We start from the raw sequence: 72,089 nt of genomic DNA, 5'->3' as shown, positions 1-72,089 counted from the left end.
CACCTTTTTCGTCCTCGTAAACAGGCAGATTTCTATTTTCTCTGGGTCTCTAAGACCCTTTCGGAAAAACTATATAGTTGATTCGGATCACCCTAATACCCAATGAAACGTGCCCTTGCAGCGTGCTCTGCAATTCATCTGCAATTCGTGCAATTCATCTTCCTGTTCCCTATCATATGGTTTATCCAGCCTCCTAGGACCCGGTCCACCCGATGTTGGTCTAAGGGTTCGATCACATGTCGTCTAATTAAGTTTAAGTTTCGACACGGGTTTTTGTGAGAAACTTTTTCATCTTGGCAGCTTCAAGCTATCTACAAGTTCGGAGAAAGTTTCCAGGAGTCAAGTTATATCCGATCTATTAGTTTTATTGTTTTCCTTTATCCATGTATAATATGCATCCCAATAAACTTCTACTTTTTTACGGCGTGCTCTGTTGTAAAGTCTGCTGACGTCTTTCCCAATGTTAAGAGTCTGCCCGGTCATCCAGGGTTTTTATACCCTCCACCATAGGATGGGGGTATACTAATTTCGTCATTCTGTTTGTAACGCCTCAAATATGCACCTGAGACCCCATAAAGTATATATAGCCATGTCCGTCCGTCTGTCTGTCGAAAGCACGCTAACTTTCGAAGGAGTAAAGCTAGCCGCTTGAACTTTTCCACAAATACTTCTTGTTAGTGTAGGTCGGTTGGGATTATAAACGGGTCAAATCGGTCCATGTTTTGATATAGCTGCCATATAAACCGATCTTGGGTCTTGACTTCTTGAGCCTCTAGGGGGCGCAATTCTCGTCCGATTTGGCTGAAATTTTGTGCGCGGCGTTGAGTCTTGACTAAATGAAATTAAAATTTGCATGTAGTGTTTTGGTATTACTTCCAATAACTGTGTTATGTATGATTCAAATCGGTTCATAAACTGGTATAGCTGTCATATAAACTGATCTTAAATGTTGCCAGCATTAGGAGGGGAAAACCACCGCTGAAAATTTTTCTCATGGTCTCGCCAGGATTTTAACCCAGGCGTTCAGCGTCATAGGCGGACATGGAAAGTACAAGGTAAAGTACCTCACAAATGTTGCGAGAATTAGGAGCGAAAAACCACAGCTGAAAATTTTTTCTGATGGTCCCGCCGGGATAACCTCTGCGCTACGGTAGCCTCCAAAAGTTGAGATATTGAGCTTAAATTTGGCACAGATACGTCTTTTTGATGCACGCTGGTTAAATTCTTGAACGCGCCAAATTGGTCCATATTTGGATATAGCTGCTATATAGACCGATCTGCCGATAAAGGGTCTAATGTCCATTAATGCCTTATTTTTTATCCGATTTCGCTGAAATTTGAAACAGTGCGCAGTTTAAGGCTTTCCAACATCTGATTCATATATGGTACAGATCGGACTATATTTAAATATAGCTGTCATATATACCGATCTCCCGATAAAGTCGAATGTCCATAAATGCTTCATTTTTACCCGATTTAGCTGAAATTTGAAAGAGTGGTTAGTTTAAAACTTTCCGAAAAATGACAAAAATATGGTTCAGATATTTGGATATAGCTGTCATATATGCCGATCTGCCGATAAGGTTATGAAGCCCAAAAAAATTTATTTATTACCCGATTTCACTAGAATTTGAAACAGTGGGCTATTTTAAACCTTCCGACATCTAAGCCAAATATGGTTCAGATCGGACTATATTTAAATATAGCTGCCATATAGACCGATCTCCCGATTATGGGTTTGAAGCCCATAAAAGCTGAATTTTTTAGCCGATTTCGCTAAAATTTGAAACGGTGAGTCGTTTTAGGCCTCCCAACATTCGAAGTAGACCGATCTCCAGATAAAGGGTCTAAAGCCCATAAAAGCTTTATTATACCCACCACCGAAAAATCATTCCATTTGCAACACATCGAAATATCCATTTCCGACCCTATTAAGTATATATATTCTTGATCAGCGTAAAAATATAAGACGATCTAGACATGTCCGTCCGTCTGACCGCCTGTCCTTCTGTCTGTTGAAACCACGCTACAGTCTTTAAAAATAGATTAAGATAGATAGAATTTTGCACAGGCTATTTTTTGTCCATAAGCAGGTAAAGTTCGAAGATGGGCTATATCGGACTATATCGTGATATGGCCCACTTATAGACCGATCGACCGATTTAGGGTCTTAGGTCCATATATCGTGATATGGCCCACTTATAGACCGATCGACCGATTTAGGGTCTTAGGTCCATAAAAGCCACATTTATTATCCGATTTGACTGAAATTCAGGACAGTCAGTTGTGTTAGGCCCTCCGACATCTTTCTGCAATTTGGCCCTAATTGGATCAGATTTGGATATAGCTGCCATATAGACCGATCTCTCGGTTTTAGGTCTTGGGGTCATAAAGGGCGCATTTACTTCCCGATTTTGCTGAAATTTGGGATAGCGAGTTGTGCTAGGCCTTTCAACGTCCTTCTTCAGAATTTTGCACAGGCTATTTTTTTGTCCATAAGCAGGTAAAGTTCGAAGATGGGCTATATCGGACTATATCGTGATATGGCCCACTTATAGACCGATCGACCGATTTAGGGTCTTAGGTCCATAAAAGCCACATTTATTATCCGATTTGACTGAAATTCAGGACAGTCAGTTGTGTTAGGCCCTCCGACATCTTTCTGCAATTTGGCCCTAATTGGATCAGATTTGGATATAGCTGCCATATAGACCGATCTCTCGGTTTTTGGTCTTGGGGTCATAAAGGGCGCATTTACTTCTCGATTTTGCTGAAATTTGGGATAGCGAGTTGTGCTAGGCCTTTCAACGTTCTCTTCAATTTGGGCCCTTCAACGTCCTTCTTCAAGATCGGTGCAGGTTTGGATATAGCTGCCATATAGACTGATCTCTCGCTTTAAGGTTTTGGTCCCATAAATGGCGCATTTATTTTTCGATTTGTTACGCCCTTTGACATCCTTCGTCAATTTGGCCTAGATCGGTCCAGATTTGCATATAGCTGCCATATAGACCGATCGCTCGGTTTTAGGTTTTGGGTCCATAAAAGGCGCATTTTTTGTCCGATTTCACTGAAATTTGTCACAGTGACTTATATATTAGGCTTTTCGATATCATCATCATCGTATATGGTTCAGATCGATTTATTTTTGATACAGCTACTAAAAAGACCAATATTTTTTTTATACACAATTGAACAATGACTTGTACTTATTAGAATGTGGTCCAAATCGAAATATGTTTTGATAAGACTACTATGGGACATAAGATATGCAATTTTCACCGGATTTTGATGAAAGGTGGTTTACATATGTACCCGAGGTGGTGGGTATCCAAAGATTGGCAAGGCCGAACTTAACGCCTTTTTACTTGTTTTCCTGGATCCGTGTATAATGCGCATCCCAATAAACTTCTAGTTTTTTAGGGCGTGCTCTGTTGTAAAGTCTGCGGACGTATATCTCAATGTTGCAAGCCTTCCCGGTCGTCCTAATTTTCCTTCTCCAAGAGGACAACTTTATTCGAAAGACCACACAATTGCTGTCGTAATCCTGTTTACACTGTCGTCAGTGTCTTCCCGGCTTGACAAGTCTTCTTTTAATTAGACTTTCGAATTTTGTACTCCGTATTTTGTTAATAGGATTATTAACAAAGGTAGCGGTGTTACCAGTATTATTAACACCAATGCTTGGCCCCACTTATAAATGTCAGTACTACCCCACGAAATGTGGTGACAGTTCGTATCGAACCTTATAAGTACCTCATTTCCGGTTTGTTTTGCCTTTCTGCACCTCCGACGTGGTCGTAGCCTTTATAACGCCTTGAACTCCTTCCGAATAGTTTTCTTTTTAAATAATCCAAGAAGTAAACAAAAATCATGTAGCTCTCATTTCAAGCTTGACAAATATACCAGTATGAACTTGTTAACACTTCGTGTCAGCTACCGTGTATTTATATTTATGGAAAATACTTCAATGATTGTTCAAAAGTTCAAAAATTTAATAAGATGTCCTGTGTTGGATATTTTTTACTATTTTTTCTTTACTTATTTGTCTGCGTGTCTGATTTATAGCAAATGCCTTTAGTAAACATCAAACATCTTGAATTCAATATAAACCTTACAAATAGTGGGCCATTAAATTTGTCTTGACTACATTTGGAAGCTTTACTTTCAGGTACATCTGCTTTCATGCCACCGAACACTAAGTGGGTGTTGTTGCGTAGCATGTCTGTTTTCTAACACAATTCTAATGCTTTTGTGGCGTAGGTATAAAAGCAAGGATGCTTCAGAAGATTTTTCATGGTGGCCTACAAAACCAAGGCAGATCAAAAGCAGCACAAAACAAAGGCAAAACAAGTTAAGGTTAGAAAGTCATTTCGCCTACACAACAATAACAAACATCAGCAATAACACCTGAACTAATGCCATCTTAACAAACACCAGTCACCGCCATCACTGCCACAAGCATTTTTGAACTACTTCTTCTTAGAATTCAGGTATTCATAGTCGTTTTACAGTTTGATGGCTTTCCAACGCCGAAGGTAGTAATAAGGCAAGCAAGCATACACACAGGGTTGCAGACAATGTTGAGCTTCTTGGCATTTTTGATTTATTATTTCAACAAATACCATGAAAAATGGATGGTGTTCGGTGAGAAAGTGAAAAGGTGGAAAGGTGAAGCTGCTGCTTCCACTACCACTGCCACTAACAATTGTCTGCTCTTCTTCCTTCATCAGTCATCATTATTGTATTGTTCCTCAACAAAAACAGAACATCTCAAAACATTTTCCAAACGATTTGATGATGAACCTTCCAGTTTGAAGCTGGCGAAATAATCCTCCCAAGCGCTATCCTTCATTTCGGATTCGTTTGTGCTAGACTGAATACAATTACAAAAATTGTTTTTTTTTTTTTTTGCTCAGTAAATAAAAGACCCTGAGTTCTTACCATTTAATGGGATGGGAAGATAGGCTCGAACCACATACAGTAGACAGATAATGATAATTAATGTAGTTTTTAAAGCCTAAAGATAAATTCCACGAATTGTGATTATTCCAATGAGGCAACCATTCGAAAAGCAAATTTAGAGCCTAATTAAAATTTGTGCATTTAAATGGAGAACTTGAATAATTTTAAAATAACAGCTAAAATGGAAATAATTTGCACCATAATAAATAAAAGTGAGGGAATGAAAACAAATCAAACAACAGTTTCAAAAATCTAACAAGTAACGAAATTTAACAGTAGGTTCGGCCGGGCCGAATTTAGGATACCCAGCACCTCGGATATATATATTAACCAAATGTCGTCATAATATGGTGAATAAGTAAAAAGACTTTTAGTTCGGGGGCAGAACTTTGGATACCCTCCACCTCGGGTATATACGTAAATCACCTTTCAACAAAATTCGGTGAAAGTTGCATTAAAATAACTCACTGTTCCAAATTTGGGCGAAATCGGACAATGAATTCGCCTTTTATAGGTCCAAAACCTTAAATCGAGAGATCGGTCTATATGGCAGCTATATCCAAATTTGGACCGATCTAGACCAAATTGAAGAAGGATGTCTAAGGTCTTAACACAACTCACTGTCCCAAATTTCTGCAACATCGGACAATAATGCGCCTTTTATGGGCCCAAAACCTTAAATCGAGAGACCGGACTGTATGGCAGCTATATCCAAATCTAAAACGATATGCGCCAAATTGAAGAAGAATGTGGAAGGGTTTAAGACAACTCACTTTCCCAAATATATTATCCGATTTTGCTGAAATTTGGAATAGTAAGTTGTTTTAGTCTCTTCGACATCCTTCTGCAATATGGACCTGATGGGATCATATTTGGATATAGCTGCCATATAGACCGATCCCCCGATTTATGGTCTAAGCCCCATAAAAGCCACATTTATTATCCAATTTTGCTGAAATTTGGAACAATAAGTTGTCTTAGACCCTTCGACATTTTTCTGCAATTTGGACCTGATCAGACCAGATTTGGATATAGCTGCCATAAAGGCCGATCCATCGATTTAAGGTTTTAGGCCCATAAATGGCGCATTTATTGTCCGATGTCGCTGAAATTTTGGACAGTGAGTAAGGTTGAGCCCCTTGACTTACTCCTGCAATATTGCACAGATCGGTCCAGATTTGGATATAGATGCCATATAGACCGATCTCTCGGTTTTAGGTTTTGGGGCCATAGAAAGGCGCATTTATTGTCCGGTATCGCTGAAATTTGAGACAGTGAGTTATGTTGGGCCATTTGACATCCTTCGTTAATTTGACTCAGATCGGTCTAGATTTGGATTTAGCTGCCACATAGACCGATACTCCGATTTATGGTCTAAGTCCCATAAAAGCCACATTTATTATCCAATTTTGCTGAAATTTGGAACAATAAGTTGTCTTAGACATCTTTCTGCAATTTGGGCCTGATCAAATCAGATTTGGATATAGCTGCCATATAGAGCAATCCTTCGATTTAAGGTTTTGGGCCTGTAAAAGGAGCATTTATTTCCGATGTCGCCAAAATTTAGAACACTGAGCTAAGTGTTCAATATTACACAGATCGGTTCAGATTTAGGTATAGCGGCCCTATAGACCGAAGTCTCGGTTTTAGGTTTTGGGGCCATAAAAGTGGGATTTATTTTCCGATTTTGCCGAAATTTGGGATAGTGAGTTGTGTAAGGCTCTTTGACGTCCTTTTTTAATTTGGCCCAGATCGGTCCAGATTTGAATATAGCTGCCATATAGAAAGATATCTCGATTTATAGTCTTGGATCCATAAAAGGCGCATTTATAATCCTATTTATCTGAAATTTGACACAGTGTTTTATGTTAGGGTTTTTGTCATCCGTGTCGTATATGGTTCAGATCGGTTTATTATTAGATATAGCTTTTAAAAAGACCAATATTTTTTTATACACAATTGAACAATGTCTTGTACTTATTAGTATTTGGTCCAAATCGGAACATATTTCGATATAACTGCTATAGTACATGAATTTGGACCGGATTTTGATGAAAGGTGGTTTACATATATACCCGAGGTGGTTAGTATCCAAAGGTCGGGCAGGCCGAACTTAACGACTTTTTACTTGTTTTTTTTTTTTTTGACCCAGTCAGAGCAATATTCAAGGCAAAAGGTGGTCACTTCGAGCAAAAGTGAATGGATTTTTAAATTTAGATAGCTTCCACACATTTTTATTATCATCATTATCACTTGAATCAAACAAAATTGATTCTCATTAGAAACTATAGTCATTTCAATTGTTAAAACTTTGTGTCAGCTACCCTATATTTACCAAAAATGCTGAATGCATTTTGCACCATTTTTTCAAACAACCAAAAATTCTTTCCATTGCCTTCTGTCAATAATAAATCTCGTTAGGAAAACAAAAACACCTCCCTTTCTTGTTAAAACTTCTATTTCGTAATATAATCCGCTTTAAATGCCACAATCCATTGAGCTCAGCTGACCAGTAATAAAATGTCAACCAAAAACAAAAAATAAAAAAACGTTGACATTTGCGTGCAAATGCCCACCTTTCGACACAGACCACTAAAGAGAAAATGCGATTATGAAAACTGTAAACCTCTAAAAACCGCAAAATTATTTCATAAATACAGAGTGATGGACTTGCACTTGTCACATTGAAGGTCAACAACATTTAATGGAGCACATTTAAAGCCTCCCAAACACATGAATTATCGGTAAAGCATGATGACAAGGCTCTCAGCGCAAGCTGCTTATATAGAATTGAATAAATTAAAAAGGAAATTTATGCGGTTTTCAAGGAAAACAATGCGGTTTTCAAGCGAATGCCTTATAAGGCGAAAATTTGGCTTAAAAAACCAGTAATGCTGGAAAGGTGAACTTCATTAATATGCAAGGCCTGGCAAAACCATTTGGAAAAAGTTTCAAGTTGTGATGTCCGCTCACGTTGTCGCATAATTAATATGATTAATTGAATATTAATCATACGCCCAATTGGCTGCTACTTAACTTGAGTGGCAAGTTGCCTACGCCAACACTTATAGCTTAATCAAATACCTGAAGTTTGTGGTTAAAGCATCGTCTTAATCTCTTGTTAAAGACAAATGTTGACAAACTTTCTCACGATCTTGTTATCCTTTGTCCAAATAAATATCTTGTAAGTTATAGCCATTGTCCTTCGGGGAAACTTCGAAAAATTGTTGACCCCCCTTGGCCATAACAGATTCCGGTGGCAATTTGGCAATTTAACACCCTTTGCAAACATAACACAAATGCCACTACAATGTAGTTATGAGTTGTACACCTTTTCGATAAAACTTCCGCTCAAGGAATTAAAACAAATAACCCTAACCCCCACCCACCCCCCAAAAGCACAAAAGAACAAAACAAATCAAACAAAACTGTAGTGAATTCAATGTGCGAATGGAAGCTCAAGTTTATAGAACAAATAAGAATCAAACAGAAAGTTGACATTACCTGTCAGATGTCCTTCCTGTCTCCTTTTGTGGTCGCCTTAACAACAGCAAACAGAAGCCAACTACCGACTGTAACTGAAAACCCTCGAAAACAAAAAATAGGAAGGCAAACAAAAACAAAGAATTTCAACTAAATGTGAAGTGCTGAAGTTTTGTTTGTAAACGGATATCCTACAGCTACCGAAGTGACACTGGGATTTCGATTGTACCATAACGGCTAAGGTTGCCAAGACAACCGCAATGATTATATGCGAGTGTATGTATATGTGGTATGCTATTGTATGTAACCCGCTATTTTCCCTACTTCCACCAAGTCACAAAATTTTTCCTTTCATTTGTTTTTTTGGTTTAATTTTTCGACATACAACACCGAAAGAAAGGATTAAATCTGATAGAAAATATAATTGGAAAAGATGATTAGTTATCCAGAGCTAAAGACAAGAAAGGACTAGAAGAAAATGTGTAAAAACCAAATAAAAACGTGCTAAGTTCGGCCGAGCCGAATCTTTGAAACCCACCAGCATGGACTCAGCGTGAAATTTACACAAAATAAAAGTAGTTGAATGTCAAAATTTTACTCTACATTCCTAATTTCTGCCATACCAGGCAAAAATAAAAGCTTCTAGGAACCGAACAAGAATAATCGAGAGATCGGTTTATATGAGAGCTATATGAGGTTAACGACCGATTTTAACCGTTTTTGGCAAAGTTGTTGGAAGTCGTAACAGAACACCATATGCCAAATTTTTGCCAAATCCGACAAAAATTACGGACTGCAAAGGGTTAAGATGTCAAATCGGGAGATAGGGTTATATGGAAGACTAGCTGGATAGGGCCCGCTCCGCAGCGCCTTCTTTAACTATCTAATATCTTTTTAGGGTGGGGACACTTCGCTCTGAATGTGTATATCGAATTCGTGCTATTGTAGCATATGTCCACCTATGACGCTGAACGCCTGCGTTCGAATCCTAGCGAGAACTTCAGAAAAATTCTCCCCAAAGAGGTTTCGCACAGCGGCACGCCGTTCGGACTCGCCTATAAAAAAAGGTCTCTTATCGTTGATAAACTCAACTTGAATCGGAAAGCACTCATTGATGAGTGAGAAGTTTGTCCCCGCTCGGTTCCTGGGCAATGTTTACTCTACTCCCAAATGCCTTTCTATTGAGTCTCATATTGAGTTGCCCAAAAAGTTATTGCGGATTTTTCATATAGTCGGCGTTGACAAAAATTTTCACAGCTTGTGACTCTGTAATTGCATTCTTTCTTCTGTCAGTTATCAGCTGTTACTTTTAGCTTGCTTTAGAAAAAAAATGTAAAAAAAAGTATATTTGATTAAAGTTCATTCTAAGTTTTATTAACTTTCTTTTACAAAATCCGCAATTACTTTTTGGGCAAACCAATTTTACCATATTGGTAAATATTTCGGGTTTAGGGAGAATTTCGGGGTTGGAGTGGCCACCCGGACACTTGGCCCATAAAGTAGATATAAGATTCGTGATCTACTTTCGAAAACATTTTATATGGGCCCGATAATGGCATGATCGGTAAAAAAGTTTTTTTTGAGGGTGGCGTGGACCCCCGGCTCTTTGTCTCGAAAATGAGTATCAATATCCCCAAAATCGATCAATTTCCACCCTAAATACAATAGCTTTTATATAATTGGGAGGTATTTTGGGGTCTGGCGGATCTCCAAGTGCATGCCTTTTCGATTGGATATCAAATTTGTTTTTTTCTCTCAACAACCTTTCGCTTGAGCTTTATATTGTCCTCACTGGACTGGCGAGTTTTGGACGGCCCCCGATGCATCCACATTACCAATCTCTGAGATATGGCATTTTGAAAATTAGGGCAATGAGAAGTACTTTTTAGGGAAGGGAGGTCACCTCAGACATAATAAATCAAATATGGATATCAAATTTGTGCTCAAATCCCAATTCCCTTTAATTTGAGTCCCATATTGCCTTGGTCGGTAAATATGAACCGTTTGGATGGTGTTTTGGGGCTGGACGGCCAGCGGCACTATGCCCAGAAAATAGAAAACAAATTCGTTCTTTACTCCCAAATACCATTGAATTGAACTTCAAATTGCCATAATTGGAAATGAAGTTTAGTTTATTGGGTGCTTTAGGGCGTACCCCCAAACACTTGGCTTCAAAATTGGATATCAAATTCGTTTTCTACTCTCAAATACGTTTCATTTGAGTCCTATATTTTCATAATGGATCAATCAACCCATTTGACTTATTTTTGGAAGAAAAAGTGCCACCTAGACTTGAAAGCAAATTTTAATGTCATATTCGTAATCTACATCCAAATATCTTTCATTCTTTACTCCCATCGTTCTTTACTCCCAAATACCATTGAATTGAACTTCAAATTGCCATAATTGGAAATGAAGTTTAGTTTATTGGGTGCTTTAGGGCGTACCCCCAAACACTTGGCTTCAAAATTGGATATCAAATTCGTTTTCTACTCTCAAATACGTTTCATTTGAGTCCTATATTTTCATAATGGATCAATCAACCCATTTGACTTATTTTTGGAAGAAAAAGTGCCACCTAGACTTGAAAGCAAATTTTAATGTCATATTCGTAATCTACATCCAAATATCTTTCATTTAAGTCTCATATAGCTATGGTCGGCTAATATGTCCATTTTGGGGTATTTGGGGGTGGGGCGACCTACCATTACCTGGACCAAATTTTTTATGTCATATTTGCAATCTAATGCCGGTGGGAGGTTGTCCTTGTTGCGGCAGGATTTGTATGTCTTGTCTTGCATAACTTTGATCGCACACTCACAGCACTGGTTATTTCGGGCAATGTTGATTGGAGATTCATCATTTTCCATTGGGTCTTGAAGCAATTGGGAGCTTTTGGGCAGACACTCAGATCAAAAATAGTTAATCAAAATCTTAAGAGCGGGGCAATAGACTTCTTAACCAATGACCAGCCCATGAGTAAGAAATTAATGAACAGATCTTACGCAACCTGTTTCGAATTTCAGGCACCAGAATAAACGCAGAAAGAGCTAGAATGGCATGGTTTTCCCATTGCTGAAGGCTGCTTTCAATTGGTCAACTCAATATTTGGTGATTTATTCGACCCATGGAGCTCATCGTGCATGATAACGTGATCATATGGCACATGGTGGTGGCAACTGATAAACTTGGGTGGGGTGACCTTTCTCATCGAACATATACTGCAGTCGAACTATACCACCTGTCTTTTTGTCGGTATTCATGCTTGTTGGTTTGGCAACAATCATTACAATTGATGCCAACAGGGTGTAGTCATCTTATACACTATGGAGCTCTTCTGCGTTTCTGCTCTCAGGGAGTTTGCCGTCAAAGTGCATGATCCATTTATCCTTGCTAACCAAGTGATCCTTCACCCGAAAAGCTTTCTTTCAGATAGCCTTGTGGATTCTTGACTGGCATGGGGTTGGGAGTTCAATGCTCTCAGAGGAAATCTGAATCACCGTTGCTGCCCATTGGGACGACAGCTTTGAGCTTTTTTCAATACATTTTCCATGGAAATGGTGATCCATTCTTTGAGTGTTCTTACATTTAGTATACCTTAAAAATGCAAATCGGTACATAACCTGATATAGCTGCCATATAAACCGAACTGGGATCTTGAATTCGTGAGCCTCTAGAGGGCGCAATTCTCATCCGGTTTGTAAACAATTTTGGACAACGGCTTCTCTCATGACCTTCAACGTGTGAGTCTAATATGGTCTGAATCGATCAATAGCTTGATACAGCTCCCATATAAACCGATCTCCCGATTTTGCTTCTTGAGCCCCTACATGGCGCAATTTTTATACGAATAAACTGAAATATTACCCAAAGACTTTTACAATGTTCAGTATTCATTTATGGTCCAAATCGAACTTTAATTTGATATAGCTCCATTATCATAAGAGTTCTTATTTAATATTCTTTGTTTGCCTAAAAATGCAATCCATGGTGGAGGGTATGTAAGATTCGGCCCGGCTGAACTTAGCACGCTCTTACTTGTTTTTGTTTCATTTCTTTCATACTTTTCTTTGTTTTCTGCCAGTGCATAAGCATATCGATGGAAAATGGTATTATGAGTGAACAGGGAGTACACATGATGTTCTCTAAGTGAAGGAAGTGATTCGTTATCTTCTTCTTCTTCTTCTGCTAACTGCTAAAATGGCTTGCCAGGATCCCCAGACTCCATGTCTTTCATGCACTGCTACGCTTGTAAATAAGGTTGAAGTTATTTGCCGTTGTTAGGCGTAATCAAACAAAGGTAATTGAGCTTAGGAAGTGCTAAGCAAGCCTAAGTGAGTAAGAGCAACCCCTAGGTGAGTGACAGTGATTCTGCAGCAGCAATATTGGGAAGAGTGATTGACAGCTGATGCTAATAAAATGAACTTGAAACGAATAAACGTGTGCAGGGACTTTTAAGGAAATATCCTCAAAGCTATCAAGAGATTTAAATAAATTCAATAAATCATGATTTTCGCATGGAACTGACATTACACAGCCATTTAGGTACCAGCCCCTGCAAGCAGTACTGGGTGGATGCTATGAAAAACTTCATAAAAACACAAAGTTTGACTTTTCCATTCAAATGACTAATTCTATGTTGACCTGTGGTAAATTTCATAGTCCGCATTGCGCTCTATAATTAATTACTACCCTCAAGAGGGGGTAATGTTGTGCCATCAACACAAGGGCTCTCCCCATTGGCCTTAAGAAGGGCAGGGGGAAACTCAACACGTGTACCTCAACAACCTGTATTGGTGCCTTGCCAAATTTATTTTCTAGTGACGGCCCAGCTCTGACTTCCTGTTTATTCAGCTGTTAGCTACCACAGTGATTTAATTGAAATGTTAATGATTTTCAGGCACCAGCGAAAATAATTTCCTTATAATAGCCAATGGCCTCTTCTCGTGGGAAAAACGAATGTACCGAGAAAATATCGTCATTGACTTGTTTACCTGTATCTACAAGGCTCAAAAAAGTTGTATGAGTTCGCCTGCTCTTGATATTTTCGTACACATGTTCCTTCAGCAGGTAATTAATAAAATTTATCCTTAGGGAGCATATGTATATGAAATTATCTACACTCATTCATACAAAACCAAAAACTGATGGAAGGAGATGCAACAAAATCTTGGCTAAGGGATGTGAGGCGAATGGTTTGACGATGCTGAACACACCATTTTAAGTTTTGGTTGCTTCAATTTATAAATATTTAATAAATTCGTAAATTTGCCAAAATTCTGTGTTTGTAGCAATTTTAGTAAAAATGTTATTTCGAAAGACTACAACAGTCAGATTTCTATGAAATAAGCCAGGACGAATGCCAGCAACTCGCTCTTAAGTTAGTTGAGTTCGGGGAATAATGGCTGGCAATACCACGCTGGATGGTTGATGCCCTAATATAACAATGGCATAGCAGTTATGGAAAAGACCGCTGTCACCTGGTGAACATCGTATCTCTAAGTATTGTGGGTTGAACATCATTGCCACTAAGGACAAAGGTATACAGCCTCATACCTAGTTATATGTGGAGTGTGATACGAGTAGTAAATGGAATGTAATCGGTATGTACGACGTCCTTCCGCATTTGCCGGGACCATATCCTTTTTAATGTTAGAACATCCTACAAAGGGGGCATATAAACCGAGGCCTATATCAACCAATATGTACCGTTGTGCCCTAAAAAATATTGGCAAAAATTAGGCTAGAAACAATCTTGGATTTAGTCAAGAATAATGCTTCGGATCCCGAATCCGAGGAGTGTTCCTTTATCTCCCAGGCACTGATAATTCCAACCACCGACTGGAAGATTGCCAGATTGGATGAGGCTGTTGTGCTGAACAAGGTGAAGCTAAAGGTGTACAGAAGTGTTGGGTTAGGGAAATCAGGAGACTGCTCAGCCATCGCTTCTAAAGAATTGTCAAAAGATCTATTCTTATATATAACAAGTAAGAGCGTGCTAAGTTCGAACCGCGCCGAATCTTATATACCCTCCACCATTGATCGCATTTGTCGAGATCTATGCGCGGTATCACTTTTCAGACAAACATAGAATATTGAATAAGAACTGTTATGCTATTGGAGCAATATCTAGTTATAGTCCGATTCGGATCATAAAAGAATGCTGAACATTGTAGAAGTCATTGTGTAATATTTCAGTTCATTCGGATAAGAATTGCGCATTGTAGGGGCTCAAGAAGCACAACCGGGAGATAGGTTTATATGGGAGCTGTATCAAGCTATTTATCGATTCAAACTATATTAGACACGTATGTTGAAGGTCATGAGAGAAGCCGTTGTTCAAAATTTCAGCCAAATCGGATGAGAATTGCGCCCTCTTGAGGTTCAAGAAGTCAAGATCCCAGATCGGTTTATATGGCAGCTATATCAGATTCTATACCGATTTACGCCATACTTAACACAGCTATTGAAAGTTATAACAAAACACCTCGTGCAAAATTTCAGCCAAATCGGATGAGAATTGGGCCCTCTATTGGCTCAAGAAGTCAAGTTCCAAGATCGGTTTATATGACAGCTATACCAGATTATGAACCGATTTGAATCATACTTACCACAGTTGTTGAAAGTGATAACAAAAACACCTCGTGCAAGATTTCAGCCAAATCGGGTCAGAATTGGGCCCTCTATTGGCTTAAGAAGTCAAAATCCAAGATCGGTTTATATGACCGCTATACCAGATTATGAACCAATTCGAATCATACTTACTACAGTTGTTGAAAGTGATGCCAAAACACTACGTGCCAAATTTTAAGTTAAATCGGACGAGAATTGCGCCCTCGAGAGGCTCAAGAAGTCAAGACCCAAGATCGGTTTACATGGCAGCTATATCGAAACATCGACCGATTAAAACCATTCTTAGCGTAGTTGTTGAAAGTACTACCAAAACACTATGTGCAAAATTTCAGTTAAATCGGACGAGATTTGCGCCCTCTAGAGTATCAAGATGTCAGGACCCAAGATCGGTTTATATGGCAGCTATATCAGAACATGAACCTTATTTAAACCTTTTTAGCGTAGTTGTTGGAAGTACTACCAAAACACTACGTGCAAAATTTCCGTTAAATCGGACGAGAATTGCACCCTCTAGAGGCTCAAGAAGTCATGATCCAAGATCGGTTTATATGACAGCTATATCAAAACATGGACCTATTTGGGCCATTCACAATCCCAACCGACCTTCATTAATAAGAAATATTTGCACAAAATGTCAAGCGCCTAGATTTAATCCTTCGAAAGTTAGCGAGCTTTCGACAGACAGACGGACGGACGGATAGACGAACGGACAAGGCTAGATCGACTTAAAATGTCATGACGATCAAGAATTTATACACTTTATGTGGTCTTAGACGAATATTTCGAGGTGTTTCAAACAGAATGACGAAATTAGTATACCCCTATCCTATTGTGGAGGGTATAGTAAAGGGTGTTTTTTTTATCGACCACCCAAGGACGTGGGTACATTCGTTTTTGATTCCGTAACATCGAAATAACCATTCCGATTGTCTCATATTTTACGACGACCAATATAACAAGTAAAAGCTTGCTAAGTTCGGCCCAGATCGGTCCAGATTTGGATATAGCTGCCATATAGACCGATCCTCCGATTTAGGGTCGTAGGCCCATAAAAAGCACATTTATCATCCGATGTTGTTGAAATTTGGGACAGTGAGTTATGTTAGTCTCCTCGACATCCTTCGTCAATTTGGCCCAGATCGGTGCAAATTTGGATATAGCTGCTATATAGACCGATCTCTCGATTTAAGGGTTTTTGCCCAAAAAAGGCGCATTTATTATCCGATTTTGCTGCAATTTGGGACAGTGAGTTCTATTTGGCCCTTCGACATCCTGCGTCAATTTGGCTCAGATCGGTCCAGATTTGGATATAGCTGTCATATAGACCGGTCCTCCGATTGAGGGTCTTAGGCCCATACAAGGAGCATTTATTGTCCGATGTCGCCGGAATTTGGGACATTGGGTTAGGTTAAATCCCTTGACATAGTTCTACATTATGGCACAGATCGGTCAAGATTTGGATATAGCTGCCATATAGACCGATCTCTCGGTTTTAGGTTTTGGGGCCAGAAAAAGCGCATTTATTATCCGATGTCGCCGCAATTTGGGACAGTGAGTTATGTTGGGCCCTTCGACACCCTTTTGCAATTTCACTCCGATCGATCAATATTTCGATTTAGCAGCCATATGGACCAATATCTCGATTTAAAGTCTTGGTCCCAAAAAAGACGCATTTATAATCCGATTTAACTGAAATTTGACACATTGACTTATGTTAGGCTTTTCGACATCCATGTTGTATATGGTTGAGATCAGTTTATTTTTCGATATAGCTACTTAAAAGACCAATATTTTCTTATACATAATTGAGCATTGACTTGTACTTATTAGTATTTGGTCCAAATCGGATCATATTTCGATATAACTGCTATAAAGGTATGCAAATTTCACTGGATTTTAATGAAAAGTGTTTTACATAGATACCCGAGGTGGTGGGTATCCAAAGTTCGGCCCGGCCGAACTTAACGCCTTTTTACTTATTATATATCCAAATGAAAGTAACCACAATTACACAGTGTGTAAATTTAATTTCTAATAATCCATAATGAACTTCTCTATTCCCTTTTGCCCTTTAAACTCCAACACTCGCAGTATTCGGTTTCAGTTTCCCACAACATAGAAAATGCAATTTAAAATGTAAAAAAATTAAAATGCCATTGCATTTGGCATACCAACTTTGAATTGGACACTTGTTTGAGGTCAAAGCTTGGCTTTAATTAATTTGCAACATTTAATTGGATTTTCACCACATCTATGAAACAATCAAAGCATTGCCTGTTATTTGAATTAACCTCAATGGGTTATTTAGGTTGTTTAAAAACGCCGATAAATAAAACGTTTTTATGGGATTTGAACAATTTGAAACGAGAAAATATTGCAACAATAGACATTTTCCGATTAGGCTATTTAAACTCAAATTGTTTGAGAATTTTAGTAAATGTTCAAACTAAAACTGTTTTAAAAATATAGGCAAATTTTTCATTTATTAATTCATGCGATACTAGTCATTTAGTAAATACAAGACAAATATGATATGAAACAAGTAAAAAGGGATTTAGTTCGGCTGGGTCGAAATCGGACAGTAAATGAGCCTTTTATGGGGCCAAAACCTTAAATCGAGAGATCGGTCTATATGGCAGCTATATCCAAATCTTGACCGAACTAAGCCAAATGGCAGAAAAACGTCGAGGGGGCTAACAGAATTCACTGTACCAAATTTCGGCGATATCGGAAAATAAAAGCGACTTTTATATACGCAAAACCTTAAATCGAGGGATCGGTCTATATGGTAGCTATATCCAAATCTGAACCGATCTGTGCTTTATTGCAGAAGTATATCGGGGGACTTAGCTTAACTCACTGTCTCAAATTTCGGCGATATCGGACAATAAATGCGCCTTTTATGGGCCCAAAACCTTAAAGCGAGAGATCGGTCTATATGGCAGCTATATCTAAATCTAGACCGATCTGGACCAAATTGGAGAAGGATGTCGAAGGGTCTAACAGAACTTACTGTCCCAAATTTCAGCAAAATCGGTTAATAAATGTGGCTTTTATGGGCCAAAGACCCTAAATCGGCGGATCGGTCTATATGGGGGCTATATCAAGATATGGTCCGATATAGCTCATCTTCGAACTTAACCTGCTTATGGACAAAAAAAGACTCTGTGCAAAATTTCAGCTCAATATCTCTATTTTTGAAGACTGTAGCGTGATTTCAACAGACAGACGGACGGACATGTCTAGATCGTCTTAGATTTTTACGCTGATCAAGAATATATATACTTTATAGGGTCGGAAATGGATATTTCGATGTGTTGCAAACGGAATGACAAAATGAATATACCCCCATCCTTCGGTGGTGGGTATAAAAAGAATCTGTGCAAAGTTTCAGCTCAATATCTCTTCTTTTAAATACTGTAGCGTGTTTTCAACGGACAGACGGACGGACATTGTTGATCGTTTTTACGACGGTCAAGAATATATACTTTATAGGGTCGGAAATTGATATTTCGATGTGTTGCAAACGGAATGGCATGATGAATATACCCCTATACCTCGGTGGAGGGTATAAAAATGATAATCATTAGCAACTTGTCTGTATGTTTCTTCATTATACCCTACACCAGTACTGTGGTACAGGGAATTATAACTTAGTACATTTGTTCCAGAAGGAAGAGAGATAGACCCATTGATAAGTATACCGATCGACTCAGAATCCCTTTTGGATATGATTTAGCTATGTCCTTCTGTCTTTCTGTCCGTCTGTCAATGTTAATTTGTGTACAAACAACAGGTCGCAATTTTCATCCGATCTTCTTAAAATTTGGTACAGGCATGTTTTCGGCATGTCTGGGGTATTTGAGAGAATTCTACATGTTCGAACCATATAAAGGATGATTTTTTAGCTATTATCTTTTTGGCAACACTAGATTAAACAACTCACGCACGTTTCGTGTTTTGTTTCACCACCAAACATCTTCAGTTTGGTCTATAATTAAATCATGAATCATTTTACAAACCATTGTTTGTTTTCAATTTATTGAATTTTATTATCGAAATGAGTGCTCTGTTAGGAAAGTTCATCGCATGCTTCTTCCATTTTAAGACGAAGCTCATTTTTAGCTCAATGGGTACGTAATAAGCAGAATTTGTTGATTTTGGAGTGAAGATCAGCCAACTACCAATGCATCCAGAAAAAGTCACAGTTTGGTGCGGTTTATGGGCTGGTGGCATCACTGGACCGTACTTCTTCAAAGATGATGGGAATCGTAACGTAACTGTGAATGGTGAGCGCTCTGCTGAGATGATATCCAACGTTTTTTTTCCCCCAAAATGCAAGAGCTTGACATTTGGTTTCATCAAGACGGTTGTATTGTACATCACAACAATCGGCTTATTGAGAGTCAAGTTTGGTGAATATTTTATTTCACGTGCGGCACCAATCGGAGCATATTTGGATATAGCTGCTATACAGACCGATCTGCCGGTAAAAGGTCTAATGCCCATAAATGCTTAATTTTTCATCCGATTTTGCTGTAATTTGAAACAATTTAGACCTCCCGATATCTGACACAAATATGGTTCAGATCGGACAATACTTAGATATAGCTGCCATATAGACCGATCTGCCGATAAAGCGTCTGAAGCAAATAAAAGCTATATTTATTACCCAATTTCGCTGAAATTTTAAACACACGATAATTTTAGGACTCACGATATTCGTTGTAAATATGGTTGAAATCGGACTATATTTAGACCGTGTAGACCGATCTCCCGATAAAGTATCTAAAGCCCACAAAAGCTTTATTTGTTACCCGATTTTGCTGAATTTTGACACAGTGGGTTATTTTAAGCCTCCTGACATATGGTTTAGATCGGACTATATTTGGATATAGCTGCCATATAGACCGATCTCCCGATAAAGGGTCTGAAGCCCATAAAAGCTTTATTTGTTACCCGATTTCGCTGAAATTTGAAACAGTGAGTTTTTCTGAGCCTCCCGATATCCGACCTTAATATGGTTCAGGTCGGTTTATAATTGGATATATCTGCAAAAACGACCAAAATTTTGTTCAACAAAATTGAACAGGGGCTTATTCTTATTAGACCACTCAATGTCCGTGCGGAATTTGGGTGCTTAAGTTATCCAATTTTCACCTGATTGTGGCGAAAAGGGGTTAACATATATACCCGAGGTAATGGGTATTCAAAATTCGGCCAGGCCGAACTTAATGCCGTTTTACTTGTTGTTTGTGTAAATTCGTTCAATAGAATGAGGCATATTTCGCAATCAACCCTAAGGGAAATGGGACAGGTCCCAAACATGTCACGAGATAGGTCCTCTGGTGAAAGGGAACGGTCCAAGTTTTCGTCCCCTTACATGGAAAAAACCAAAGCAAACCTTACTTTTATAAGAGTTTGTCGCTCGAGGTGACGAATTGCCACCATACTTACACCGTAGGATAGGTCCCAGGACAGTTCGAAAGGAATGAGTATAGTTTGCAAGTATTTTTAAGGGAGGTAACATTAGTTATCAAATATGTTTAACGGATAAACAATTGTTAACAATAATTGAGCGACTTTTTAAAAAATAATTAAGAATCATAAATTATGGCAGTTGCAACTTTTTATTACCTGTAGGATGTCCTGTGACAGGCAACTCGCCAGTTAAGAACCGGTATATTTGGGGCAATTGACTACATATTTCCAGTGGGGAATTAATAGACCATTTTCGTTCGAATGATCTTAGTACTAGGCTTTAGATATAAGTCCATAGTGCTTATAGACTAGTACCCGCATTCACTTTTCAACCTCACCTAGCCTAGCAAAGAAAGTTTATTTGGATATTTGCAATCTCGAAAGCGTTAAAGAAATTCTTCACTCAATTGGTTGGAAATATTTCCTTTTTTAATTCGTAGCTTACTTTCTCTTTAAGTCCCCAAAATAAAGTTCTTTGACACCTATCCAAAAAAAAAAAATCTCCACTTAGTTCGCGTTCAAGGCCTAAAGCTGCCTGCGAACAAATTGAAGGCTATTATTTTTAATACTTTGCCATATTTTGGGCATTACCTAAGCATTTATCATGTCATTTATAGGGAAATTTAAGATGCCTTTCTTCAAGTTTCTGGGCCGAGCCCATGGCACACAGAAGTTGTCATTAACCTAATAAACTTTTTTTGTACTTGGTGGAAATGTGGGCAAAATTTATGTGTGGAGGGTAAAGTTATTTTCAAGAGTTTCCTTAGAAAATGAGCCAAGGCGGCCCATAGGAAAAGGAAGGAAAGTTGTGGGCGTCTAAATCTCTTCGCATAAAAACATAAATAAACACTTTGAAGCAACAAAATGTGGAGAAAATTTGAGCAGCACAGAAAAAAGGAAGTCATGGTCCAAACCAAGCGTCCCTAAATAAAACAAAGCTCCAAATAATAGAATACCACAACAGAAGACAATAGACCAAAATTGGCTTTTTAATACTCCCTCGCAGTCGAATGGCAAGTTTTCTTCCTGCACTTATTTCTAAAATGGCTGGTTTTACTAAGTTTCCTGCAGTGCGAGAGCAGCCCTGGCTGGCAAGAGGAGTCCTTTGTCTGGAGCCATTACAGTAAACAAAACAATAAGAAAACACCATTAATGACGCCATTTTTGTGGTCATCCTTTGTTCGAAAGGGCCAGCAAGAGCAAGATTCGTGGTGGTGTTAAGGTTCCTACAAATGCCCGGAAACGGAAGTGAAATACAAGAAAATAACACAACATAGCTTCGGCCTCCCAAAATTAAAAGAAGCGAGAGAGAGTGAGAGAATAAAACACAAAAACACATCATTATTTACTTGAAAACAAAGTCATTGCCATGAAAGTTGTTTGGCATTAAGAGGCAGGGAGGGGCAGAGCGAGCAGTAGTCATATCATAAACATAAAATAGTAACTCTACTTCGCGGTCGATGTGGTTTTGTGGCATCTGTGCTATGTTCATGGACCACCCTTCCCCGCCCACAGCATCAAAGTGGAATCCCTTTGTTATTTAAGTACCAGTTTTGTGTTATGCGAATATTATTTTTGAATACACCTGAGCAGGCGGCCCAAGTCATGGTGCTACTACGACAAGGAGGGATGGATAATTCTACCTTCTCTATCTGTAGTCTGTTTGACTTTTGGCTTCACTTTAAGTTGATGCAGTTTTATTTTAATGGCTTTGAAATATTATAACCGCATTATTATTTTAAAATTTATGCCTTATTCGTTATGCCAAGTCTATTCATATGCCACTGTGGTTTATTTGAATGGATAAAAAATATTAAGCTATTGTATTGGAACTATATTGTCAATAAATGTAAACAAGTAAAAACGTACTAAGCTCGGGCCATGGAGGGCCAATTGGAAGATTGGTTTCTATGGTTACACACCGATTTGGAAAATGTCTACTATGGATGTTGGAAGTCATAACAAAATACTACGCCCAAAAATTTCGGTAAAATCGTACGATCACTGCGGCTACCTTGGGCTAAAAACGTCAAATCTCCACAAACGTTTGTACGGCAGCACAAGTTAAAAACAAATTTGGACCATACTTGGCAAAATTGGTAGATGTCGTAACAGATCACATGGTGGGAAGAAAGAAAGGGCTCAAGAAGTCAGGTCCAAAGACCACTCTCTATGGGAGCTATATCCAAAACTGCATCGTTATGGCCCATTTGCAATCTCTAACGACTAGAGCTGGAAAACTATCGATAATCGCTACATTCAAAATTTTCGATATTTCTAAAATAAATATCGATGCTATCGCTAATTTCCCATCACCTCTATTACAAACGAAAATATGTAGAGAGTGCTAAGTTCGGCCGGGCCGAATCTTGGTAACCCACCTCGATGGATTCAGGCAAAAATGTATACAAACTAAATTTAATTAAAGGTCAGACTTCTCTGGCTTAACACTTAGATCTCTAGATCCTTTTTGCAAGACCATTTCCGCCTTTCTTTATAGCTGATTCGGATACCTACCTCTTAGAAGTTTAGTAACATCGTCCTCGTACCCTACTAAGTCAGGATCCGTAATAGCAAATTCATGGTGGGCATAGGTTAGGCTAGGTTAGGTTGAATAGGCTACCAACATACCCTAAAAAGAAAGAGAAGAGATAGAAGATGTGAGACTTCGGACCATACCCAGAGATTATACACAAACAAGTAAAAAGGCGTTAAGTTTGGCAGGGCCGAACTTTGGATACCAACCACCTCCGGTATATATGTTAGCCACCTTTCATCAAAATCTGGTTATGTCCCATAGCAGTTATATCGAAATATGTTCCCATTTGGACCAAATACTAATAAGTACAAGTCATTGTTCAATTGTGTATAACAAAATATTGGTATTTTTAGTAGCTATATCTAAAAATAAACCGATATAAACCATATACGAAACGGATGTCGAAAAACCTAACATAAGTACTTACTTTACTTACTTTAATTGGCTATGACAGAATATTTCTTCCACTAGCCGAACGTAGAATAGCGTTCCATGCGCCTCGATCTTCTGCGCTCATTCTAAAATCTCTGACACCAAGTTTCGAGGTGTCTCCCACAACTTGATCTTTCCATCGGGTTTTTGGTCTTCCCGGTTTGCGTGTACCACCGTGTTTGCCTTCAAAAGACTTCTTTGCTGGAGCTTCTTCATCCATTCTGACAACATGACCGTTGCATTTTGATGCGTGTAACTATGCTATCGTCGTCATACAGCTCATACAGTCGCGTTTATTCTCCGTTAACACAAACTGGTCCATATATTTGTAAGGTGACCTTTTTTATTTTAGTTCAGTTTCATGATTTAAATTCTCATGTCTAATGCCTAACGCTTAAATGGGCTTTGAATTGAAACGGCATTACCGACAATCATTATTTTATTCGAGTAGTCGTCGGATTGCGTACAGACTAATTCAAGTATAGCGATGGCAATTGTCACTTCCCATGCTTTTTCGTCTTGACAGCGGTGACTGAATATTTTACAGAGGGGCGATAAGAGGTTTGATCTGCAAACCACCTTGGATACAGCTTCCTTTCTCATCTACCTTCGAAAGAGCTAAGAAGTGTTCCGCTGTAATAAACCAGTTCTGATCTTATCAAAAGTCTGCACAGAAGTTTTAATTTGGTTTGCAGCGCATTAAATTTTTTTTTTTTGAGGGAGAAGGAAAAAAAAAAAAAAAAAAAAAAAACGATTGTGGTCGCCGGTGGTATTTTAACCAAATTTTTTATTAAATTTCCTTGTAATAGGAAATTTTGTTCCGTTTTGCATAAGGAACAAGAATCAGCCCACACGTGTACTAATTCTAACCTCCTTTAGGAGGTGCCAAGAAATTAATCATTACTTTCTAAGACAACAGGTAATATATTTTTTTTTCTTGCGTGCCAATCGGGTTTAGTAAAGAAAGGACTTTTTCCCTTAGGAAATTTTAAGATCAGTGAGCTTGCCACGTCGGGTCGTTACATCGGCCACAAATCCAGCAAGGCTTCCCCCCCCAAGGGAAGCCACGACGACAGCGAGTGCCCTCTGCGGAAGGCCGCCAAGTCTCACGCCAGGCTCCAGAAATTCCCTACAGTAGTTGCCTTCGCCAGAAAAGTGAAACAGATTTGCCTTTTCCAATTGACTGATTGGCTTAACTCGTGTTACATTGAGTCTCTAGCTTCAGGTGAACTAACAAAAGCACTGAGAAAACTTGTCTTATGAGGGGTCCAATTTATAAGTACATTCCCCAGCATCCATTTAACCAACAGCAAAATCAGAAAATAAGCACATAATTTACCATCCAAAGGAAGAACAATATGCCGAGTGATTGATTTAATATCACATTCTTACCTGGTGCCTTATCACCATATCGTCTTAAACCCAAGCAAAAGTTCCAGAAATGCCATTATATTTAAGTATCGCCGAAAATTTATATAAAATTTTAATTTGCACACTTTAATGGAAACACCCATATTTTTCCCATTCATAATTAGGTACTTATAAAATTTAAGCGTAAGATATTACTATGCAAAGTCAAAAAGCAGCAACAATTTTGTCCATTCATAATTTCCAGCACAGAGCACTAGCAGTATGAAGAGGCCTCATCATTCAGCGTCCGCCGTGTGTTTTGGGTGAGTAAACTCTTTCTTGGTCTCTTAAGATTACCTTGCAAATTTAATTCCATTACTCTTTGACATTGCATATGTTTTTTTTATCATTTTTTTTTTTGTTATCTGGAGTTTGGTTTGTCCACTGCAATGAGAATCACCCATTAATCGATGTGGAATCTGTTTGCTTATGCTCTTCCACTTAACTACTCTTATTTTGTTGTCGTGGGAGATGTTTTTTTTTTTTTTTCCTCTTTTTGTACCCAGTTGATCTTGTTGATAAATGAATGATTCCCATTGCGAAACAAACCCCAAAGAACTTGTTTTTTTTTTCCATAAATGTGCCTAAGCACTTTGTTGCTATATTTTTTTTGTGTACATTTCTTTTTGAATTATTAGTGTTTAGAAACTATGAAATAAGTATCTTATGAGCTATAATATTTAACCCTCCAAGGGATGTTAATTTTTCTAAGAAAGAAATATGAACTCGAAATTAGCTTCATTATTTGTTGAATAAAAGTATTGAGAATGAATCTGTAATTCGCCTGACATTTTCTTACAGGATGTAGGTGGGGAAAACCTTAATACTTCGGTTTAGGGATTTTAGTTTAAACCTTTATTTCGCCACACTAAAATCATGGTAGGGAGGGTGCAGAAGCGAAACACTCCGCAACATCAGGAGTGGTTAGGTCTTTGTGTTAGGATGCAAGTCGACATTTTATTTTGTTAAGTTAGATTGATAGTGGGGGGACAGTTTCTATCAGTCATTAGTCCATCGTACCTCTTTCTAGGGAGTCTATATAAATTTAATTATGTTATGTACGTCAATTGGTTGTGAGATTTTAGTGGACAAGAAACCACCCCACCCGGCTGATCGCTAGTCGTATCAATGGCTCCCGTCCGTCCACAAGTTTCTCAAAATGTCATTTCACCATTAACCAAGGTTAATCGAAACGTACCATTACATAATTTGGCGCCCAACGTGGGGCCTGTAGAACTAATATTTTTTTGCTTTGCTTTCGGCAAAGTAAAGGAAAGTGTGTTCCTTGCTCTCCACATCATATTAAATTAATTTTCTTTAAATTTCATCGTGCAAGTTTGGATATTTTATGGTAGTATCAGGTTTTTATAGATAAAATTTGAAAGCCTTTTGGACTTCGTCTATTTGAGTGATATTTTTCGAATAAGTCGACCAAAGTTCTATCTGATTTCTTTCTATTGATTGATGAACTACTGGTTTAATTTGTTAATGCTTGCATTTAATTCTGTTTAATATGGACCTCCATATTGTTATACTGATGACTTAGCTTCAAACCACCTGGAACACGTAGGTATTACAATATCTTTTGCTACTTTGCAAGGTGTTGTCCAGTTTTCCGGATTACGGATAAAGATATGGTTCGTTTGTCTCAGTTTAATAATTAAAATGATTTCATTTAGCTTCAATAGGCTATGTTTTTATCCACCATCGACTATATATTTTCTCCAAAGACCTAACGATTGTTTTCCCCCCCCCAACATCCATATTGTAAGAAAACTAATAACATTGTATTTAAAATTGAATTTTGATTTCCTATATAGGATTTAGCTGTTTTCTCAGTGAGATTAGTTATAGTTAACGCATATATTGTTAATCCAAGATGGTAGACAGAACACCACCATCTCGTACTTTGACCGCAGAGGCTGCAGCCATTGCAGATCCTCAATGTTTTGTTTGTAAAGAACCCTTAATTGAGGGGCAGGAGATTTTTACTTTGTCTGTTTGTAGTCATTCGTTTCACCGTGCATGTCTAGAACAGCATCTGTCTGAGACTCCAGAGTGCCCAAATTGCCGGAAACCGTGTAGGTTGGCGGACATTAAGAAAGATGTTTCGAAGAATCAGAATAAGAATCAGGGTCGTGGTAAGCCTAGAGGTGCCATGGCAAAACAGCACAACACTCGAAGTTTTGCTCAGGGTAATCCCCAAACTCCTTCACGTGATTGTCTAGACGATTCATCACATATGAGTGATCTTCCTTCCAATGTAAGAGTCCCTAGGGCTCCGAATTTTGAGAACTTTCCTCGGACGGATATGTCTCGAATACCTGCTCGTGGAAGCTCTTCTTCGGATCTGTTTACAATAGATTATACACACATGACTCATTTAATTGAGGACACCATGTCAAGGATGCTTAGAAACTTGAATTTGTTACCGACTCCGCCTAATCCCTCAGTAAGTCAGTCTGTTCCGAACCAAAATACTTTGGATGACAATTCTCATTCAGCAGATAGAAATCGGGATGCAGGAGAGAACCAGGTGCATTTGAGAGTAGATCGAGATCAGACCCCTTCAGAGTCCTCTGCTCCACTAGTTTCGAGTTTCGACGAGGGAAGTGCTATACGATTTGACAAGATTACTTCCATAATTAGGAATTGGAATTTGAAATTTGACGGTGCCACAGATGGCATTAGTGTTGACGAATTTTTATATAGAGTCCGGTCCTTGACCCAGGATAATTTCAATAGTGATTTCTCGTTCGTTTGCAGGAATCTCAATATTTTGTTAAGTGGGAAAGCTCGCGAGTGGTTTTGGCGCTACCACAAGCAAGTGGACAATATTGAGTGGGGGGCATTTTGCCAAGCGCTTAGATATCAGTATAAGGACTTTAGATCCAGTTACGATATTAGGGAAGAAATACGAAGTAGGAAGATGAAGGCCAATGAGTCCTTTGAGTCATATTATGAGTCTGTAGCTTCCTTGTTGGATAAATTGGAATCTCCCATTCCTGAACAGGAACTAGTAGAAATCTTGACTAGAAATTTACGGCCTGAAATTAGGCACGAACTTCTGTTTGTACCGATTTTTTCGATTGCGCATCTAAGGAAGTTAGTGCAAATGAGAGAAGGTCTGCTTAATGAGGAGCCTTTTCGTCGGGGTTTGAACCCTCGATTTCCCCCCAACTTCGGTGTAAGAAGACAAATTTCCCAATTGGATTTAGATGATGTTGCCACTAGTGCAGTTGAAGAGGATTCGTCCAAGGAGTTGTTAGTGGATGCCATACAAGCTCCTGCTAGGGTTATAAAGTGTTGGAATTGCGACGGCCTAGGCCATAGGTGGGATGACTGCATTGAGGCCAGAACCATCTTCTGCTATGGGTGCGGAGCTAAAAACACTTATAAGCCCCAGTGTGTAACTTGTGTAGCTAGGAAGTCGAAGCCAAAAAACTAGTCGAATCTGAATGCACTCCGGTAGAAATACCAGACTTGCATTCAAGGAACGGATATTCCATAACTATCGCTGATGGACAGAAAGACCCAGGTGCCAGTATTAGAATTTTGAAATCATCAAAATTCGATGCTTGTCCCAGGGAAATGGATAGACTTATTTACCCGATTATGCCATACCACAAAAGGTGGGAGAATTATTTGAAATGCCGTAATGCTATTTTCGGAGATTCGCCTATAGTCTCTCCCAAAGAGAGAAAACCTAAACGGTCCACCACCAGATTACGCAAATACTATAAGATTCGCAAATTTGCCTCAAGACTTATTATTTCTTCTATTATTAATAGCCAGACGGACAGGAGATATTACGCTGCTGTGGAATTTTTGAACTTCACAGAATTAGGTTTGCTAGATACTGGTGCAAATGTTTCTTGCATTGGTTCAGACCTCGCTACTACTGATTTTTCTGATTGTAAGGATTTCCATTACCTTAATACTTTTGTGAAAACCGCCAGCGGAGATCGATTGCGGGTTTTAGGTTATTTGGATGTTGATGTAAGGTTCAAGGATAAGAAGAAGGGTATGCGGATTTTAGTCGTACCGTCTATAAGTCATAGATTAATACTCGGTGTAGATTTTTGGACACTTTTTTCGTTGGCCCCTACTATTTTTGGAAGTATTTGCTGTAAAGCCGATATTGATCCCTCTGTAGGTCCCTCGCCCAACCATTCGGTTCTTTCAATGAACACCCTTGAGAGTGATTTAGTTTCCTCCCAGGATTTCCCCTTGACTTGTGATCAGCGGCAACAACTCTCGGCAGTTGTCGACCTTTTTCCGAACTTCGAGAAACAAGGTTTGGGAAGAACCAGCCTGATTCAGCATAGAATTGAGATAAGTTGCCCTGATCCAATAAAACAGCGGTATTATCCAGTGTCACCGGCTGTCGAAGGCCTAATGTACACAGAAATTGACCGTATGCTTGCCCTGGGGGTGATTGAGCCGTCGTCATCGGCGTGGAGTTCGCCGATGCGTTTGGTCGTCAAGCCCAACAAAGTGCGTCTCTGCCTCGATGCTAGAAAACTTAATCAAGTTACGAAGAGGGATGCTTATCCTCTTCCTAGCATCGAGGGGATTCTGTCACGCCTTCCCAAAGCCAATCTCATTACGAAGCTTGATTTGAAAGACGCGTATTGGCAGATTGCGCTTTCGGAGGACTCCAAACCATTGACGGCCTTCACGATACCCGGAAGACCGCTATACCAATTCGTTGTCATGCCATTTGGCCTCTGCAACGCCCCATCAACTATGTGTCGTCTTGTAGATGAAATCATAACACCGGATTTACGCAATTGCGTATTCGGATATCTGGACGATTTGGTGGTTGTATCTGAAGATTTCTCTACACATTTGACGGTGTTGATGAGGCTTGCAGAGCAATTTCGAAGGGCGAATTTGACCTTGAATGTCACCAAGTCCAAGTTTTGCGTGACCGAGGTCAACTATCTCGGCTACATAATTGGTCACGGTGGTATCAAGACGGATCCTGACAAGGTTCAATCGATTTTCGACTGGCCAGTCCCTAGAAATATAAAACAAGTTCGCGGATTTTTAGGGCTAGCAGGCTGGTATCGGCGATTTATTGCCAATTTTTCTTCTGTTGTGTTCCCTATATCAGAGGTGTTGTCGACCAAACGAAAGTTTTGTTGGACTTCGGAAGCTCAGGCTTCTTTCGAGCGGATAAAGTCCTTGTTGACCAACGCACCCGTATTGGCCAACCCGGATTTTAGTAGGAAGTTCTATTTACACTGCGATGCCAGTGATTTTGGCATTGGCGCAGTGTTGGTGCAGATAGATGACACTGGGAGCGAACGACCGATAGCCTTTATGTCAAGAAAGCTCAATTCGGCTCAGCGCAATTATAGCGTGACCGAACGAGAGTGTTTGGCAGCTATAGAGGCTATCAAAAAGTTCCGGTGTTATCTGGAGTTACAAGAGTTTGAGGTCATAACTGACCACTCTTCATTAGTATGGCTCATGAGACAGCCGGAGTTGACAGGACGCCTGGCACGATGGGTCTTTAAACTGCAGTCTTATCAGTTTACGATAAGCCACCGCAAGGGCAAAGATCACATCGTTCCAGATGCCCTGTCCAGGAATCCGTCTCACGAGGTCTCGGCCATAGAACTAACTGCACCCGAGATAGATCTCAATTCCACTTGTTTCAATGACGAGGACTATCAGGCTTTAAGGAGGAGGATTTCCGGTCTACCTTCAAATTATCCCGATGTTAAAATTGTGGACAATTTTGTCTACATTCGCACAGACCACTATCGCGGGGATACTGGGCAGGAAACGGCCTGCTGGAAGCTGTGGGTGCCTAGGAATCTTAGGAGAGATGTTATAGCTCGTGCGCATGACCTTCCTGTGTCTGCTCACGGAGGTGTATCGAAGACACTTGACTTGGTTAGAAGACATTTTTACTGGCCAGGGTTAGTCCACGATGTTAGGGAATACATTCGCTCTTGTGATATCTGTAAGGCTACCAAGGCCCCGAACTTTATTATGAGGCCGGAGATGATTACACCAGTGGTGACGACTAGACCATTTCAACGGTTATACGTTGACATATTGGGTCCCTATCCCCGTAGCAAGCAAGGTCATATCGGGTTGCTAATCATCCTCGATCATCTGACGAAGTTCCACTGGCTGTTCCCGCTGAGGAAATTCACCTCGTCTTCTATACAGGATATCCTACAGAAACATATTTTCCATGTTTATGGGGTCCCTGAGGTCCTTGTTAGTGACAATGGCTCACAATTCACGGCCAACGAATTTAAAACCTTTTTGACCGGTTTTGGTGTTTCGCATATATACACGGCTCTATACTCTCCACAGGCGAATGCCTCAGAGAGGGTAAACAGATCCATAATCGCGGGGATCAGAGCCTATTTGAAGGACGACCACAGCTTATGGGACCAACATCTAAGTTCCATAAGTTGCGCCCTCCGGAACTCGACACATCAGGCGATCCAGACGTCACCCTATAGAGCCTTATTTGGTCTGGAGATGATCACGCATGGTAGTTCATACCCTCTCCTTAGGAACTTGAATATGTTAGATGAGCCTAGCGCTCAGATTGATCGTGAGGACGAACTTCAGCTGATTAGGAAAGGTCTGAAGAAACACATAGCCAAAGCATTTGAGACAAATCGATCTCAGTATAATTTAAGGGCCAGACCGATCGCATATGATGTAGGACAAACTATATTTAGAAGGAACTTTGCGCAGAGCAACCAGGAGAAAAGATTCAATGCTAAATTAGCTCCACTTTTTATAAAGGCCAAGATTAGGAGCAAGGTCGGAAATCAATATTATCTATTGGAGGACCTTAACGGCAAGGAAATCGGGACATTTCACGCGAAGGACATTCGTCCATAATTCCCCATAATCCGCCTGCATGATATTTGTCGGATTATGTGGTTTGTAAGGTGACCTTTTTTATTTTAGTTCAGTTTCATGATTTAAATTCTCATGTCTAATGCCTAACGCTTAAATGGGCTTTGAATTGAAACGGCATTACCGACAATCATTATTTTATTCGAGTAGTCGTCGGATTGCGTACAGACTAATTCAAGTATAGCGATGGCAATTGTCACTTCCCATGCTTTTTCGTCTTGACAGCGGTGACTGAATATTTTACAGAGGGGCGATAAGAGGTTTGATCTGCAAACCACCTTGGATACAGCTTCCTTTCTCATCTACCTTCGAAAGAGCTAAGAAGTGTTCCGCTGTAATAAACCAGTTCTGATCTTATCAAAAGTCTGCACAGAAGTTTTAATTTGGTTTGCAGCGCATTAAATTTTTTTTTTTTGAGGGAGAAGGAAAAAAAAAAAAAAAAAAAAAAACGATTGTGGTCGCCGGTGGTATTTTAACCAAATTTTTTATTAAATTTCCTTGTAATAGGAAATTTTGTTCCGTTTTGCATAAGGAACAAGAATCAGCCCACACGTGTACTAATTCTAACCTCCTTTAGGAGGTGCCAAGAAATTAATCATTACTTTCTAAGACAACAGGTAATATATTTTTTTTTCTTGCGTGCCAATCGGGTTTAGTAAAGAAAGGACTTTTTCCCTTAGGAAATTTTAAGATCAGTGAGCTTGCCACGTCGGGTCGTTACATCGGCCACAAATCCAGCAAGGCTTCCCCCCCCAAGGGAAGCCACGACGACAGCGAGTGCCCTCTGCGGAAGGCCGCCAAGTCTCACGCCAGGCTCCAGAAATTCCCTACAGTAGTTGCCTTCGCCAGAAAAGTGAAACAGATTTGCCTTTTCCAATTGACTGATTGGCTTAACTCGTGTTACATTGAGTCTCTAGCTTCAGGTGAACTAACAAAAGCACTGAGAAAACTTGTCTTATGAGGGGTCCAATTTATAAGTACATTCCCCAGCATCCATTTAACCAACAGCAAAATCAGAAAATAAGCACATAATTTACCATCCAAAGGAAGAACAATATGCCGAGTGATTGATTTAATATCACATTCTTACCTGGTGCCTTATCACCATATCGTCTTAAACCCAAGCAAAAGTTCCAGAAATGCCATTATATTTAAGTATCGCCGAAAATTTATATAAAATTTTAATTTGCACACTTTAATGGAAACACCCATATTTTTCCCATTCATAATTAGGTACTTATAAAATTTAAGCGTAAGATATTACTATGCAAAGTCAAAAAGCAGCAACAATTTTGTCCATTCATAATTTCCAGCACAGAGCACTAGCAGTATGAAGAGGCCTCATCATTCAGCGTCCGCCGTGTGTTTTGGGTGAGTAAACTCTTTCTTGGTCTCTTAAGATCACCTTGCAAATTTAATTCCATTACTCTTTGACATTGCATATGTTTTTTTTATCATTTTTTTTTTGTTATCTGGAGTTTGGTTTGTCCACTGCAATGAGAATCACCCATTAATCGATGTGGAATCTGTTTGCTTATGCTCTTCCACTTAACTACTCTTATTTTGTTGTCGTGGGAGATGTTTTTTTTTTTTTTTCCTCTTTTTGTACCCAGTTGATCTTGTTGATAAATGAATGATTCCCATTGCGAAACAAACCCCAAAGAACTTGTTTTTTTTTTCCATAAATGTGCCTAAGCACTTTGTTGCTATATTTTTTTTGTGTACATTTCTTTTTGAATTATTAGTGTTTAGAAACTATGAAATAAGTATCTTATGAGCTATAATATTTAACCCTCCAAGGGATGTTAATTTTTCTAAGAAAGAAATATGAACTCGAAATTAGCTTCATTATTTGTTGAATAAAAGTATTGAGAATGAATCTGTAATTCGCCTGACATTTTCTTACAGGATGTAGGTGGGGAAAACCTTAATACTTCGGTTTAGGGATTTTAGTTTAAACCTTTATTTCGCCACACTAAAATCATGGTAGGGAGGGTGCAGAAGCGAAACACTCCGCAACATCAGGAGTGGTTAGGTCTTTGTGTTAGGATGCAAGTCGACATTTTATTTTGTTAAGTTAGATTGATAGTGGGGGGACAGTTTCTATCAGTCATTAGTCCATCGTACCTCTTTCTAGGGAGTCTATATAAATTTAATTATGTTATGTACGTCAATTGGTTGTGAGATTTTAGTGGACAAGAAACCACCCCACCCGGCTGATCGCTAGTCGTATCAATGGCTCCCGTCCGTCCACAAGTTTCTCAAAATGTCATTTCACCATTAACCAAGGTTAATCGAAACGTACCATTACATATTTTACGAAGAATCTTTCTCTCAAATACTCCAATCACTGCCTCATCTGCTTTCATAAGTACCCGTGCTTCAGAACCATATAACAGCACGGGTAGTATCAGTGTCTTGTAAAGTGTGGTCTTCGTCTGCCGAGAGGTGGCCTTGTTTCTAAACTGCTTACTTAGTCCAAAGTAGCATCTGTTTGCCAGTATTATTCTTCGCTTTATCTCAAAACTGGTGTCATTCGTTTTGGTAACGGCGGTGCTGAGGTAGATAAAGTTACTGACTATCTCAAAGTTGTGGTTCCCAACTTTCTCCATTTTCTTTATCTGCTCGGTTGTGCAAGGCTTTTTGGGAGTGGAAACAATCCATTTTGTCTTATCTCCATTTACTGCCAGACCCATTTTCACTGACTCTCTTTCGATTCTTTCAAAGGCTGCAGTTACTACTTCCGGTGATTAGTGTGCCATATCCATTCACATCTGCATCTCGTATAATCTTCTCCAGCAGGATATTAAAGAGATCACACGATAGGCTGCCTCCTTGTCTGAAACCTCGTTTGGTATTAAATGGTTCGGAGAGATTCTTTCCCATTCTTACTGAGGAACGCGTATCAGCAAGTGTCATCCTGCAGAGTCTTATTAATTTTGCGGGGATACCAAACTCAGACATGGCTTGAAATACCTTTGAACGTAAAGGAGTATCGAAGGCGGCTTTGAAGTCAACAAAGTACACAAGAAAGGAGACAAGACGGACAGTGCCAACTACAGAGGAATAAGTCTCCTCCCCATCCCATACAAGATACTCTCGAGCGTACTGTGTGCAAGATTAAAACCTAAAGTCAATGAGATAATTGGGCCCTATCAATGCGGCTTTAGACCAGGTAAATCCACCATAGACCAGATATTCGCACTGCGCCAAATCCTGGAAAAGACCCGAGAAGGACAAATCAACACCTACCACCTCTTTGTTGACTACAAAACCTAACAAAGGTCCCTGTGTCAAATTTCAGTGAAATCGGATTCAAAAATGCGCCTTTTATGGGGCCAAGACTTTAAATCGAGATATCGGTCTACATGGCAATTATATCCAAATCGGGACCGATTTGAGCCAAGGTGCAGAAAAATGTCGAAAATTATAACACAGCGCACTGTCTCAAATCTCGGCGAAATCGGACAATAAGTGCGCCTTTTATGGGCCCAAAACCTTAAATCGAGAGATCGGTCTATATGACAACTATATTCAAATCTGGACCGATCTGGGCCAAATTGAAGAAGGACGTCGAAAAGACTAATACAACTCACTGTCTCAAATTTCGGCAAAATCGGACAATAAATGCCCGACCGATCTTGGCCAAATTAACTATGGAAGTCGTATAGCCCAACACAACTCACTGTGCCAAATTTCAGCGAAATCGGATAATAAATGTGGTTTTAATGGGCCTTAGACCCTAAATTGGAGGATCGGTCTATATGGCTGCTATATCGAAATCTGGTCCGATCTGACCCATATTGACGAAGGATGTCGAAGGGCCTAACGCAACTCACTGTCCCAAATTTCAGTAAAATCGGCTTTTATGGGCCTAAGACCCTAAATCGGCCGATCGGTCTATATGGGGGCTATATCAAGATATAGTCCGATATAGCCCATCTTCGAACTTAACCTGCTTATGGACAAAAAAAGAATCTGTGCAAAAGTTCAGCTCAGTATCTCAATTTTTAAAGACTGTAGCGTGATTTCAACAGACAGACGAACAGCGGTACAGACGGACGGAAATGTCTAGATCATCTTAGATTTTTACGCTGATCAAGAATATATATACTTTATAGGGTCGGAAATGCAGAAGAAGCGCCTTCCCAGAAAGAAGTGTCTATGTCCCTGCAGACCCGGACCTGAGCGGAACAAGTACTTGATAGTCTCCTCCTCATCAAGACAACTCCTACAGAAGTCATTGTGAGGTATGAGGTATAAGCGCCGCTATGCGCTCATGACCCCTGTGAATGTTTTCAGCGACCTGTTATCGAATGCTAGTAACCTCTTCGTCCTCCTCCTGTCTATGACAAGCCATTGCGCCGTAGCGGCCCGGCAACCATCAGCTGAGTCCCATCTCGCCACCGACCCCGCTCCTCTCCAGTAGAGGAGATGCTACAATGTTCAGTAATTCGACAAATAGTATGTAGGCAAGATGGGTGTTTGGTTCACCCGGCACAGATGAAGCCCTCCTGGCACATTCCCCTTCAATCCCCGGAGTCCCTTCATGTCCGGGAACATATATCAGCGTCACATAATGGAACCAGAGCCTATCCAGGGACTACAAACAATCCGCCACACACCTAGACCTCACCGCCCTCGAAACCAAGGCCTTAAGCGTCGCCATACTGTGCACATAAATCCTGGGTATTGAGGGCGGTAGATCCCATACCAAAATTTCTCTTGTGGCTAATGTAATGGCACAGACCTCTGTAATGGCACACATCTCTCTCTTATCATTATGGCATGTCACCTCCAATTTATGCTCCTGTTCCTTAGCTTATAGTTTGTCCAGTCTCTAGGTGCCCCGTCTCTGTATAGCGTGATCGGATTGCCAGTGGGGGGGGGGAGGTCGTGGGTTCGATTCCCAACAGAGACCTTCATCTGATGTAAACTGTAAAAGACTTCCACTCTTAACCAACTAAACTTACCATTTCCAATCATTAAGGACTCGCTCTACCCTCAACTGGTTCAAAAATTGAATCAGTGTGTCGATTCTATTCTCTCGACGTCAATGCATGACGCCAATGTGAATATATTGGCCTTTCAGGATTCTTCTGTTTTATGCATATCCACTTCCAGGACTGACTTCAGGTGTGATTGCCTGAAAAGGTTCCCCAAGGTTCAGAACTAAAATATATTTTTGAAAGGGATGGAGTGACCAAGGCTAATACATGAACATCTGAAAGACCATTAGAAAGAATTTTTAATACAATTTTTCCACAGAAATTTATGATGAAATATCACCTCAGTCCGACCGTTCTTTGACAATAGGCATGAATTTCAGCAATTCGCTGGATGTCCTACTCATTATCATGGTATCCGTAATATTTTCCATGGTTTTGAATATAAAGACCGCAAGGCGTATAGGCCTGTGGTGTTGCATAGCTTACCTTGCCGGTAGTAAATATATATATCAATCTTGCCTTCTGCCAGGCTTTCGGAATATATGTATGTAAGTACTAGGCACGCTGGAAATACAACTATTGTATAAGAGGGGGCCGTAAATATGCCATCAGGTGCGAGTGACTTAAATGATTGGAAACTCCTCAGAGCTTCCTTTACCATAAGTTCCGTAAAGATAAGCCTTCGATCAACCTCATCATTCTACGATTCCGGCGACTCCGTGGTACTCGCACAGTGGAAGAAATGGAAAAAACTATTAAAAACTATGGATATATTGGGTTAGGTTAGGTTGAAAAAGGGGCGCAGTTATTAATCCGCCCCACTATGGACATACACCTAAGCTAGTTATCGGCTTCTTGTTCGCTCTAAAAACTATAAAGTAACCTCTAAAAAGAAAACTTGAAGATAGGAATTCCGTGCTACTTACAAAATCCTTAATTGTTTTCAATAACACTCCCTTAAGTTGGTTCATGTCTGGTATTTTGTTTCCACCTAAGTGCCGGTATCTGTTAGACGCGAAAGCCGGGCAATGACAAAGGAAATGCTCAAACGTCTCGTCATCTTTCCCGCATGCCCTACACATGCTATCACTTGCCGCACCTATTGTACATAAATGATCTCGAAGTCCTATGTGTCCCGTTATGATACCAACAGCTATACTGACCTCCTTCTTATTTCCTTTCAGTAATAGCCCCATAGGATTTTCGCCGTCCTACCGATCGTATCGCTGTTCCACAATGTTGCATGCATATTCGTCGCCCACTCCCTTAACTCGGACTGCATCGACCCGAAAGGCTTCGGGTTAAGCAGGTTTATTGACGGCAGTCCTCTGGCCTTCACCGCCAAATCGTCTGCCCCTTCATTTCCCCTTACTCCGTTCTGGCCCGGCATCCAAACGATACGGATTTTGCCATCCCCAGGGAAGGCGTTAATCTCCTTCTTACACTGCAAGACTATTCGTGATCTTACCGTCCAGGTTGTTATTGCCCTTATGGCAATTTTACTGTCGGTAAAGATGTTCACACTCGACATTCTCGCGTTAGCACCACACAACTTGACGCATTCCGTGATCGCCCGGATTTCCGCCTGCAGGATAGTTGTACCTGAATAGGGGGGATGGTTGTATCTAGATTGAGGCTGGTCTGGATCATATTTGACAAAAAACAGTTTCAGAGAAATCAGTCCCAATTGACCCGTATTTGCATCGGATGTTGGCGCTTAACACTCAATGTTTCAAAATTCAGCGAAATTGAATAATAAATGAAGCTTTTGCGGGCTTCAGAACATTAACCGGCATACCGGTCCTTTTGGCAGCTATATATAAATATAGTTCAATCTGAACCATATTTGCATCGGATATCGAGAGGCTTAAAACAACTCACTTTTTCAAATTTCTGCAAAATCGGTTAAGATTATGGGCTTTAGAACCTTAATCGGCAGATCGGTCTACAAGGAAGCTACATCCAAATTTGATGTGATTCGCCCCGTTCAAGAAATTAACCTGCGTGCAGAAGTATAGTGCTGTAAAGTGATTACAACAGACGGTAGAGACACATGGACATCGTTAAATCGTCTTAGAATTTTAGGACGATCCGAAATATTTATACTTTGTAGGGTCGGAAGTGGATATTTCGATGTGTTGCAAGCGAAATAACTAAATGTATATACCCCCTATCCTATGGCGGTGGGTACAAACATATGCCGCGTAAGAATGATCTCTCTAACACTTCAGCTCTATCCATTCGAAATTTCAAAGAGACCTGCTCTCGAACCGCTCTCACATGGCATATTTTTACTAGTTTTTTTCCATTTTCTCCCATTGTGCGTCGTATCCTGTTGAAAACTACGCTTTCATCCATCAAAAGCCTCAACATGTCCTCCTTTGTCTCTGCTCTCACTACCATGTCGTCTTTCAACGTTTGAGTTTGGAAATGTGTTTTTGAGAGAGACTTTTCATCTTGGTGGCATCTATAATTCTATCGACCTGTAAGCAAAAAAGCTTCCAAGAGGCACGTTTTTCCGCTCTCATAATTTTATTGTACTCCTTCAGTCATACAGAGTACGGCCAATAAACTTCCGCTTTTTATACCCTGCAACACCACTGTGGTACAGGGTATTATAGATTAGTGCATTTGTTTGCAACACTAAGAAGGAGAAGAGCTAGACCCATCGATAAGTATACGGATCGGCTTAGAATCATTTTCTGATTCGATTTAGCTATGTCCGTCTGTCTGTCTGTCCATGTTTTCTTGTAATCAAGGTACAGGTTGCATTTGTTGTCCGACTTTCACAAAATTTTGCATAAGTATCTTTTTTGGTCCGATGACGAACGCGATTGATTTTGAAAAAAATCGGTCTACATTTAAATATAGCTACCATATATATCTTTCATCCGATGTGTCCTTTTAGAGCTGTAGAAGCCACAATTTTGGTCCGATCCTTAAAAAATTTGGCACGAAGTGTTTTTTTATTAACTACCCAAAATGCTTGCAAAATTTTATTGAAATCGGTCCAGACTTAGATATAGCTTCTATACATATCTTTCTTCCGATATGCACTTTTAAAGCTGTAGGAGCGACAATTTTGGTGCGATCTCTACCAAATTTGGCACGAAGTGCTTTTTGTGTCATCCCAATATGTGTGCAAAATTTCATCTAAATCGGTTCAGATTTAGATACAGCTCCCATAAATAACTTTCGTCCGATTTGACCTATTAAATCTGTAGAAGGCACGATTGTGGTCCGATCTATGCAAAATTTGGCACGAAGTGTTTTTTGTGGCGTCCCAATATGTGTGCAAAATTTCATCATAATCGGATCAGATTTATATTAAGCTCCTATATATATCTTTCATCCGATATGGTCTTTTAAGGCTGCAGCAGGCACAATTTTGGTCCGATCTTTATAAAATTTGGCATGTGTCTTTTTATTTAACGTCCTCATATATGTGCAAAGTTTCATAAAAATCGGTCCAAATTTGGATATAGCTCCCATATATATTTTTCATCCGATATGGCCTTTTAAGGCCACTATTTTTGTCAGATTTCTACAAAATTTTTCATGGGATGGTTTAATTGACATCGCAATACGTGTGCAAAATTTCATCAAAATTGATGTAGATAAAACTCCCATATATATCTTTTATGCGTTTCGACTTTTAAGGCTGTAAAAGCCATAATTTTCGTACCATCGTAAGAAAATCGTATAAGGTTCTATTGGATAGAGGTGATATCTATTAAAAGTATTAGGTATACTCGGTGGTGTAGGGTATTATATAGTCGGTTACGCCCGGCTTTTGCTTTCCTTACTGGTTTAAGACTAACTCCGTTATAAAAATTCTGCTGGCATATTTTCCTACGTTGCAAATATTCCCGGTAATACAGTATTTTTCTTAGGTTGATATGATTGCCATTAGAAGACAACTATCTTCGAGGGATCCCACTATCGCAGTCGTAATCCTGTCGACATTGTCATCAATTTCTTCAACGCTTTTTAAGGGTTAAAGAGTAAAAACTAGATTTTCATACATATTTTAGGTGATATTCCATCATAATCTTCCATCGAAAATTATACTAAAAATTTTTTCTATATTTTTTTTAGATTTTCGTTTATTGGCCTAAGCCCTGCACTCCATCCCTTTCAAAATGATATCTATTTTTTGATATTTTAACCCTTTCACGCAATCAAGTCAAAAGTCAACTCACTTTATTTCAATCGTTCATGCCATTCAAATTTTTAACATTCACATTTTTTAATTGAGTTACGTTTATTGCTTCGATAAATTTTCACATTCGCTTTTGTGATGATGACCCCAAGCGTTTCGTTTATGTTCAGAATTTTTGGGAAAATTTGAATATAATTGTTATGGAACATTTCCCTATGAAATATTCAATACCTCTTCTTTTGGTGGCCCAATTCTCTGGCACGGCCTAAAGGTGGGTGTGCAGTTATGACATGGATTTTGTGCGTGGAGCCTTGATGGGTTATTTGTAAACGCTGTTATAACAAATTCAATTTCCATTTATGGTACTTGAAATCATGAAACCACTTTTGTGTGATATGTTCTTTCCACAAAACGGGAAACATTGATGTTGGCATTTTTCGACAAAAAAAAACAAGCATCATAAATGTAGGGTTAGCGATAGGATTCTCTTACAGTCTATGGCTAAAATTTAACTTTTCTAATACAAAAAAAAAATTCTGAACAATAAATTCCATCAAAATTTTAAAGAGGGCCAACAGCGTGCCGAAGAGGTTCACTTCTAATAGTAACACACCTCTTCCAGTAGCTGACTTGCGAGTTCGGATTACCACTACAATGGTCAAGGATGCAATCCCCTCCAGAGGCCTTGGGAAAAATTGTTTTAGTCAGTATAATAGCAGACTGACACTAAATCTAACCTAACCATTTAAGTCTCCGGGGCCGGACGGAATTTTTCCGATAATGTTGCAAAAAGCTTTCGACCGTCGTTGCGATGAACACGTATAGCTTTTTAGGGCATGTGTAAAATTTGCCTACGTTCCCTAATCTAGGAGGAGAAATAAGATAGTTTTTGTACCGAAGGCGGGGAAGCTGCAGCACAGCTCACTGAAGGATTTAAGACCGATAAGTCTAAAATCTTTCAGTGAACAGTGATGACGTATCTGCGGAGTCCGGAGTGAACCTCCCGCTTGTGCGGGTTGAGTTGTGAACCTCCTGCTTGTATCGCTGCAAAGAAATTTGGTCAAATCGCTGGAATACAATCGAAGGCTGTGAGAAACAGAAGTTCATGTGGAACGAACGTAATAGGCCTCGGGGACAGAATCTTCATTAGCGTAGAGGCTTCAGATGTATCCTCCACGGAGCGGCAGAATTCTACCCAGGGTTTGTTCCGAGACTTTCTCAGCTCGCCCTTATATTTTCTTAGCTCAGCCTTATAGATGTTCCAATCGTGTGGTGCTCTTGTGGCTTTTGCTCGGTTAGTAAAAGTTTTCTGCAGTCCTTCCTTAGACCAACCAGCTCTAGGGTCCACCATGGCTGATGCTGTTTGCCCCTTGCTTTGGCATTAGGTCATGCTGACACAAGCGAGTCATTCAGGGCCTTCATTATCCGCTTAACCAAAATGTCCAACTTTGTGCCCATAGCGATGTAGTCGATAGTTCCTCAGTCAAGTGTTCAGCAACAACTGCTGAGTCATCTCCTGATTCCCCAAACCCCACCGCTTCTATAGACCTTCAGTTTCAACTTGTTGAATCCGTAGGATAAAACCCCTCCAGACTTGAGGTCTGCGAGACAGCCGGAGTTTAGTACGAAAAATGAATGTCTACGGTCACCTTCAGCCTCATCTAATCTATCAATCTTCCAGTCGGTGGTTGAAAGATTGGGATTACATTCCCTTAGTTTTCCAAGTATCGATTCAGGATCTGAGGGAATGCTTGGTATCCAAGCATGCACCATTTGTCGAGAAGGAATATCTTCCTTCTTGACTAAATCTAGTGCTGCACCTGGCCATATCTCATCAATCTTGTTTAAGCCCACAACGATACATTTTAATAAAGCGTTAATCCCCAAAGACAATTAGTCTGTATCGGCCCCGATACTATCTTGCATAGTCACAAACTGAAGGAGACCCTATAAATTCCGCAAGGACATCGGAGTATACTGATGACAGTCCACTGACTATCCCACTCCAATTATTCCTAGGTATGCAGCCCTGTTCTTCTCCCTTGTCGACAATTGACATCACCAAACTGTCCCTAGCGACATTAGCAAAAGGGCCTGGACTGTAGTCTTTGGGGTAGCCTGTGCAGCGAATTCCCGAGCCCAATTTAGGGAATCTCTCTCCCTATTAGTGAGAGTCTTAGGATCATTCGCATTAAGCCTCTCAATAAACCTGAGAGCGATGCGTCTTATATTTTTCCAACCTCTTAAAGAGCGTGTTGGGTTGACGGGGAAAGCCTATGGCCTAGGCAATTTATAGGCATGCGAAAAGAATAGGTTCGGCCTTGTCCTTTAGACTCGAACCAGGTGTCTTCGTCAAAAGCCCCCTGCTGATCAGTCATCTATCGGCTAGTGGAGCCTGGAGCAGCCACTCCTCCAGTCGAGGTTTCCGTAGCAGACAACATGCTGCCCTATATCAAGCAGCTATATCGAAATATGGTCCGATTTTGACCAAATTCGGCACGGACATGGACTGGTCTAATAAGTACAAGTCATTGTTCAATTTTGGAGAACAAAATATTGGTCTTTTTGGTAGCTATAACCAAATATAGACCGATTTGAATCATAAACAACACGGATGTCGAAACCCCTAACATACGTCACTGTCCCAAATTTCGGCGACTTCGAACAAAAAATGCTCTTTTTATGGGCTCAAAATTTTAAATCGAATGATCGGTTTATATGGAAGCTATATCTAAATATTAACCAAATTGAAGAAGGATGGTAGGGGCTCACTGCCTCAAGTTTTTGCAAAATCGGACAACAAATTCGCCTTTTATGGGCCCAAGTGCTTAAGTCGAGAGATCGGTCTATATGGCAGCTATATCCAAATCTGGACGGGTCGGAGCCAAATTTAAGTAGGATGTCGAGTGGCTTAACGCATCTCACTATCCTAAATGTCAGCAAAATCGGATAATTAATGTGGCTTTTATGGTCTATATGGGGGCTAAATCAAAATATAATCCGATGTAGCCCATCTTCGACTTAACCTGTCTATGGACAAAAAAATAATCTGTGGAAAGTTTCAGCTCAATATCTCTTTTTAAAGTTTGTAGCGTGATTTCAACAGACAGACGGACACACGGATGAACATGGATAGATCGTCTTAAATTTTTACGGCGATCTACAATATCAATACTTTATAGGGTCGGAAATGGATATTTCGATGTATTGCAAACGGAATGACAAAATGAATATACCCTCATCCTCATTTCGGTGGTGGCTATTAAACTGTTCTTAATACCATTAACCCTCTCTGTACTCTAAAGCCCTACAATACACTCCAACACTATAGCCTTATTCTGTTTGGTTTCACCTATGACTATTGTTGTTGTTGTTGTTACTGCTATGCTAAACCCCAGAGACAACTACCGATGAAAACTAAACCAAACCAAACAAACGGCAACAGCAACAACTTCGACAACAATAATGATATCGGTGAAGCTCTCCTCCGAAAATAAAATCATGCTCGTCGTATTAGGTTAACGACATGATTGACAATAATAACAGCCAAAAGCAATGATAACAACAACTACAGCCACAGCCACGGTAATGGTAACAAAGGCAACTGCCACAACAATGCAAAAGGCACACACTCAGCCTCCTACTTTTACTCACACACACACACACGAAAACCCTAGCAAAACGAACATTATGCTCTCAGGAGAACTAAACACAACACCATTTTGGTAAACATAACAGAAAATACACGGTGGTTAAAAAATGGTGAAGTTTAAACAACATAGGAACTTTTGTAGATGGGTAATTATCGAAAGTTTTTTAAGCTTCATTTACCAGTAAATGTTAAGATGAAAATCTTTTTTCGAATTTCACCAGCGTCTCATTACTGTCGATCTTAGACCAAGAATCGCCTGGTAATGCCAACCATTTTTTGGTAGCTAATATGAAAATCCAATTATTAGAGATGGGATTCTAATGGGTAAATTCCCAAAGCATGGATTATTGGGTATCGTTAAATCGGTTATTAATGGATCTTTTATGGTCATTTTACCCTATATCGGGCGATCGGTCTATATAGCAGCTTTATCCAAATATGGTCCGATTTGGAACACATTTGGCTGGAATAGGTAGAGGACGTCCAGAACTCACTGTGGCAAATATCATCGAAATCGGGTAATATCTAATTCAGACCACATCTAACAGGAATCGGTAAGTGTCTACCACAAGTCACTGTGTCGTATTTAATTCTTTTTTATGCCTTTTATTTTAAGTCGGGCGGTAGGTCTATATAGCAGATATATATACCTATAGTCCGAGTTTATGAGATCAAAAGGTCAGATATATTTACAAAGAATACGAAATCATCAAAAATGGCTTGCAAAATGTTTTACAAAACCAAGATATCTGCAAAATTACAACATTATCATATAACAGGAGCAGGAGCTCAGATAAAAAGTCTAAGCAACTAGAGTCAGCATTTGGCCCCAAGTATCAGGGTACGCCAACAACTTTCAAAATTTTCCTAAAGTGGCGTAAAAGCCAACTGAAACCGAGAACAAATAAAAACGCGCTATGTTCGGCCGGGCCGAATCCTAAATACACAGATAAACAAGTAGAAAGGCGTTTAGTTCGGCCGGGACGAACTTTGAATACCCACCACCCCGGGTATGCATGTAAACCACCTTTCGTCAAAATCCGTTGAAAAATTCATACCTTATGCCCCATAGCAGCTATATCGAAATATTTTCCGATTTGGACCAAATACTAATAAGTTCAATTCATTGTTCAACTGTGTATAACAAAAAATATTGGACTTTTTGGTAACTGTATCCAAAAATAAGCCGATCTGAACCATATACGACACGGATGTCAAAAAGACTAACATAACAGTGACATCGGATTATAAATGGGCAAAATCGGGATATAAATGCGCCTTTTATGGGCGCATGACCTTAAATCGAGAAATCGGTCTATATGGCATCTATATTCACATCTGGACTAAATTGAAGAAAGATGTCGAAAGGCCTGACGCAACTCCCTGTCCCAAATTTCAGCAACATCGGATAATAAATGTAGCTTTTATGGGCCAAAGACCCTAGATCGGCGGATTGGTCTATATGGGGGCTATATCAAGATAATTTAACAACGAATCGTCTTACAAACGAACAGCTCTTGCAAATTATTGAATTTTTATTATCAAAATGACTGCTCTGTTAAAAAAGTTCATCGCGCGCATCTTTCAATTGATCGAAGCTCATTTTTCGATCAATTGATATGTTAATAAGCAGATTTGTCGATTTCGAGTGAAGATCAGCCAGAAACATTGCAAAAGCTATCAATGCATGCAGAAAAAGTTACAGTTTGGTGCGGTTTATGGGCTGGTTGCATCATTGGACCGTACTTCTTCAAAGACGATACGAATCGTAACGTAACTGTGAATGGTGAACGCAATCGTGAAATGATATCCAACTTCTTTTTGGCCAAAGTACAAGAGCTTGACTTGCATGATATTTGGTTTAACAAGATGGCCATATGCCACACACCACGCGTATCAATGGACTTATAGAGGTATGAGTTCGGAGAACATTTTATTTCACCTTCAGGACCGGTCAATTAACAGCCTAGATCGTGCGATATAACGCCTTTAGCCTACTTTTTGTGGGCTAGTTATAGGCTCCTCGATATATCTGAACAATATAGCCAAAATGCGATCATACGATCAGCAGTGCCTCGCATTGAACCTTGAAGTCGAGTGCGAGGCACTGCCGCCATTGGCACAGTCTTGGATTGACGGAACCCTAGTATTGCCATCTGGAAGATGTTACACGGATGCATCAAAGCTAGAGGACAGAGTGGCCGGGGGGTTTACATTGAGAACCCAGGGACTGAGATCTATTTTAGACTGCCTGACCATAATACGATCCTGCAGGCGGAGATCCGGGCGATCACGGAATGCGTGAAGTGGGGTGGTGCTAACGCAAGAACGTTTAGTGGGAACTTCTTTAAAAACAGTAAAATTGTCATAAGGGCAATAACAACCAGGACGGTAAGATCACGAACAGTCCTGTAACAACTAGATTAACGCCTTCTCTGAGGATGGCAAAATCCGCATCGTTTGGGTGCCGGGCCAGAACGGAGTAAGGGGAAATGAAAGGGCAGACGATTTGTCGGTGAAGGCCAGAGGACCCTTTCGGGTCGACGCAGTCCGAGTTAAGGGAGTGGGAGACGAATGCGCTTGCAATATTGTGGAAGAGCGAAACGGTCGGTAGGACCGCGAAAATACTATGGGGGGATCCAGATCGTGAGAAGACGAGGCAATTACTGAAAGGAAGCAAGAAGGGGGTCAGTATAGCTATTGGTATCATAACGGGACACATAGGACTACGAGCTCACTTATATAAAATCGGTGCGTCAAGTGATAGCATGTGTAGGCCATGCGGGGAATATGATGAGACGTTGGAGCATTTCCTTTGTCATTGCCCGGCTTTCGCGTCCAACGCGTCCGGTACTTAGGTGGAGACACAATATCAGACATGAACCAACTTAGGGAAGTGTTATTGAAAACAATTAAGGATTTTGTAAGCAGCACGGAATTCCAAACTTAAAATTTTCTCTTTAGAGGTTACTTTATAGTTTTTAGAGCGCACAACAAGCCGATTGCTGGCATAGGTGTATGTCCATAGTTGCATGGAGCGGATTTATATCTACACCCTCTTTTCAACCTAACCTAACCTAAATATAGCTGCCATATGAAATATCAATCTTGCAAATAATGACCTGATGTTCTTAAATGGCAATCTTTCGATTCCAAGGTTTCCATGGTTGTTCCAAGTACGATTCAGATGAACTTAATGTGTTTCAATTGTTTCATTTTTTTCTTACTGTGCATAGCTTAACTTAGCGCAATGCTGTGCATTATTGATAGGCATGAATGGCTTTGGCAGCAACGTCAGTGCGAGTGTGTGTGTGAGCTCACAATATTTGCCCATAATCCATTATTGTAGTTATGCTGCGAATATGCGTCACTGTGTGTTGTGTTGCTCGAATGTGTGTGTGTGTGTGTGGCTTTACTTTGAAACATGCCCTAATGATGGCATTACAAACATTTATGATAGACCACAATATTCGTTGGTGTACCATTTTAATTCAAATGGCTGCTCTCAGACACATCTACACTCACACATGTGAATGCCTCTCACCTATGATAGCATTCGTGTGCTATGTGAAGTTTACCATATGTCTAGCAATGCCCTCCATTTTCGGTTTAACGAAAATCCACTTTTCTATGGGGGAGTTGTTGAGAAAGTATGTCGATATGGGGGTATTTGGTGGAATTTAAGTTTGTGAGTCATGTGTTTGTATATCGTTTGCAATTTTTACTGTGACATTTATACAGCATTCCCAAAGTGGCGGTTGTGTTTTGACATTTTGTATCGTCACTTAATCCCAACGATTAATTTCAAACTTTGTTGCCCTAAGAAATTTGTTGTTATTTTTATGCGGGTATAGAGCTCAGCATTTTTGTGGAAGGTAGCATATTATGGAAATTTTGTTTAAGAACTTCAATGAAGAATGTCGAACGAAGTTTGTATAAGATACTATGACAAGGCTGTTTACGAAGATAAACAGAAATAAACATAATGCACCAAATTTTACAACTAACTGTCAACTTGCTTGTGGGGCATATTTTTATATCGTTTACCATAAGAAATGGGTCTGAGGGGAATGGGGGTTATTAACTTCACCATTTACTTTTTCGGAATTGAAGATATTGCTGGATCATAAGAAGCATGTACTCCAATTCGTTTGTTAGTCAGAAGGACTTCTCGTCAATTATTTATTTCAAGTTGAAGACCTTTGGCATATAAAAGCTTAAAATTACAAATTTTAATTACTCAAAATTATAACCACAATATAGGGTGTCCAAGCATCCAGAAATTTGTCACAAAATTGGTATTCCTAATTCGAGCTGTTGAGACAAACCATCTTTTCTTCTCAAAAACAAGCTAAAGCGTGATAGGTTCCACAGGGCCGAATCTGGGGTACCCACCACCAAGGATTCTGTTTAAAAACTTCTCCTATTTACTCTAGTTTGTATTTGAACAATCAAATCGGGTATTAATTGAGGCTTCTATTGGTTTAAGAATCTATCGGCGTAGGATTCGTTGTGAGTATTGGAGGACACAAGTGTACCAATTGCACCTACCAAATTTCAGACAAATCAGATGAAAATTGGTCTAGGGGCTCAAGAAGACAAATCCGGCGATAGATTTATTTGGGAGCTATATCAGTTTATAGACTGATTCGAATTGTACTTGATCCAGATATTGATAGTCATAACACAAATCATTGTGCCAATTTTCATCAAAGTCGGATGAAAACTGAGGCGTCAAGGGACTCAAGAAGTCAAATCCAAAAATAGGTAAATGTGGGAGCTCCATCAGGTTATACACAAATTTCGACCATCTTTGGCATGATCATTGGAGACCATAACAGAACAGATAATAATTTCAGCTTTTAAGAGCTCAACAATTCAAGACGAAGGACCACCATATTCGCGAGCCAGGGGGGAGGACCCTTGGGCACGAGCATTATTTGCTGAAGACAATTCCCAAAAAAACAAATTTTAATGAAATTTTTCTAGAGACAAAATTTCTTTAAAATTTTTCTTTGTTGTGTATGGTTGACCTTTTTATACCCTACACCCTAAGATAGAGGTATACCAATTTCGTCATTCTGTTTCTAACTCCTCGAAATATTCGTCTTAGATCCCATAAAGTTTATATATTCTTGATCGTCATAACATTTGAAGTCGATCTTGCCATATCCGTCCGTCCGTCTGTTTATCGAAAGCACGCTAATTTCCGAAGGAGTAAAACTAGCCTTCCACCGTAGCGCAGAGGTTAGCATGTCCGCCTATGACGCTGAACGCCTGGGTTCGAATCCTGGCGAGACACCCAGAAAAAAAAATCAGCAGTGGTTTTCCCCAGGCAACATTTTTGAGGCATGTAAAACTTCTCTCCAAAGAGGTGTCGCACTGCGTCACGCCGTTCGAACTCGGCTATAAAAAGGAAGCCCCTTATCATTGAGCTTTAACTTCAATCGGACTGCACTCATTAATGTGTGAGAAATTTGCCCCCGTTCCTTAGTGGAATTTTCATAGCAAAATTTTGCTAGCCGCTTGAAATTTTGGACAAATACTTCTTATAAGGACGGTTGAGATTATAAATGGGCAATATCGGTCCATGTTTTGATAAAGCTGTCATATAAACCGATCTTGGATCTTTACTTCTTGAGCCACTAGAAGGCGTAATTTTTATCAGATTTGGATGAAATTTTGCATGGGGTGGTTAGTTATGCTGTGCATAGTATGGTTCAAATCGGTCCATAACCAGATGTAGCTGCCAAGTTTGCCCCTGTTCCTTAATGGAATTTTCATGAGCAAAATTTGCAAAGCAGCAGCTTGAAATTTTGGACAAATACTTTCTTTAAGGACGGTTGGGATTTTAATTGGGCAATATCGGTCCATGTTTTGATACAGTGCCATATAAACCGATCTTGAATCTTGACTTCTTGATCCTCTAGATGACGTAATTCTGATCCAACTTAGCTGATATTTTGATTAACGTGTTTTGGCATGACTTCCAACAATTGTGCTAAATACGGTTTAAATGACTCCATTACCTGATATAGTTGCTGGAAAATTACGATTTCCAACAACTGTGCTAAGTATGATTGAAATCGGTCCACATCCTGATATAGCTGTCATATAAACCCCTCTGGGGTCTTGAGCCTCCAGAGGGCGCAATTCCTATCCGATTTAGCTGAAATTTTGCATAAGGTGTTTCGTTATGACTTCCAACAACTGTTCATAGTATTGTTCAAATCGGTCCATAACCTGATGTAGCTGTCATATAAACCGATCTTGCTCCTTGAGTTTTTAATCCTCTAGAGGGTGCAATTCTTATCCAACTAAGCTGAAAATCTGCATGACGTGATTCGTTATGGCTTCCAACAACTGTGCCAAATATGGTTTAAATCGGTCCATATCCTGATATAGCTGCCATATATACAAATATTACCATTGTCATTAACAACAAATATTGGGTATCTAAATTTCGGATGGTGTACCTAGGGGGGACGCCCCACCCCTAATCCTACCAAATATATATAAAGACCAATCACGACAATATGGGACTCAAATGAAAGATATTGAAGAGTAGAATACGAAGCTGATACCAAAGTGACCAAGTGTTTGGAGGACCACCCCAACCCCCCAAAACACCCCTAAATCGGACATATTTACCGACCATGGCAATATGGGACTCAAATGGAAGGTATTTACGAGTACAATACGAATCTGATATCAAAATGTGCAAGTGTGGCGAGGGCCGCCCCTCCCTAAGAACATCACAAACAGGACTTATTTACTGACCATCGCAAATAGAAGGTATTTCAGTATAGAATACGAATATGATATCCAAATGTGGAACCAAGTGTTTTGGGAGCCGCCCCTCCCTAAAAACACCCCCCAAAGAGCACAAATTTACAAGCATAGCAATATGGAGCTCAAATGAACGGTCTTTAAAAGTACCCCACGAATCTGATATCAATATTCGGGTAAAAGTTTCTATGAGGCTAACCCACCCTATAAATGAAAGGATATCAACATTCGGGACCAACTGTTTAGGGGACGTCTCACCCCCATAACAACCCCCAAATAGGACGTGTTTGTTCACCACGGCAATTTGGATCTTAAAGAGAGCGGAGCTCTCCACAACGAGGACACATTTGCAGACTTCTGCAATAAAGGGGTTTGAGAAAACGAATTTGATATCCAACTTGAGTCAAGTGGCAATATGGGGTTCAAATAAATGATATTGAGAGCAGATCACGACGCTGATTTATTTTCAGGGCTAAGTATTTGGGAGACAATCCCACTCCCAAAACATACCTAAATCGGACATATCTACCGATCAGGTCAATGTGGGACTCAAACGCACGAAATGGATACCCATTTTCGGGACAAATTTTCTTGGGGGTCTACCCCTACCCAAAAACACCCCACAAACAGCAATTATTTATTGACCATCGTAATCTGGGGCTCAAGTAAAGGCTCCTCAAAAAGAGAATTATTTATTGACCACCGTAATATGGGGCTCAAGTAAAGGTATTTGGGAGTAGAATACGAATCTGATATCCAAATTTGGGACCATGTATTTAGGGCGCCGCCCCTTCCCAAGAGTACAAATTTACCGACCAAAAAGTATTTGAGATTAGAAAACGAATATGATAACCAATTTTGGGGCCAAGTGATGGGGTACGCCTCATCCCAAAAACTTCCCTCTAACCAATGGCAATATGGGGTTTAAATGAATGATATTTGAGAGAAGAGCACGATGCGGACATTTATTTTCGGGGCCAAGTGTCTGGGGACCAACTCACCCCGAAAACACCAATAAATCGGACACACATATTTACGGGTCAAGGCAATATGGGAAATGAAAGGTATTTGGGAGTATATTACGAAATTCATAACTATTTTCGGGAGCACGTTTCTGGAGGTCCACAACATCCACCACACCACCACAAAGCGCATTTATTATTCGATTTCGTTGAAATTTGACGTAGTGACTTATGTTAGGCTTTTCGACATCCGTGTCCTTTATGGTTCAGATCGGTTCGGTTCGGTTTATATTTTGATATAGCTGCTAAAAAGACCAATATTTTGTTCTATAAAATTGACTTGTATTAATAATAAGTTATCCAATAGTCACTGGATTGGTACCAAAATTGGGTTTACATATCTACCCTAGTTGGTGGGTATCCAAAGTTCGGCCCGGCCGAACTTAATGCCTTTTTATATGTTTTTTATTACTTTAAATGTTTTATCCAACGACAGCCGCTACATTGTTTTTCCTTACTTAAGCAGATAACTTCTAAGCGCTTAACCTTTCTCTCTCTCTGCACTGTCAAATGTTTTCTTTCGTAATCAAAAACAAAAAATTATTATTCAAATATTCAGTACTAGGAGTCTTTGGTGAAATAATTCTATTGAGTTCAATGCGTTTGGCCGCCTAGCAAACAACATCTGTTTTAGTTTTAAAAACCAAAATTGTTTTCTAAAATAAAATATTTGTGCTTTTGCAGAGACCCCTGAAAACATTTGGCGCAATGAATAATTTATAGCCAGTTTGGTCATACAATGGCAAAGAATGGCAAGTTCACTCTCCTACCACGGAGAACACAAAAAAAAAGAAAAACAATAAATCACAAATGTGTGCTCTGTTTGCCTTGCAGACAGATGGAAAAGTTGTAAAATTTTAAGAAAAATAAAGATATTACACAAATACAGAAATACTCCAAAAAGGCTTTGATGTATGAATGCGTGATGGAAGGGAAAAATATGTTGGGAAAAAATTTCGGATCTACCTAAAAGAACTTACTGATTCGAATTAACCATATCCCTGAGCCCCTGTCATGGCCGTCGTAATCATAATTTTCTTTCAATCTTTATAATATTTTTCATTATACATATTTGTGCCATACATCGTTACTGCAATATTTATACCCTGCACCACTACTATGGTACAGGGTATTATAACTTAGTGAATTAGTTTGTAACACCTAAAGGAGGAGAAATAGACCATTGATAAACATACCGATCGACTCAAAATCACTTTCTGATTCGATTTAGCTATGTCCGTCTGTTTGTCGGTCCGTCTGTCTGTCCGTCTGTCCATTTAAATTTGTGTACAAACTACAGGTCGCAATTTTCATCCGATCGTCTTCAAATTTGGTACGAGCATGATTTTCGGCTTAGAGACGAATCCTATTGAAATTGGAAAAAATCGGTTCAGATTTGGATATAGCTTCCATATATAGGTTCGTCCGATTTGCAGTAATAATGCAATAAAATAGTCATTTGTTAACCGATTCTGTCGAAATTTGGCAAGAAGGTTTTTTTTATGACTCTCAATATCACTTGTAAATTTTACAGAAATCGAAAGATTTGGATATAGCTCCCATATATATGTTCGTCTGATTTTTAGTAATACAGCCGTTTTTAGGCTGTAGCAGCCATAATTATACCCACCACCGAAGGATGGGGGTATATTCATTTTGTCATTCCGTTTGCAACACATCGAAATATCCATTTCCGACCCTATAAAGTATATATATTCTTGATCAGCGTGAAAATCTAAGACGATCTAGACATGTCCGTCCGTCTGTCCGTCTGTCTGTTGAAATCACGCTACAGCCTTTAAAAATAGAGATATTGAGCTGAAATTTTGCACAGATTCTTTTTTTGTCCATAAGCAGGTTAAGTTCGAAGATGGGCTATATCGGACTATATCTTGATATAGCCCCCATATAGACCGATCCTCCGATTTAGGGTCTTAGGCCCATAAAAGCCATATTTATTATCCGATTTTACTGAAATTTGGAACAATGAGTTGTGTTAAGCCCTTCGACGTCTTTCTTCAATTTGATCCAGATCGGTTCAGATTTGGATATAGCTCCCATATAGACCGATCCTCTGATTTATGGTCTAAGGCCCATAAAAGCCACATTTATTATTCGATTTCGCTGAAATTTGGGACAGTAAGTTGTGTTAGGTCTTTCGACTTCCTCTGTTAATTTGGCTCAGATCGGTTCAGATTTGGATATAGCTGCCATATAGACCGATCCTCCGGTTTAGGGTCTTAGGCCCACAAAAGCCACATTTATTATCCGATTTTGATGAAATTCGGGACAGTGAATTGTGTAAGGCCCGTCGACATTCTACGGTAATTTGGCTCAGATCGGTTCAGATTTGGATATATCTGTCATATAGACCGATCCTCCGATTTATGGTGTTAGGTCCATAAAAGCCACATTTATTGTCCGATTTTGCTGAAATTTGGGACAGTGAGTTGTGTTAGGCCCTTCGACGTCTTTCTTCAATTTGATCCAGATCGGTTCAGATTTGGATATAGCTGCCATATAGACCGATTTCTTGATTTATTGTTTTGGGCCCATAAAATGCTCATTTATTGTCCGATGTCGCCGAAATTTAAGACAGTGAGTTAAGTTAAGCCCCTTGACATACTTCTGCAATATCGCACAGATCGGTCCAGAGTTGGATATAGCTGCCTGTTGAGCTGAATCTAAAACGCACTTCTCTGATGCTAGATTTATACTGACTATTTATTTTCAAATTTCCTATCACTACAATAAATGAAAATCTTAAAACTAAACTAGAACGAGATACCAACGCAGTGATATCTCCGTTTCTCCTTATCTGATATTTTACGATCCTAAGTAAACACACACATGCATTTCTTAGACTCATTATCTATTCCCTTTTTAAAAGTACACATGCAGGGTTTATACGGCTGTGCGTATTGGTTTTATGAGATAGGCGATCGTACAAATAGACCCTAAACCGCACACAGACTCTATAAGATAACAACGCGTGGGCTATGAAATGCTAATGCGTTATCTCTCATGTTCAAAATAAATGTATTTTGAACATTCTGCCGGGCGCGTAAGTCTACATAGTGGACTGACTGTATTTTTGTCTAATTATATCTTTGATTTGTCGTTCGATAATTTGTAATAGTGGACTGTAATATTAGATATATTATTTTACATAAGTTCTAAAGATCTAAAAATTTAAATCTGATACATTTTGCCTTTGAATAAACTTCTTAATAAAACATATCGCTAATATTATTATTATGAGAATAACTAAAATAAGAGCAGCATGACCACTCATATGATGAAACTGCAAGCCCCTTAGATCGACATTTGTTTTCTGGACATCTCTAAGCTTCGTCATCACTTCATCAACTTGGCGGGTGTGATTGATAATCATTGGTCCCAAAGGAAGCATGTTAAATTCTTCAATCTGAGCTAAGTCTGCTGTGAAATTCACTCTATCTTCTACATCTCGACTAGACTGGAGGCTTAACGGCGCAGTGATTGTTGTTCCTAGGGTTCTAACGGTGCAGCCAGGTTCCACTTCCAAGACGCCTTGCAGGGGTAACTCTATTATTCGTTGTGAGCGGCTCGAGCATTGAATATGTCCCGTTGTCTGGTTGAAAACTTTAAACATCCAGCTGTTTACTAGCGCCAATTTCTTCCAAAATGAATCCGCAGCAAAGTCATCAAACTTGCAGCTTGGTTTGATGCGAGGTTTTAGAGGAGATGTCTCACAAGATTGATCGTTAGCATCTATCCAGGGCCACCCTCCATCGCAGACGTACTCTTCATCGCCAAAGGTTTGGCAATTGTTTAATTCAGACTCCGAGAACAGATGATAAGCGTCCATTTTAAAATTATAAATGATGTAATCACTCCGAAGGACTGGTATCAATCTTCTTCCTAGTCTCTCAAACGGCACGCCAATCATCTCATGAAGTTGAGACACCTGGTCACTAAACAGAGGAATCCAGACGGACACCACTAAGCGATTCTCTATGACCGATGCCTTAGCCTTTAGCAATTTATATATGCTGCGTAGCTGATTCTCTGCTGTTCCTGGTAGCTTCAAGTGGTCTGGAATATATTCCCGAATTTTATTTATCTCCTCTTGCAGTTGTATAGGCGTAATCAAGGACGGGTTTAATTTCCCATGATTAATATCAATTAACAACGCCAGCATTTGCAGTTGAACCCTTTCGTTCTCTTCTACTATAATTTGAAGTTCCTTAACGACCATAAAGAACTTAGTTGATTCACGGTATACAAAGTATTCTTCTTTCACTGTTTCCGTGATATTGTCTACCCGGTCTACTATACTTTTGAAGTTCTGATTAACTTCATCTGTAGTCCTGCGAAGAATGTTAATTGTTGACTCCACCACTGATGTTTGCTGCTTCACCAGAAACTTCAGGTTATACTGGTTATCTAATAGATTTTTCATGTTTAGCTCCATTGCCTTTCTATCCTCTGCATCCATAGTCCCGAAAAGAATGTGTTGAAGAGATCCGATGAACTCCAGTGGCGCGCGTTTCGACCTCTTGGTTATTAGAGGAAAGAGATACTTGTTCGTTTGTTCCATGTTCAGTAGCTGGCGTTCTATTGTATTCAATATATAATTACATTGTGGTTCGAATGTTTGCAGCTTCCCACAAGTCATCCTCATATCTTTCACCAAAGGATTTGCCTTCTCAATCACCCCAAAAAATGGCTCCATGTCATAATAAACAAGTAGATTCCATTTTGATGAGACAACATCCACCGATCCGACGTGGTCCAGGTAAATTATGGCAGATTCTTTAATTTCTTTCAACGAAGCTCCAATTTGTATAGGATCCGATCTAATGCAGCCAATATAGATTAAAAGTAGAGCCCAAATGTGCGACATTTTCCATCGTACCTTCTTCTCGACTCTGGTGTAGTTTACATGAGTCACATCCCGATTGTCCTGGACAGACGACACGTTCTCCAAAGGACATATCTTATTTACAGGTCTCTTCATTATATTTGAAGCTGTCTTTACCGTCACCGCTCGCACCAAGCTATCTTTACCAGGGTGAACCTGGGTAATCCTTGCCAAAGGCCATCTCGCTGGGTGCGTTTCCTCATTTTTTATAATTACCACCTGGCCTTCCTGAAGATTTTTCCTACTTGTCTTCCACTTATATCTTTGTTGCAATGTGACCAAATAATCATTGCTCCAGCTGCTCCAGAAATCCTTCTTCATTCTTTGCACCAGCTTCCATCTATCCAGACAACCAATAGCACTATCGTTGATTGACTCTGGCACCTCTATCAATGGCCGTCCAACCAAAAAATGACCAGGGGTAAGTACCTCCAAACCTTCGTCCGCTTCACTCATGCTGCACATAGGCCTTGAATTTAATATCGCCTCTATCTGAGCTAAAAGTGTGCTCATCTCCTCATACGTCATTTTGGTTTCTCCAATAATCCTTTTTAAATGATATTTCATCGATTTGACCGCAGCCTCCCACAAACCTCCGAAGTGAGGACTTGCTGGCGGGATAAAATGCCACTTAACTAAGTGGTTTTCTAAAACTTCTGCTAGATCAGCGTTCTGCCTAACGACTTTCTGAAACTCCTTTTCCAGACGACCGGCTGCTCCAACGAAATTAGTGCCATTATCCGAATATATATGTGCACTTTTTCCTCTTCTTGCAAAAAACCGTTTAAGGGCTGCCATGAATGCATCGATAGTAAGGCCACTGACCGCCTCCAAATGAATCGCTCTTGTGGTCATACAAATAAACACAGCTATGTATCCTTTAAATGACCTTTGTCCTCTACCACTTGAAAACTTCATCGAAACCGGTCCTGCATAATCGACTCCGCAGTGATAAAATGGAAATGAAACTTTGACACGATAGTCTGGAAGAATTCCCATTAGTTGCTGCGTGTTTTGTTGCCTATAACGGATGCACACCGGACAGCTTCGTATAACCTTTTTTATACAGTTTTTCACATTAATTATCCAGAATTTTCGTCTCACGGTACATTCTACTAGGCGATTTCCTCCGTGCATCGTCTTGTAATGGGTGTCTCGTATAATTAAATAGGCCAGCCGTGATTTTCGAATGATCATAGGATGTTTTTGATCTAGCTGCAAATCAGAGTACTGAAGTCGACCTCCAACTCTTAAAACCCCCTCTTCGTCTAGGTACGGGTGCAAATTAGCCAGCTTGTGTCGATGATCCATCTGTCTGTTATCTCTTAGTTTTTGTACCTCACTTGGCCATTCTATCTTCTGATGACCTTTAACGATGTATTTCTCCGCCTTTAACAACTCCTCTCTCGTTAGATATGACGGGAAGGATCGGGTTCCCTTCAGTTTTTCAACAAACCGCAAGATGTAAGAGTAAACTCTTAGAAGTCTTCCATATGATGAATACCTTTCTATCAAATCGTTCAATAAGGTAGGTGCTTCCTTGGAAGCCGTGGAAGCGCATGTCTTCAATTCTGGAGGGGTTAGAGACCATTCCGCCTCCGGCAACAGTAGCCACTGGGGACCTTCCCACCATAGCTTTGAGTCTACAAGTTTATCTGGGGACACGCCTCTTGACCCCAAGTCTGCTGGATTCTCTTTTGACTTTACATACCGCCACTGCGCCTGAGATACCAAATTTTTTATGCCGGTTACTCGTGACCTTATAAATTTATCTTTGCTCTTGTTATTTTCAATCCAAGCAAGTGTAATTGTGGAGTCACTCCAGGCATAAACTTCCGATTCGGCTTTGACCACACTAATTATTCTATTTAGCAGCCTGGCCAATAGGAAGGCTGCACACAGCTCTAATTTCGGAAGCGTCTTTTTGTTTTTAATCGGGTTTACTTTGCTTTTTGCAGCCATCAAGGAAACTCCTTTATCGGTTTTAATATAAACCACTGCTGCATAGGCCTTCTCTGATGCATCCGCAAATCCCAAAATTTTAATTTTACTTTCGGATGAAGAGTTTAGCCATCTAGGTATCTTAACGTCTTGTAGAGACGAAATACGTGTCACGAATTCTTTCCAGCTGATCTCCAAATCTCCATCGATTTTCTGGTCCCATTGCATCTCTAGCAACCATAAACTCTGAATAAACAACTTCGCCGTTATTATGACTGGTGTCAGCAACCCAAGCGGATCAAATATTTTTGCTAGATATGATAAAGCCAGCCTCTTTGTTGTACTCTCCGCTGGGTATTCCGATATTTTAAATCGAAATTCGTCTTCCTTCGGTTTCCACTGAAGTCCCAGGGTTTTTACATTAGTGGTTTCATTGATGTTTATTATTTCGTTCTCCTTGTCTTCTTTCGATGATTTCACAATGTGTTCATTGTTTGAACACCATTTTCTGAGATGGAATCCATAACCCTCTAAGTGCCTTGATATTTTGAATCGAAGCTGGAGACACTCTTCTATTGTGTCTGCCCCCGTAAGAAGATCATCCATATAAAAATCTTCTTCAATTATTTGCTTCACCTTCGTATCCGCGCATTCTTTCGCAATCTGCATTAAGGTTCTTACGGCCAATTACGGGGCACTTGCTGTTCCGAATGTCACTGTTGTCAGCTGATATTCTTTGATTTCCTCATTCCTATCTTTCCGCCACAGAACATGTTGATACCGCTGGCTCTCCTCATCCACCATTATTTGGCGGTACATTTTTTCAACATCTGAAGAAATCACGAACCTTTTTAAACGAAAGTTGAGTAGTATGTCGAAGACGTTTCTCTGCAACCGTGGCCCGACATGCATTATGTCGTTCAGACTTCTTCCATTATTTGTACTCGCGGAACCGTCGAAAACCACTCTGACTTTCGTAGTCAGACTGTCCTCTCGAACAACCGCTTGATGTGGTAAATAATATTTACCGCTATGAATCTGTTTCACTGGCTTCATGTGCCCCAGTGCAATATATTCCTCCATAATTCTTGAGTATTCATGCTTCATAGCATTATCCTTGATGAGCTTTTTCTCCAGGCTAATGAGTCTGGCTGCTGCCTGTTTATACGATGTTCCCAGCTCTTTATCTTCTTTGAAGGGGATTTGAACTATAAACCACCCTTCTTCATTTCTTTTCGTTGTAGCAGCATAATTATCCAAACATTTTTCGTTATCGTTTGTAACCATGTCCATATCCAACTCTTCAGTTTCCCAAAATCTTTCAATCTCTGTAGTGACATTGACACCTTTTTTCGCTACTGGGACTCGAATCGTTAATGGGCCGGACAACATTAATCCCAGCTTGGTATGTTGCCCCAACATTCCATGCTTCTTATGTATTCCGTTCTTTAGTATGTCCACATACACATCTCCGCCAAGCACCATATCTATCCTCTCGTTCTTGTAGTAGTTTGGATCAGCCAATTGAAAGTTTTTCCATACACCCTGGTTGTGTACTAACGAAGAATCCAAATGGACGGAAGCTAACGCTGGTAAAATAAGAGCTTCGACATCGAGTGAATAGTTGCTGGGAAATCTCGGATGGATCCTAACTTTTACTTTTGATTTTGCAACTCCCACCAAATTGTCACCTAGTCCATGCAATTCCATATTGGCCTTTTCTCGAGGGATTTGAAGTATCTGTGCTGCTTCTTCCCTTAAAAACGTTGACTGTGATCCTTGGTCCACCAAAGCTTTCAAGGTAACCATCTCTCCATGTATATTCTTGACCTGCACCTGAGCCGTTGCCAGTAGGACACTCCTTGTCCCGTTAGCAACACATGTAGTGGATGTCTTAGTTAGATGGAGTACCGAATGATGTTTAAACCCACAGGTTCCACATTTGATGGTACTATCGCATCTTGCATTCTGATTGTGGTTCAAGCATCTATGGCATATATTTTTTGTTTTAACCCATGATACTCGTTCCGCCACTGGCAATCTCAACAGACTTCGACATTCTTCCGTTAAGTGTCCTTGTTTTCTACAGTATAGACACGCACTTTTATCCGTATAGAGTGTCGTACTTTTCATAGGCTGCTGTTGCCGATGATTGTAATTGCTGCTGTACTTCTTTGTACCTGCTGCCTCCAAATTTTGATATCGTTCCTCCAAGAACTCCAAAACATCTTTAAGCTCCTGAATTTCTTTCGATTTCTTTGTATGCTGCTCGTATAATAATAAACCTTCTTTGTCTAGCTTACGGATGATTACACGCGCCATTACAGCATCCTCGATGTTGCATTTCATTGCTTTTAACCCTTGGACGCATTCAATTGTTGTATCAAGTAATCCTTTTACTTGTTTAGCGTTCTCACTACACACATGGGGTTGATCTAACAATCGGTCTAGTATCGTTTGAAACAAAATTCTTTTATTTCCAAAGCGTTGATTTAGTATCTCCCACGCTGGCTGGTAATTGCTTCCATCTGCCGGTAAATGTTTAATTACTTTTGACGCTTCTCCTTTAATATGAGCTTTCAGATAAAACATTTTCTCAACGTCCGATAAGCTCTCGGCATCATGTACGAGCTTTTTGTATAAATCATGGAAAGATGGCCATTCTTCCACGTTACCGTAGAAGTCCGGTATTTTTATCTCCGCTAGTTTTATAGGACATCTCTCCTCCTTACATTTGTCCAATCTTAAGATCAGCGTTGTTTTACTTCTTTTGTAGAGGTTTTCTACTTCATCAACTTCTTTAGTGATGTCTTCGTAAGACCCCTCATGGTTGATAGTGAGTTCCCATAATAGATCATTAATTTGATTCATCTGTGTTTCCCATGATCTTTTTGCTTCTTCCAGCAAGACTTTAATATTGAGTTGTTCCAACTCTAGTAGTTCTCCTACTAACTTTCGAATAAGTTTTCTTATTCTTTCCTTCCTTTTTCCCGCTATTCTTTCCTTCTCATTTTTGGACTCCCCATTTTCCTGCGGTTGGATTTGTTGTAATTTCAACCCCGACGATTCAGTTTTTCCAGTTTCCAATTGGCTGGCTGCATCCTCGTTCGTCTTTAGGGCTGCACAGATTTCCTCCACCAATGAGTTCACCTTCTCATAATACTTGTTTTTAAAGTACGGTTCCTCGGTGATACCCAATTCGGTTAACTTCGTGTGGTTATTTTTGAATTCCTGCCAAACTTGCCCCAACTGGGCTTTGCAGTTTTCCTTAGCCACACTTCTTGCGGTTTCCTTAAGGCAGCTTTGCTTCAAATTGATGATATATTCACCAATCTCATTTTGACGCTTGTATAACTGCTGACGAACCATTTTACTTTATTTGTAGTTTTGTTTGTTTATTTTTCTGATATTTTTATTATGTGTTTTTTTTTTTCTTCTCGTTGTCTAAAGCCACGAGAACGCTTCTTCACTGTATTTCCACTTTTTAGTGGATTGTGATTTCTATTATTATTTTTCTTCTCGTTGTTTAAAGCCACGAGGACGCTTCTTCACAGAATTTAATTTTTCAGTGGGTGTTAAACAATTTTTATTAAATTGCTTTATAGGCCTAGTTCCATTGAGCTTCTTACCTCGGGTGGGGGATAACTCAATTTTACGAAGGACCAAATGTTGAGCTGAATCTAAAACGCACTTCTCTGATGCTAGATTTATACTGACTATTTATTTTCAAATTTCCTATCACTACAATAAATGAAAATCTTAAAACTAAACTAGAACGAGATACCAACGCAGTGATATCTCCGTTTCTCCTTATCTGATATTTTACGATCCTAAGTAAACACACACATGCATTTCTTAGACTCATTATCTATTCCCTTTTTAAAAGTACACATGCAGGGTTTATACGGCTGTGCGTATTGGTTTTATGAGATAGGCGATCGTACAAATAGACCCTAAACCGCACACAGACTCTATAAGATAACAACGCGTGGGCTATGAAATGCTAATGCGTTATCTCTCATGTTCAAAATAAATGTATTTTGAACACTGCCATATAGACCGAAATCTAGATTTTAGGTTTTGGGTCCATAAAAACGCATTTATTGTCCGATGTCGCTGAAATTTGAGACAGTGAGTTTGGTTAGGCTCTTCGACGTCCTTCTTCAATTTTGCCCAGATCGGTCCATATTTCAATATAGCTGTCATATAGACCGATCTCTCGATCTAAGGTTTAGGGCCCATAAAAGAGTCATTTATTGTCCGAAATTTGGGACAGTGCTTTGTGTTAGGCTCTTCGACACTTTTATGCAACAAGATTTGGATGTAGCTGCCATGTAAACCGATATCTCGATTTAAAGTCTTGGCCCCATAAAAGGCGCATTTATAATCCGATTTCACTGAAATTTGACACAGTGACTTATGTTAGGCTTTTCGACATCCGTGTCGTATATGGTTCAGATCGGTTTATTTTTAGATATTGCTAGTGTACTTATTAGTATTTGGTCCAAATCGGAACATAATTTGATATAACTGATATGGGACATAAGGTATGAAATTTTCACCGAATTTTGATGAAAGGAGGTTTACATATATACCCAAGGTGGTGGGTATCCAAAGTTCGGCCCGGCCGAACTTAACGCCTTTTAACTTGTTTTTATTTAATCTTTACAAACTTTTACACGCGATGTTTAATTTGACGTCCCAACATGTGTGCAATTTCATGAAAATCGGTTCAGGTTGTATATATATCGTATCGCAATATATATTTTCAATCGAAATGGAATTTAAACCGGTACTAGCCAAAATTTTGGTCCAATCTCTACAACATTTTGCATGAGCTGCTTCATATTACGTCCCAACATGTGTGCACAAAATCGGTTCAGATATTAAGTTAGGTTAGGTAAGAGTGGCAGTCCTTTACAGACTCACTTAGACATTTTTAAGTCCATTGTAATACCACAGTAGCGACATACCAAGGCTTCTGGCGGGAATCGAACCCACGACCCCTGCACTGGTAATCCAAGCACACTACCAACTCGGCTACCAGGGCACCTTCAGATGTCCCACCCGATTGGAACATCTATAAGGCTGAGCTAACAGAATATAAGGGCGAGCTGAGAAGGCTAAGAAGAAATCCTGAGTAAAATTCAGCAGCTCAGTGAAGGATGCACCTGAAGCCTCTAGACTAAGGAAGATTCTTTCCTTGAGACCTATTACGGTGGGGTATATCCAGAAGTCAGAGAATGAATGGAAAATTACTAGTGAGAATACACTAGCGCTACTCGTTGATACACATCTCCCGGGAAATTCTCCAACGGACAACGTGGCGCCAGAAGAGGTTGTCACTGGTATGCATTCGTCGGAGGCTATTAGGGGAAATTCTGTCTGAGCCGAAAATCCTTTGGGCGATAAGAAGTTTCGACTCTAGTCTAGACTCTTTAAGTCGCCAGGCCACGATGATTTCCTGACTCCCTGTCTTAGGAAGATATACTCTGCTTGTATCAGAATGTCATATATACATGTGGGATGGAGGGACGCGAAGGTTATTTTCATTCCGAAAGCAGGAAACCCCAACCACACAAAGGCGAAAGATTTTCGTCATATTAGTCTGTCATCCTTTATGCTGAAGACTCTTGAGATGTTGATAGAAACATATCTTAGGGCAAAGATCCCTGGAGGCGATATCCATCGATCTTCCCTAAGCCAGGGAACCAGTCTATCAGACACAGCTTGTAATTCGACCGGTGATACATCATCAGGGCCTCATCAAGCGCCTCGATCTTCTGCGCTCATTCTAAAATCTCAGACACCAAGTTTCGAGGTGTCTCCCACAACTTGATCTTTCCATTGGGCTTTTGGTCTTCCCGATTTGAGTGTAACACCGTGTTTGCCTTCAAAAGACTTCTTTGCTGGAGCTTCTTCATGCATTCTGACAACATGACCTAGCCAACGCAACCGTTGTATTTTGATGCGTGTAACTATGCTATCGTCGTCATACAGCTCATGGTTCATGGTTCATACGTCGCCTTTATTCTCCATTAACTCAAACTGGTCCATATATTTTACGAAGAATCTTTCTCACAAACACTCCAAGCACTGCCTCATCTGCTTTCACAAGTACCCATCCTTCAGAACCATATAACAGCACGGGTAGTATCAGTGCCTTGTATAGAGTGTAATCTTCGTCTGTCGAGAGGTGGCCTTGTTTCTAAACTGCTTACCTAGTCCAAAGTGGGATCTGTTTGCCGGTATTATTTTTCGCTTTATCTCAAAACTGGTGTCATTCGTTTCGGTTAAGGCGGTGCCGAGGTAGATAAAGTTACTGGCTGTCTCAAAGTTGTGGTTCCCAACTTTCTCCATTCTCTTTATCTGCTCGGTTGTGCAAGGCTTTTTGGGAGTTGAAACCATCCATTTCGTCTTATCTCCATTTACTGCCAGACCCATTTTCACTGACTCTCTTTCGATTCTTTCAAAGGCTGCAGTTACTACTTCCGGTGACCGAGAGATGCACATAGTAAAGGCAAATTCACAGAAACAGACCTCCACGACCTAGTCGGTTGCCTCTCTCGCTGTCAAGGAATATACAATGGTAGGATTTCTTTGGATTGAAGGTGCTTTCAATAATGTAAAACCGACGTCAATCATGAAGGAGTTGGAGCTTCTAGGCATCAACTCTACCGTAAGAAAGTTTATAAAAAACTTGCTTACTAAAAGATGCGTTACGGCAGGCTTGGAATCTGTGGATCTAAAAAGATGGGTCAGCAGAGGAACGCTTCAAGGAGGTGTAATGTCTCCTCTACATTGAAATATAGCCATTAACAATATACTATTATCTCTGAAAGAAAAAGGTGTAAAAGTGGTCGCGTATGCTGATGACGTGGCAATTGCAGTTAGCGAAAAGTTTCCCAGCACTCTAGGAGATATACTTTAGGAAGCTCTACGTGAAACAGCAAAGTGGCCTACCGAAAGTGGTCTGGGTATAAATCCGTTCAAGACAGAAGTAGTTCTCTTCAGCAGGAGAAAGTTGGCTGTTTAGACCACGTGTCATGCATTGGTTATATACTGCAGTTGTCAGACCTATATTGCTATATGGTGTTGTGGTCTAGTGGACGACGCTTTAAAACTCCCACCTACTGTTCAATACTTAAACGGATCCCTGCAGCCTGTACCACAGTAGTGGTGTAGGGTATAAAGAGGGTGACGATCTTAATGTGCCACATGTCTCCATGGACGTTCGCCTAACCCAGTGATCGGCTTATTATGTGCTCTAAATCTGAAAAGAGTCTCCGACGAGATCTTTGTCAGAAACTCTATTCATTCATCAAAAACTTTCAAATGAATTTTTTGAGCATTTTTATTTTACTGTATGGCCGTATTTCACTATCTCAGTGCTAAAACGTAGTAAAATTTACTACAAGAACAACAAATTGGGGCACATTTTTATACCCTCCATCATAGGATGGGGTATACTGACTTTGCCATTCCATATGTAACACTTCGAAGCATTGGTCTAAGACCCTACAAAGTATATATATTTTTGATCGCCATAACATTCTAAGTCGATCTAGCTATGTTCGTCCGTCTGACCGTCTGTCTGTTGAAATCGCCCTACAGTCTTTAAAAATAGAGATATTGAGCTGAAACTTTGCACAGATTATTTTTTGTCCATAAGCAGGTTAAGTTCGAAGATGGGCCATATCGGACTATATCTTGATATAGCCCGCCATATAGACCGATCCGCCGATTTAAAGTCTTAGGCCCATACAAGCCACATTTATTAGGGTTTTGGGCCCATAAAAGGCGATTTTATTGTCCGATTTTGCCGAAATTTGGGACAATGAGTTGTGTTAGGCCCTTCAACATTCTTTTCCAATTTGGCTCAGATCGGTTCAGATTTAGATATGGCTGCCATATAGACGGATCTCTCGATTTAAGGTCTTGGGCCCATAGAAGGGGCATTTATTGCCCGATTTCGTCGAAATTTGGTGCGGTGGCTTATGTTAGGCCCTTCAACATTCTTCTTGAATTTGGCTCAGATCGGTCCAGATGTGGATATACCTGCCATATAGACCGATCTCTCGATTTAAGGTTTTGCGCCCATAAAAGGCATATTTATTTCCGATTTTGCTGTCTTATATGGTTTAGATGGAGGCCACCGTAGCGCAGAGGCTAGCACGTCCGCCTATGACGCTGAACGACTGGGTTCGAATCCTGGCGAGACCATCAGAAAAAATTTTCAGCGGTGATTTTCCCCTCCTAATGCTGGCAACATTTGTGAGGTACTATGCCATGTAAAACTTATCTCCAAAGAGGTGTCGCACTGCGGCACGCCGTTCGGACTCGGCTATAAAAAGGAGGCCCCTTATCATTGGGCTTAAACTTGAATCGGACTGCACTCATTGATATGTGAGAAGTTTCCCACTGTTCCTTAGTGGAATGTTCATGAGAAAAATTTGCATATGCTTCAGATCGGCCCAGTTCTTGTCTAATTTGGCTGAAATTTATCACAACAACTTCTCCCGTGACCATATGTTGCCAAATATGGTCTGAATAGATCCATAACCTGATGTAGCTCCTATATGATTTCCCGAATGATCACCCGATGTTACTTCTTAAGCCCTTATAGGGCGTAATTCTTATTCGATTTAGTTGAAATATTGCATAATCGCATCTACCATGGTCTCCAACATCCCAACTTGGTTTAGTCCCAAACAGTCCATAACCAATGGCATTGCAATTCTTATCCATTATCCTTTGTTTGCCTATTAACAGAAACCGTGCAAAGAATTTGACAAATGTAGATTCCATGGTGGAGGGTAAATACAATTCGGCCAGGCCGAACTTTACGCACTTTTACTTGTTCCATCTGCACATGATTGATACGAGCTCTTTACTGTTCATTGCCTTTTGCCTTCCAATATTAAATAAATAAATAACAGTAATCATTCGCATTAATCCCGCTGGCAAAGCAGACATACACACACACATTTTTGGTCAACTGACACGATTTTTGAATGATTTCCTCAAAAAAATCAGAAACAGATTTTCGAACTCAAGCAATCACCACTGACGGAATGACAAAATGACTGAATGATTTATATGCTTGGAGCATGCATATTTAATTACTCTGAAATTGAATTACTGTTGAAATTTTATTGAAAGGGGGTTTTTTGTTGTTCAATAACACAACTCGATGTTCCATTATTGTGTGCGGTCAGCCACAGAAAGATGGAAATGGTTTTTCACTCCGAAAGGAAACAAACGGAAAACTTCAAAGGTCATCATATTCCCCATGAACATCATCGATGGTTTTCCCTGAGTGTTGTGTGTTACTTTTGAAGCCACAAATATAATTTCATCACAAATTAAATATAAACAACAAAAAAAGGGGGAAAATAAAATTAAATTTATGCAGTTTTTGTTGTCTACCTTGCAGAGTATGGCAATATATGTATTAGGAAGTGTTCAAAAAGGATTACCATACTTCTAAAAGATATTTAATTTATTAATATTTAGAACAAAAATCTAGCCAAATAAAATGTATGTGTTCTGACGACGAAAGCCCCACATGATACCCACAACAATTGGCGTTCGTTTTCATACCCTCCACCATAGGATGGGGGTATACTAATTTCGTCATTCTGTTTGTAACTACTCGAAATATGCGTCTGAAATATGCGTAGAGTATATATATTCTTGATTGTCATGTCATTTTAAGTCGATCTAGCCATGTCCGTCCGTCTGTCCGCTAGTCTGTCCGTTCGTCTGTCGAAAGCACGCTAACTTCCGAAGGAGTAAAGCTAGACGCTTGAAATTTTGCACAAATACTTCTAATTAACGTAGGTCGGTTAGGATTGTAAATGGGCCATATCGGTCCATGTTGTGATATAGCTGCCATATAAACCGATCTTGGGTCTTGACTTCTTGAGCCTCTAGAGGGCGCAATTCTTATCCGATTGCAATGAAATTTTGCACGACGTGTTTTGATATGATATCCAACAGCTGTGCTAAGTATGGTCCAAGTCGGTTCATAAACTGGTATAGCTGTCATATAAACCCATCTGGGGACTTGACTTATTGAGCCTCTAGAGGGCGCAATTCTCGTCCGATTTGATTGAAATTTTGCACGTAGTGTTTTGGTATCACTTTCAACAACTGTGATAAGTATGATTCAAAGCGGTTAATAATCTTGTGTAGCTGTCATATAAACCGATTTTGGATCGTGACTTCTTGAGCCCATAGAGCGCTCAATTCTTATCCGATTTGGTTGAAATTTTGCATGAGGTGTTTTGTTATGACCAAAAACTGAGCTCAGTATGACGCAGATCGGTACATAACCTGATATAGCTGTCATATAAACCGATCTGGGATCTTGTCTTCTTGAGCCTCTAGAGGGCCCAAATCTCATCCGATTTGGAAGAAGTTTTGTACAACGGCTTCTCTCATGACCTTCAACATATGTGTCTAATATGGTCTGAATCGATTAATAGGTTGATACAGCTCCCATATAAACCGATCTCCCGATTTTGTTTCTTGAGCCCCTACAAGGCCCAATTCTTATCCGAATGAAATGAAATATTACACAATGACTTCTATTACAATTTTCAGCATTCATTTGTGGTCCGAATCGGACTAAAACTTGTTTTAAATATACTAGCGATGGGTTCAAAGGGATTGTTAATGCTATCGAGAGTGGTCAAATCTAATCAGAGTACAGCCTGATGCCCAATAAATAGAAAGGACACTAAGAGACTGTATAAATCCTCAAGAAAGGTAGCCAGCGATCTGATCAATGAGATAGAACAATAGAAGGTCCTTCTCAGACTATAGTTGCATTAGGTCTGAAATTGACTTCAACTGGATTACGATTGCAATTATCTACAATTTCTACAATCGGTTTCTATTTATAGTGAAAACACACCTTCAACAGCCCTTGTTGAGGAAATTAGCCCAAGAGCAACCCTCGATGAATGGGAAGATTCGCAACATAGGGAAAGAGTTCCGGAGACTTTATTACAGGTTACGTCCCAAAAAAGCGGACGTTGAATGGAGCGGAAGCCATTGTAGAGCAGAAGTTGGCATGTCCCCCTATGATGCTGAACGCTTGGGTTCGAATCCTGGCGTGACCATCAGAAAAAGTTTTCAGCGGTGGTTTTCCCCTCCTAATGCTGGCAACATTTTTGAGGTACTATGCCATATAAAACTTCTCTCCAAAGAGGTGTCGCACTGTGGCACGCCGTTCGGACTCGGCTATAAAAAGGAGGCCCCTTATCATTGAACTTAAACTAGAATCGGACTGCACTCATTGATATGTGGAAGTTTGCCCCTGTTCCTTAGTGGAATGTTCATGGGCAAAATTTGTTTGTTGAGTGGAGCGGACGTGTTCGCTCCTCAAAGAATAATATCCGTATCTCGGAATAGGTATTACGAGAATTTTTAAATCCTTTTTTGGAGTAAGAAGGCAGAGAGCTGGCATTCCAAGCTCTTCTACGGAAGTTGAGAAGAGAATCAGATCTTCCGAACAACATAACACTGCTAAAATGCTGAGGAAGAAAAAGAGCTCTGGGAAAACCGGGAGGGCTGACTCCCGCAATGGAGACTCCAGACAGTGTTCTGAAGAGGTAGACAAAGTCGGAACTGTAACGAAGGAAGCGCGCACGTCCCCTGAGTCTTCATGAAAGACTGTGACTTCCAAAAGAAGGCTACAGCCATCAAGGAAGGGGGAGATGTTCGCTGAGAATGGTAAGTAGCCGTCCTCTTACGCCAGAGTATCGAGGAAGCACAATGGAGATGAGCTGACTTATACAGTCATCAAAATCGTCAGTGCATCCGGTAGGATTTCACCAGATTATCGGTCTCAAGTGGAGGATTTGGTTAACGAACGCGTTTTCGAACATGTGTGGAAGTCTGAAGAGGTTCCGCTGGTACAAATAATGAGCTGCTAGTATAGAAGGGACATCTTTACGCTGCGTTTTGCGTCAGTGAAATATATTGATACCGGCAAACTGCTCGTAGGAGGTATCCACGCTCCGTGAGGGGGCGCAAAGCTCGACCTAGGGAGAAAGATGGACATCACTCATCTTACAAAGAGGTGGAGAATGAGAAAGGGTGGAGATTGATAAGGGGTGGAGAAGAAGAAGTGGTGTAGAGGGAGAAGGGGTGGAGAAGGGGCGCAGAAGGAGAAGGGGTGGAGAAGGAGAATGGGTGGAGAAGGAGTGAAGAAGGAGTGGAGAAGGGGTGGAGAAGGGGTGGAGTAGGGGTGGAGAAGGGGTGGAGAAGGGGTGGAGAAGGGGTGGAGAAGGGGTGGAGAAGGGGTGGAGAAGGGGTGGAGAAGGGGTGGAGAAGGGGTGGAGAAGGGGTGGAGAAGGGATGGAGCAGGTGAAAGGAACTCATCTTGAGGATGGCATTGATCAAGTCTCGGTGTCAAGTTTAGCCAAGACTAAAGACATGCCGCACTACGGGAGCAAGTCTGTCTTTTTCAAGATTGGAAAGACTAGGATAGGCAGAAATCCTCATATTGAGACACCAGGCCTTACAGTGGCAGGTGACTCAATACCGCCCAATAAACAAAAGGCTGACGAAGAGATGACCACTGTCTCTTTCTCAATATTGGGACTAGGATAAGCCAAGATCCAAATACTAAAACAACAGGCAGTGCAGGGGCGAGAGAACCAACACAGCCTAACGAACAAAGATCCGACGACGGACCCATCGCCGACTTCAAGATTCGAAAGACTAGGATAGGTAAGGATCCTAATATTGAAACATCAGTCAGCGCAGCGACAGGAGTCTCAATGCATCCTAACGAACAGGGAGCCCACGATGGAA

At 40.0% G+C, this 72,089-nt stretch overlaps 2 protein-coding genes across 2 annotated transcripts; both read right to left on the bottom strand.

Annotated features, from left to right (window-relative positions):
* Positions 1 to 55,598: 55,598 nt before the first annotated feature.
* LOC131997901 (uncharacterized) lies at positions 55,599 to 59,930 on the bottom strand. Its single transcript, XM_059369767.1, has one exon. The coding sequence runs from the start codon at positions 59,928 to 59,930 to the stop codon at positions 55,599 to 55,601; it is 4,332 nt and encodes a 1,443-aa protein (XP_059225750.1).
* An 18-nt stretch (positions 59,931 to 59,948) lies between these two features.
* Positions 59,949 to 62,630, bottom strand: LOC131997900 (uncharacterized). Its single transcript, XM_059369766.1, has one exon. The coding sequence runs from the start codon at positions 62,628 to 62,630 to the stop codon at positions 59,949 to 59,951; it is 2,682 nt and encodes an 893-aa protein (XP_059225749.1).
* Between the last annotated feature and the right edge of the window lie 9,459 nt (positions 62,631 to 72,089).

This window comes from Stomoxys calcitrans, chromosome 5, assembly GCF_963082655.1.
Source record: "Stomoxys calcitrans chromosome 5, idStoCalc2.1, whole genome shotgun sequence".
In the NCBI taxonomy this organism is placed as follows: Eukaryota; Metazoa; Arthropoda; class Insecta; order Diptera; family Muscidae; genus Stomoxys; species Stomoxys calcitrans.
Note: the sequence above shows the minus strand (reverse complement) of the source record. Positions and strands in the feature narration are given on the sequence as shown.

Excerpts from the sequence above, each read along its gene's own strand:
- LOC131997901 (XM_059369767.1), bottom strand. The coding sequence starts at position 59,930 with ATGCAGATTGCGAAAGAATGCGCGGATACGAAGGTGAAGCAAATAATT.
- LOC131997900 (XM_059369766.1), bottom strand. The coding sequence starts at position 62,630 with ATGGTTCGTCAGCAGTTATACAAGCGTCAAAATGAGATTGGTGAATAT.